General features: G+C 43.7%; 1 protein-coding gene and 1 long non-coding RNA gene across 3 annotated transcripts; one reads left to right on the top strand and one right to left on the bottom strand.

Moving 5' to 3' along the window:
• The first annotated feature begins 40,011 nt into the window (after positions 1 to 40,011).
• LOC134485008 (uncharacterized) lies at positions 40,012 to 46,063 on the top strand. Its single transcript, XR_010062910.1, has 2 exons — positions 40,012 to 41,275; positions 42,538 to 46,063. It is a non-coding gene; the product is annotated as an uncharacterized LOC134485008 (long non-coding RNA).
• A 4,922-nt stretch (positions 46,064 to 50,985) lies between these two features.
• On the bottom strand, positions 50,986 to 58,579 carry Smokyl-ps1 (sperm motility kinase Y like, pseudogene 1). Of its 2 annotated transcripts, XR_010062909.1 has the most exons (4): positions 58,032 to 58,579; positions 55,366 to 56,961; positions 53,647 to 54,671; positions 50,986 to 51,514 (listed from the first exon to the last, which is right to left on the bottom strand). XR_010062909.1 is itself a non-coding variant. In XM_063280831.1 (3 exons), exon 2 carries the CDS (start codon positions 56,732 to 56,734, stop codon positions 55,409 to 55,411), a length of 1,326 nt encoding a protein of 441 aa, XP_063136901.1. In that variant the 5' UTR covers positions 56,735 to 56,961; positions 58,032 to 58,579; the 3' UTR covers positions 50,986 to 54,671; positions 55,366 to 55,408. The 2 variants fall into 2 exon arrangements, 1 of the variants encoding a protein (XP_063136901.1); XM_063280831.1 differs by having other exon boundaries at positions 50,986 to 54,671.
• Positions 58,580 to 72,089: the final 13,510 nt, after the last annotated feature.

The following is a 72,089-nucleotide window of genomic DNA, read 5'->3' as shown; positions in this document are numbered from 1 at the left end:
AGATCGCTTTTGGTAAAATGGCAATTTTTATTATATTAATCCTGCCAATCCGTGAGCATGGGAGATCTTTCCATCTTCTGTGGTCTTCTTCAATTTCTTTCTTCAGAGTCTTGAAGTTCTTATTGTACAGATCTTTTACTTGCTTGGTTAAAGTCACACCAAGGTACTTTGGTATTTGGGTCTATTATGAAGGGTGGTGTTTCCCTAATTTCTTTCTCGGCTTGTTTCTCTTTTGTGTAGAGGAAGGCTACTGATTTATTTGAGTTAATTTTATACCCAGCCACTTTGCTGAAGTTGTTTATCAGCTTTAGTAGTTCTCTGGTGGAACTTTTGGGATCACTTAAATATACTATCATATCATCTGCAAATAGTGATATTTTGACTTCTTCTTTTCCGACCTGTATCCCCTTGACCTCCTTTTGTTGTCTGATTGCTCTGGCTAGAACTTCAAGAACTATATTGAATAAATAGGGAGAGAGTGGGCAGCCTTGTCTAGTCCCTGATTTTAGTGGGATTCCTTCAAGTTTCTCTCCATTTAGTTTAATGTTAGCAACTGGTTTGCTGTATATGGCTTTTACTATGTTTAGGTATGGGCCTTGAATTCCTATTCTTTCCAGGACTTTTATCATGAAGGGGTGTTGAATTTTGTCAAATGCTTTCTCAGCATCTCATGAAATGATCATGTGGTTTTGTTCTTTCAGTTTGTTTATATAATGGATCACGTTGATGGTTTTCCGTATATTAAACCATCCCTGCATGCCTGGGATGAAGCCTACTTGATCATGGTGGATGATTGTTTTGATGTGCTCTTGGATTCGGTTTGCCAGTATTTTATTGAGTATTTTTGCATCGATATTCATAAGGGAAATTGGTCTGAAGTTCTCTTTCTTTGTTGGGACTTTGTCTGGTTTAGGTATAAGAGTAATTGTGGCTTCATAGAAGGAATTCGGTAGTGATCCATCTGTTTCAATTTTGTGGAATAGTTTGGATAATATTGGTATGAGGTCTTCTATGAAGGTCTGATAGAATTCTGCACTAAACCCGTCTGGACCTGGGCTCCTTTTGGCTGGGAGACCTTTAATGACTGCTTCTATTTCCTTAGGCGTTATGGGGTTGTTTAACTGGTTTATCTGTTCCTGATTTAACTTCGGTACCTGGTATCTGTCTAGGAAATTGTCCATTTCCTGCAGATTTTCAAGTTTTGTTGAATACAGGCTTTTATAATAAGATCAGATGATTTTTAGAATTTCCTCTGAATCTGTAGTTATGTCTCCCTTTTCATTTCTGATTTTGTTAATTTGGACACACTCTCTGTGTCCTCTCGTTAGTCTGGCTAAGGGTTTATCTATCTTGCTGATTTTCTCAAAGAACCAACTTTTGGTTCTGATGATTCTTTCTATGGTACTTTTTGTTTCTATTTGGTTGATTTCAGCTCTGAGCTTGATTATTTCCTGCCTTCTACTCCTCCTGGGTGTATTTGCTTCTTTTTGTTCTAGAGCTTTTAGGTGTGCTGTCAAGCTGCTGACATATGCTCTTTCCTCTTTCTTTCTGCAGGCACTCAGCACTATGAGTTTTCCTCTATAGCACAGGTTTCATTGTGTCCCATAAGTTTGGGTATGTTGTACCTTATTTTCATTAAATTCTAAAAAGTCTTTACTTTCTTTCTTTAATTCTTCCTTGACCAGGTTATCATTGAGTAGAGCATTGTTCAATTTCCACGTATATGTGGGCATTCTTCCCTTATTTTTATTGAAGACCAGTTTTAGGTCGTGGTGGTCCGATAGCACGCATGGGATTATTTCTATCTTTCTGTACCTGTTGAGGTCCATTTTTTGACCAATTATATGGTCAGTTTTGGAGAAAGTTCCATGAGGAGCTGAGAAGAAGGTATATCCTTTTGCTTTAGGATAGAATGTTCTATAAATATCTGTTAAGTCCATTTGGCTCATGACTTCTCTTTGTCTGTCTACGTCTCTGTTTAATTTCTGTTTCCATGATCTGTCCATTGATGAGAGTGGGTGTGTTGAAATCTCCTATTATTGTGTGAGGTGCAGTGTGTGTTTTGAGCTTTAGTAAGGTTTCTTTCACGTATGTAGGTGCCCTTTTATTTGGGGCCCAGATATTTAGGATTGAGAGTTCATCTTTGTGGATTTTTTCTTTGATGAATATGAAGTGTCCTTCCTTATCTTTTTTGATGACTTTTAGTTGAAAATTGATTGTATGTGATATTAGAATGGGTACGCCAGCTTGCTTCTTCCGACCATTTGCTTGGAAAGTTGTTTTCCAGCCTTTCACTCTGAGGTAGTGTCAGTCTTTGTCTCTGAGGTGTGTTTCCTGTAGGCAGCAGAATGCAAGGTCCTCGTTGCGTATCCAGTTTGTTAATCTATGCCTTTTTATTGGGGAGTTGAGGCCACTGATGTTGAGAGATATTAATGAACAGTGATTATTGCTTCCTGTTATATTTATATTTGGATATGAGGTTATGTTTTTGTGCTTTTCTTCTCTTTGTTTTGTTGCCAAGACGATTAGTTTCTTGCTTCTTCTAGGGTATAGCTTGCCTCCTTATGTTGGGCTTTACCATTTCTTATCCTTTGTAGTGCTGGATTTGTAGAAAGATATTGTGTAAATTTGTTTTTGTCCTGGAATATCTTGGTTTCTCCATCTATGTTAAGTGGGAGTTTTGCAGGATACAGTAACCTGGGCTGACATTTGTGTTCTCTTAGGGTCTGTATGACATCTGTCCAGGATCTTCTGGCTTTCATAGTTTCTGGTGAAAAGTCTGGTGTGATTCTGATAGGTCTGCCTTTATATGTTACTTGACCTTTTTCCCTTACTGCTTTTAATATTCTTTCTTTATTTTGTGCGTTTGGTGTTTTGACTATTATGTGACGGGAGGTGTTTCTTTTCTGGTCCAATCCATTTGGAGTTCTGTAGGCTTCTTGTATGCCTATGGGTATCTCTTTGTTTAGGTTAGGGAAGTTTTCTTCTATGATTTTGTTGAAGATATTTACTGGTCCTTTGTGCTGGGAGTCTTCACTCTCTTCTATACCTATTGTCCGTAGGTTTGATCTTCTCATTGAGTCCTGGACCAATGTTTTGGACCAGTAGCTTTTTCTGCTTTACATTATCTTTGACAGTTGAGTCAATGATTTCTATGGAATCTTCTGCTCCTGAGATTCTCTCTTCCATCTCTTGTATTCTGTTGGTGAAGCTCGTATCTACAGCTCCTTGTCTCTTCTTTTGGTTTTCTATATCCATGGTTGTTTCCATGTGTTGTTTCTTGATTGCTTCTATTTCCATTTTTAATTCCTTCAACTGTTTGATTGTGTTTTCCTGGAATTCTTTCAGGGATTTTTGTGAATCCTCTCTATGGGCTTCTACTTGTTTATTTATGTTTTCCTGGAATTCTTTCAGGGATTTTTGCGATTCCTCTCTGTAGGCTTCTACTTGTTTATTAATGTTTTCCTGTGTTTCTCTAAGGGAGTTCTTCACGTCTTTCTTGAAGTCCTCCAGCATCATGATCAAATATGATTTTGAAACTAGATCTTGCTTTTCTGGTGTGTTTGGATATTCCATGTTTGTTTTGATGGGAGAATTGGGCTCCGATGGTGCCATGTAGTCTTGGTTTCTGTTGCTTGGGTTCCTGCCCTTGCCTCTCGCCATCAGTTTATCTCTAGTGTTACTTTGTTCTGCTATTTCTGACAGTGGCTAGACTGTCCTATAATCCTGTGTGTCAGGAGTGCTGTAGACCTGTTTTCCTGTTTTCTTTCAGCCAGTTATGGGGACAGAGTGTTCTGCCTTCGGGCATGTAGTTTTTCCTATCTATAGGTCTTCAGCTGTTCCTGTGGGCCTGTGTCTGGAGTTCACCAGGCAGGTCACTTGCAGCAGAAAAGTTGGTCTTACCTGTGGTCCTGGGGCTCAAGTTTGCTCGTGGGGTGTTGCTTATGAGTTCTCTGCGGCGGCAGCAACCAGGAAGATCTGCGCTGCCCTTTCCGGGAGCTTCCGTGCACCAGGGTTCCAGATGGAGTTTGGTGTTTTCCTCTGGCGTCAGATATATGTGCAGAGTGCAGTCTCTTCTGGTTTCCCAGGCGTGTCTGCCTCTCTGAAGGTTTAGCTCTACCTCCCGTGGGATTTGGGTGCAGAGAACTATTTATCTGGTCTGTCCCTTAAGGTTCTGGCGGTGTCTCAGACTCAGCGGTCCTGCTGTTCCTGGGCCCTCCTCTGCACGAACCCAGAGGCCTTATACAGTTTCATCTTGGGCCAGGGATGTGGGCTGGGGTTGGCAGTGTTGGTGGTCTCCTCTGCTCTGCAGCCTCAGGAGTGCCCACCTGACCAGGTGGTGAGGTCTCTCTCCCACAGGGTTCGGGAGCAGAGAGCTGCTGCGTTTCGGGATCCGCCCGTTTGGGACTCTCGGTAAACCCCGGAAGTGCCTGGTCCTAGAGGATTTTTGCCTCTCTGTGTCCTGAGTTCACCAGGCAGGTCTCTTGCAGAAGAAAAGTTGGTCTTACCTGTGGTCCCGTGGCTCAAGTTTGCTCGTGGGGTGCTGCCTATGAGCTCTCCGCAGCGGCAGCAACCAGTCACGCTGCCTTTTTTCTTTTCTCCCTACACCCTTCTGGTGGCTCAGGTTGGACAACTAGGTGCCCATGACCAACTCCTCATTGTGGATGAATTTAGTCTGGTTGGACTTTCTCAGGAAAGGTATGACTAATTGGTCACTTAAACGCGTCAACTAATTGGTTAGTTTTAGTGTAATAAAGTGATAGTTTGCATTTAATTTTGAAATTTGAATTCAAAAAGAAGTGATGTAAAAGCTCTTTGTGTTTACTCACCTTCACTATAACCCTAGTTCTTAGAGCACATGAATCTCATTTTGGGTTCACTCATAAGAATGTATATTAGTATAGAACATTTCATTAAATAATTATATAAATATGTACACATATACTTAGAGCTTGTAAAATCTTTAAATATCTTAATGTTTATGTTATAGAATAGAATATATTTACCTGTTTTATAATTAATTATCATAAGTGATGTGGACAGGACATAATCTTCTGAAAGTCTGGTTTATTTCCACAAACAGCAACCAGGCTGAGGAACCTAAGCACAAGTATTCTGAACATAGACTCCTCTATGACAGTGAGCACTGTTTCTTTATATTTTCTTCCTAGGGCAGCAGAACTCATGTCTACAACCAGTTCCATGGTTACACTGTAAGTTGCAAATAAAGGCATCCTCTCTCACTGCCTGTCCACCTGTCTTACCCAGCCATTGTCCTCCATGGTGCAGAGAGGTAAGAGCTAGTGACTCAAGCCAGGTTAGCCAACATATAGTAATCCTGTATTGAGATAGGGCTCCTCCTAAAAGTTATCAAAATCTGGGGCTGGAAAGATGGTTCAGTATTTTACAACACCAGTGTTAGCTCACAACTGCCTAAACCTCTAATTTCAGGGGATTTGAAAACTTCTTCTAAGTTCTTTGTACACCAGTCAAGCATTCATGTGCACACATGCAGGGCAAACACTCATACACATAAATTATTTTTGTAAAGTGACACCCTAAAAGTCCCATGTAGTAGCTCCTACCACAGCTCTTGCTCAGCTTTTCAAGGAAGAAGTTAGTTGAGACTGAGTGCATGATGCTGAGAAATACTTCTGGATCATGATACAGATCAGATCTGATGGTACGGTTTACTAGATATATTCACAGTCTGTTAGGTGCAGTATTGTGAATCCTCTTCTGACCCTGACTCAGCTTTTATTTTTACTTTTTATTTTTTCAGTTTTATTTTTATTACGCTACTCAAGTAAATTAATACTAAATTAATGAATCTGGGAAAATGAGAATTAGTTTAAATGAGTAAATAAGAAAATCTGAAATGTTTTTTATTGAAAGCATAGTGTCAAAATTATAGTTTTTAGCAGGGCATTTAAAATACATGCTTTTTAGAAAACCATTTATTTATTTCCTTTACAATCCTGTCTTCCCAGTAACCCACCATACAAATCTTCCCTCCATCATACTTTTCCTGAAATGGCAAAGCTTGTTTCGGGGTGTCAACCCCATGAATGCTTTTTAAAAGACTGTAAAACAGATACCTGAGGAAAAAGTATGCCTTTTATGCAGTTTTAAGCATCTGATTGTTTACTTCTTTACATTTCACAAGAACAGACCCCTCAACCTAGACCTGAAGTTAGGAGCTAAATTTCAGGAGTGACAATGCCACAAACAGCATGCATCAGTGTATAGAAAAAATCTTTTTATTCCTTTGTAGACACAGGAACAGCTGGCTACTTGGCCAGTGAGGCATAAAGCAGTGTCAGGTGTGGTTATATAACCATTCCCCAGTTTTTGTTACCTCCTCTGTGAGGAAGAAACATGCATGAAATTTTGCCAATATCTCTGGTGAGTCCCTGAAGTAGTATAGCTTCCTCTTTTCTTTTCTCAGCCTCTTACCCCTTCCAAGGAAGAGCTTCAGGAAGTTTTACCTACTTGAGCTCCACTGAGTAGAGGCTGGCAAGGGTCTCTAGTGTGACAGTGATATGTGGATCCAGAGGTCCTCAGTGGAATCTAGCACATGCAGCCAGGAGCACCTGAACTCTTCCTCCAAGTCAGTTGCCCCTGCTTCCACTCTGACCAAGAGTGGTCCTGGCCATTGGGAAACCCCAGCAGAGGTGCTGCCCACCCCTGTGACTGTCTCCCAGCCCATATGAACAGACCTCCCTCCACCACCTCCTCTACCACAGGTCCACTACACCAGATATTGGTGGCATTTCAGTGGATTTGCCACTCCCCCCTCCTTCTGCAAACAAGGCAGCATCCCAGTCTGCACAGGTGGCTGGGAAAAAAGAGTGAGGAGCAGCAGTGGTGGTCTGAGATATAGAAGGCCTGTCTGGACAAGGAAGCAGAGAGGAAGCACAGGGAGCAGGAGAGGAAAGGGCGACAGATGCACTCTCATTCCCTGAACTTGCTTCCTTCTCATCTTTGACCACACCGACCAAACCAGGAAAACCTTCCACACTGCAGAGGCCCCAAGAAACAGTCATTCTGGTGTTGTAGTCCCTGCAGCAGCCCCCTACTATTGAGCACAGGGATCTGCAGTTCATAACTATCAGAAAAGAGGTGCTGTCCTCTGGGGAGTCTGTCTCCAGACCCATAAAAATAAGATGTCAGGAAGAAGCTGGAGAAGCAACAGCAAATGCACCTTGTGGATATGCTAAGCAAGGAGATCCATGAGTTGCAAAACAAGGGGGACGGTAGTGCAGAGGAGACTGACTGCCTGTGGACGCTTATGCTGGAGTGGCAGTTCCAGAAGAGACTTCAGGCCATATTTCTTGCGTTTCTCCCAGGTTCATTTCATAAAACTGTTCAAGAAGCACAACATTTGATGTTTCCATAGTAGAAATTTATAACAACAATGTTTTTGCCCTTCTGGCCTTAGACAGTTCTACAGTGGTGTCTATGGTTAAGTGCCAGGCAGTGAGAACCCAGGAGTGACATTCAGAGGTACACAGGATGACCAGCAGGTGAGGTGCTCCTGGGGTCCAGTGTCCTGAGTGCAGGTCCTCAACCTTACAGCTGCCCACTCCAGCTGTGCCTGGGATGGAGCCAGTGCTAGCAACCTAGGAAGCAGCTCAGGGAGTGTGCTTAGTATGTGCCCCATTGCTTCAGTGCATTACAAGGCTAATCTGCAGGAGTAGCAAGGATTTTAGCCAGCTCGCGTTCTGTATCTGAGGAAGAACATGTCTTTAAGAACATCAAGATGCTCACCTCTCGCACATATCAGCTTTATATATCAAAGATATCATAATAAAGCTGTTTAAAACATAAAAAGTTATAAGGTAGCTCAAGGGTAGGATTACTGACCCTGAGTATTATATCTAATTACACACACACACACACACACACACACACACAAACACACACACACACACACACACACACACACACAGAAAGAGCTACAAAAGTTGGAAAAATAAACGAATCTTAAAAATATATAAATAAATGTATAATTATTAAAATCTATATGAGAGTCAATGTTTATCACCCAGCATTGAGGAAGGGGCTTAGAGAAATGAATTATCCCCCTCCAACCTCAAAAAACATACGCACACACACAATCAATGACATGTCTAATTATACCAGGAAATACCCGTATTTTATAGAATGCCATAATCGAAAGTAAGAACCATCTTTTTTGTTAAGGGTTGCCAATACATTCTTTTTCCAAGGTGTGTGCAGCTGTGCCAGTCTTGTTCACTATGGGATGGAAGAGGTCCCTGACCTGTGAGCCTAGAGGTGAGCAGGGGATCTTTGCTCCATTCTGAGACTGAGAAAGGCAGGATGCCCACTCAAGGGTCCATAGCAGGGAAGGTTTTCAAGCTATGACAGTGCTGGAAAAGCCTATACAAGGCACACAGTTAGCAGTGATGTGTTTGCAGGGACTCCAAGGAACCAGCTTTGTACTGATGCAGGTGGGCAAGCATTTATCATCCACCTCCCACTATGACAGCAATGAGAGTATTGCTTAAGTTTCATTTCATAGATTTGATCCCTGACCAAAATACCAAAAACTGCACCCTTAATGATGTAGCAAATAGAATAGTGGATGCTAGGCCAGGAACCTTTGACTCTTCTAATACCATTGTGTATTTCCGAGCAAGGAAGGAGAGGTATCAATGGACAGCAGTCTGTTTCCCCACGAGTACTCTACCACTGAGTTAGTAGCCTTAGCCCTCCTCACCTCTAGAAAAAGGGTGTCACTAAGTTGTCCAAGCTGATCTTAAACTCATGATGTAGACCAGGCTAGCCTTGAAGATCTGATCCCCCTAACTACTGTGTGTCTTGAGTGTCTGGTATTACAGGCCCATTTCTCTATGGATTAGTAGCCCATGGAAGAGTCCATGATCCCATGACCCTCTAGTTCTCACCCTGTGGAGCTATTGGCCTAAGGGGGAGATGGAGTCCATCTGAAGGGATGGGTCAACAAGACAACTCTGTAGAGTGGGGAACTCATCATTCATATTGGGTCCCTGCTGGGAAGAGGAGAAATCAAGAGGAGGGAGGAGATTGGTGTTGGGGAATCCTCCTCTTCCTCATCTTTCTCCTCCTCCTCCTTCTGCTGCTAATGCTGCTGGTGCTATTGCTGTTTCTCCTGTTGGTGCTGTAGCTTCTGCTGGTGTCTTTTCCTTGGCCATGTGTCTGAAATCACCTCCTGTTTATACTCAGGACATGACAGAATTTCAAGATGGCACTGTGAGAGAATAAAAGTCAATTTATTCTAAGCAAAAATCTTATGCAGTAGAATACTTAGATTACCATTTGGAGCTTTGATTGCCTTATTATTTTATCAAATCTTCTCTTCTACTTCTCAGTTAAGATTTTTGAAAGAAATCATTTAGAAATGTTACATATATATATATATATATTTGTATCAAGTCTAAGCCAATGATTGCTTGTACTCAATAAATAGAGAAACAGGAATAATGTAAAAGGATGAAACCGCAGGGCATTGAAAATGGAGATAGAGTTAATCATCCGACTGCAGAACCGTAAATAATCAAAGCAGTAATATAGCATGTGAGAACATAAAAACCACCACCAAAATGAATCCAGCAATCCATAATAAATAAATAAATAAATAAATAAATAAATAAATAAATAAATAAATAAAACAAAACCACAATAAGGAAATAGCCAGTGGTCTTGAGAATATATGGCCTAATTCTATCTCTTAAACACATAGAAAAAAAATCAATCCATAAATAAGCAGCGAGCAGTCTACGTAGGCCTTTAATCTGATATTATGGGGTTGGCATATCAAATTCCTGGGAGCCACTGGAGAGCCAAGACAGGTACTTGGGCAGCTGCAGGCCAGTGAGAGAGCCTGTCTTGAAAATGAGGTTGAGGACCTGCCTCAGGAACAGGAGCCAGGGTGACTTCTAGCCTCTACACTCTTTTGCACTGAGGTGCAGGTAATATAGATACAAGGGGCAAAAGGGGATGGGCTCGTGCGTGCACACACAAACACACACAAACACACACACACACACACAGGCACACACACAGACAAACACCCAGATTCATACAAAACACACTCACGTAGGAACAGGCACACACATACTTACACACAAGTAAACCTGGAAAAATGCACATCACAGACACACACACACACACACAGGGATACACACACACACAAAAGAAGTGGTACACACATACCAACATACACACAAACAAACCTGTAAACTCACACACTCCTACATATTCTGACAAACACACAAGCGAAAGTGTACACACACTCACACACAGGCAAATCTGTCAGCACACACTCTCTTACACACACTGATACATACACATATACACAGTACAGTAAAATCCAATACAACCACACACAGCTCACAAGATACAAACAAGTCGCAGAGGGCTCCACTCCACACCTCCTCTCAAAGCACTCAAAGAAATCCAGGCCTGGCAACAGCTTAACATCTGTTGGCTGGGACGCCTCACAGTCGCTCCTCATTAGGTCACATTAGGACCTGTCATGACATGGTTGGGAAGGGCTTCAAGGCTCTGGCTTCTGTGGGCTATGGAGAGATTTAAGGCTTTTAGAAATCAAAGCCTGTAAGATGTTTACCTCTCCTCAGTTCTCTATTTTGAATGTTTTCTATGCCTCCTGCTTCAAAGTCGTCATGTCTACACTCAGGGTGTCACTTTTTCATTGAATTCTGAATGATTAGCCTCAAACTGATGGTACACTGTTAAAAAAAATAAAAAAAAACAAAGCTGTGTTTCTAAACTGACCCATCAAGATGACACTGATTTCATAAATCCTCAGAAAGGCTCTAGGTTATCATCAAACACCTGAGACAAAGCTGCAGGGATAGGCAGAGCACTTGCCTCCCAAGGGTAAGGAATTGAGTTTCAATCCCCAAAACCCCCATCAATGTTGGATGCATCAGCAAAGCCCAGAAGCTCAGCATCTGTGCAGTGGGGAGGGGTTGGGGCTTGAAGACAGGTGGTCTGACATGCAGGCGTGAGGACCTGTCAGAGGATGGCCTCTGACAGGACATGGGGTAGTGGTATGCATGGACACCTAGGCACATAAGGGGGTATGCATACAGAGGCAGACACTTCCTATCACACAGAGGTTGGCATGATGTATAGAAAACCAAGTCCATCCTGAGTGTAGGGCTCACTTTAAATGTTAAGGTCCAGTGATGGAAGAGGCATGTATGAGGACAAGGAGCTCTGTGCAACCTGGGGCCAGAAGGAACAGAGTGGCTATGCTGACACAGTTGAAATGAATTCTCAATCACAGTCTGTGACAGCCAGGTCACAGGACCCAGTCTGCTGTGTTATTTGTGAGCAGCAAGTGCAGCCAGAAGCTAACTATTGAGCACTGACTGGCCTAAGCCCAGAAAGGGTCTCTGTTTCTCAGAGTGCTGGGGGCAGTGCAGTGTGTAGCGCTTTCCTTCTGAAGACTCTTCTGGGGTTTGGAGTCCCCTGTAGAGGACTCTCATGGCTGCAGACACTAAGCCTGGGAGGAAAGATCCTCATCTGTAGAGTTCACTGAAAGGCCTGAGAGCAGAAAAGGAAAGAAACAGCAAAATGTGCCACCTCTGCTCACTGTGGTTCAGCTTCTGCCTTTGCAGCTGAGCTCAGGTGCCCTGGAGTCCTCCCTAGCCTGAGTCAGTGATCTCAAGTTTAAGTCCCTACTTCCTGGTTTGTAGTATCAAACAAAGCACAGTTTCAGGCAAGAAAAGCTGTGAACACCATCTAGACATTGTTGTCTACATTTGAGGGGGACTGTTGAGCCCCAAAGGGAGCAAGGGTTACAAGGTCAGGTATTATAGGAATGGCCAGGGTTGGAATCCAAGTTCCAATCTCCCTTTGCTCTGGGCAGAGGGTAGGCCTGGCAATTGGTTCCTGCTGTGTACATGGGGAGAATCAAAGGGTCTTATGGGATCGCTGGCACAGACCTGCCCAACCATGGCTTAGGGAGCCTCACACCAACTCAATATTTGATGTGTTCCCAGCTTTATCTACCACCCTCAGCTGTGTGCCATTTTCCCTGCCTCCTGCAAGGGACCCTAAATATCTTCCTATAAAAGGCGATCAAGGAGGAGTTGCACAAGGACAGGTGGGGCTCTGTGGGGAGGTTCACATGGGCTAACACATTAGAGGGCCACAGTCCCTGGATTGATGCTGGATGGACACCCTCCTCTGACATCCAACAGAGAGATCTTCACAGAGATCAAGAGAAGGCTTCTCTGAATAGCTGTGCAGAACACCTCCGATTCATGGACTTAGGACTGACACCCATAGGATGCTTTTGAGGAGCCGATTGTGATTCAAGGGCTCATCTGCCTGGGTCCACGTGCCTCTAGAGATGAGCCCAGGACTTGGCTGTGGCTGGTTATGGGGTCAGATCAGAGGATGGGAGGGGGCTTGTCCTTGGCTCCTGGGAGTAGAGCAATTTTTCTTTCCCTGCCCCTACTTTTTTTGCTTTTCTTTCCTTGGCATAAGGAGGGACTGGAAGAAGTCTGTCTATGGGGAGTGAGGCTGTCTGGGAAACTGCTCGCTGTTCTACATTGTCATGCAGCTGGGGGCTTGGGGTTGTTGGCAGGATAACCTCTACACCATTCCAGTCTGCTTCTCTCCACTTTATCCATGCATCTCTGTCCCAGGGCTGGGAGACCTGGATACAAAAGTCCCACCTGTAGCTTCCACTCCAGGGATGGAGTCCCTCAGTGAATGGATTCCAGATGGTTCTGTGTAAAGCTGCATCGAACAGGGTAGTTACTGAACATGTGGGTACATGGAGGAGGATACTGCACTGCACCCACCCACATTTCATATAAAACCAATCCTCATGCTCTGGTACTAATTGGTTCTTTTTATACCTTTCACCATTTTTGCTATTCACTGTACTGTTAAGGGTGAATTTTCATTGTTTCACTTCTGCAAAAAGACAGAGTTTAGCATTGGAGACTCCCTACAGCCTGGCTGGAAGGGAGGCCTACACCCATGTGTCCTTCTAGGAAAAAGCTCTTTCATAGGATGCCTCCCTGAGTCCCAGGATGTGTGGAGGGCTCTGTGCCCTACCCAGGGTTGACCTCAGTATATTAACGGGAGCAGAGGCTTCTCTCTGATAGAACAGTACCACCCTCCTGCAAGATGTCTATGATGGTTTGTATATGCTTAGCTCAGGGAGTGGCAATATTAGGAGGCATGGTCTTGTTAAAGTAGGTGTGTCACTGTGGGCATGGGCTTTAAAACCCTTTTCCTATCCACATGCAAGCCAATCTTCCCCAAGCAGCCTTCACATGAATATGTAGACCTCTCACTTACTCTGGCACCATGACTGCCTGGATGCTGCCATGCTCCCAGCTTGATGATACTGGACTGAGTCTCTGAACCTGCAATCCTGTGTCCATTAATGTTGTCCTCATAAGAGCTGCATTGGTCATGGTGTGTCTGTTCTCAGCAGTAAACCCCTAACTGAGACAATGTCAATGTTCCCTGCTCCAGCTTCCTGGCTATAGAAGCTTCACACATGACCGGTATTCTCTTGGGATATGGGCCTAATAGGCTCTAGGCTGTCTGCTTGATCTGAGAGTGTTAGGACATCCTGCTCCTAAGGGCATTGTTACTGTTCCCATGCAATACTGTGAAAACATCAGCAGGCTCATGCTTTCTTACCCCCCTGAACACAATGCTGCCTTTTCCAGGAGTGGATCCAACAGCTCTCAGAACCTCCTCAGGAACTATGTGTTACCCAAGGATTACCTGCACTTGCTTACACACCCCTATTCTGTGTCCTGAAAACTTTTCAAAGCCCATTCATCTGAGACTGGTGAGTTCAGGACAGTAGTCCCAAGTGTCTTGTCCTACGCTGACAGTTCATTCTCATGAGGCATCACTTACCCTTGACAGAGGATTTTTCCAAGGGGCATTGGATGTGCAGGAGTATTGTGTGTGCTGACTCCTGTCAGATCAGCACAGGATACCATCAAGGCCCCATTTGCTCTTGATTTTGGAACTCATGGTCTTGGCACTGTCTTGTTGTTATTTAGGTCCCTGTCAGTCCCTAATTGAATTTTAGCATGGGAACCCAGGGCAGTTGTCTTCAAAGATATTCCTAGTATGGGCCACATCTTCACCTTGCCAGACATAAAGCACAACAAAACACCAGGCAGGCAGAGAACCCTCAGGGGCTGGAACTGGCATGTTCAAACACTCTGGCTTGACCTTGGCCAGCACAGATTCAGAGAACATCTTCTATGTAGGAAGATCTCCTTCCTCCTCTCAGAGTTTAGGACATCTAGAGGTAGGCTAAGGTGCTGGCACAATGTGAGCAGAGGCAGCACTCTGGGCTTGTTCAGTGTCAAAGCCTCCCTGCCACCCCTGTATCACAGTCACAGCAGCCCATCTCATGAGAATTCTAGGGCTGCTGATATCCTGGATGAATAATCCATGTTCTGCTGCTAGTTTCTTTGCTTCCACATGGACAACTGAGAGAAGGGATTGATTAAGTGTAGGTGAGGAAGCCCTGCAAATATCTACTTGGTGTTAATAAAGACAATGGGTTCTGACTGGCAAGATCTTTGAATTAGATTTTGAAAAATGCCACCTAGGAACAGTTAGTAGGTACTCTCAGGAAGGTGCAGCATGGTGGGCACAATGGGACAGGATCCCTGAGGCTGGTGCAGTGGGACAGGGTCGTTGGGGCAGGTAAAACTGAGTAGGAAACGTGAGCCAGGAACAACCGGGCAGGGACCCTGGTTCAGTTACAACAGAGCAGGAATCCTGGGGGAGATGCAAGGGGGCATGAGTCCTGGGGAAGGGATCTTGTAGTTGTGGCCCTGTGGCATGTGCAACTGGCAGGGACCCTGGGGCAGGTGCACTGTGACGTGCACCCAAGCTGGAATGTTCAGACAGGTGTGTGTTTGCTTCATGCAGCTGCTGTCTGAAGTAGAGAACACTGGCAACTGCCACAGAGGGGATTTTGGGAACTCCTTCCAAGAATCCCTTAGCTCCTAAGTGAGAAGCTATACATTCCACAGATGGACCTTTATTGAGATGAGCAGATTCTAAGGGAACTGCCTTGAATGAACAGCCAAAGAAAGCAGAAATGAAGAACAAGCAATTGCAGCAGACATGTTCAGTGTGTTTTCGACCAGAAAAGTAGGACTGGAAGAAACTGATTAAGTCAAATCACTTCTCTGTCTATCCATCCATCCATCCATCCATCCATCCATCCATCCATCCATCCATCCATCCATCCACCTATCCATCCATCCATCCATCCATCCATCCATCCATCCATCCATCCATCCATCCATCCATCCATCCATCCATTTCCCTGAGGGAAGTCAGCTTTTCTTTCTGAGAAGGTCAAAGCAGCGCTCCCTTGTGGTGACAATGAGGATTGCAGGCAGTGAGATAAGTGGGTATTTATTTATTTATTTATTTATTTATTTATTTATTTATTTATTTATTTATTTCATGATCTGCGATAGACGGCCACTTGTGGCCAGTCCCCATCTGCATCAGCTGACCATAAACCCAGTCTCAGTGTGACACAGAAAAGGCCTAATTGGAAAGTATGTCCTCTCTCTAAGCGACACTGTATAATAACATACTCTGGACTGCAGGTCAGTCAAGGCCTGTGTTTAGGAGACTTGTGGACAGATGAATGTCTGTGAGTCCTGACTTAGACTCTGTGGAGGGCTCAGGTCACCTGACTGTCCTGAAGCTTCCCACTGTGATTTATTTCCCTCCTACAGAGCCAGACACCTGAGCAACTGCATTTCCTGGTTATCCCCTAATCCTCTTACACTGTGTAGAGTGTTCAATCTCAGGGAGGGCCTGGTAATCTGAGAGACACCAATGAGCCCTCTGGGCCTGGCTGACTCAACCTGAGGCTACTCTGTGTGTCTTTATTTTGCTCACCCTCCAGAGACCTCAAAAGTCAGCAGTGAACATGCTGAGATGTCAGGAACCTCCATATTGGCCCAAGAGCAACTGTCCTCTTTTACAGGTTCATCCACAGAGCTTGTAATTCTGATTGGTGCAACAGTCAGGAAGAGTGAAAGATGTCATCTCCCAAGGACAAGTGCTGTGCTAGTGGACACTGAGGAACTTCAGGGATCAAAACCTTCCCCATTCTTCTCCAGCCTCTCTTGTTCTTCGTTGAGATGTTTCCTGCAGATCTAAAAGATCCAGGCAATCCATGACATGGGTTTGAACATAATCTCGACATTTTATTCATTGCCTGATAACTAAGACTAGGTAAAATTTATTTATTCATTCATTCATTCATTCATTCATTCAATCAATCATTCGTTATGCATACGTACAGGGTAGCTGTATTTAGAAAGACCAGAAGGGCATCAGATGTCATTAGATACATTTGTGAGCCTCCATGTGTTTGCTGGGATTTGAACTCAGGACCTCTGAAAGAGCATTCAGTGCTCTTAGCCACTTATCAATCTTTCCATTTTCCAGGCTAACTTTTTTACTTCCAATAATGTCTTCTTTATTCAGGTTACATCCTGATCCCAGTCACTCTCCCTCTTCCCTTCCCAGTCCCACCTTACAAATCCTTTCTACCATAATGCTCTCCCTTCTCTTTGGACAAGCGGAGAGTCCCTGGGTACCACACCACCCCGGGACATCTAGTCCCAGGTGGCCCGAGCACATTCTGCCCCACAGATTTACAATCAGGCAGTCCGGGTATGGGGAACAGATCCAATGGCAGGCAACACAGACTGAGACAGTCCTGGATCTACTTGTCAGATGACCCACATGGAGACCAACTGCAGATAGCTAACCCGGCTCTGGGGTTGGTTGCACAGGCTCTAGCATACTCCATGGTCCAAGGTATCTGACGGTAGGGGACTTCTTGTAGTGTTTTAACCCAACCAGTTTCCTTGTCACTCTCCCCCCACTCTTCCACAAGACTTCCCGAGCTCCATCTGAGGATTGGCTATGGCTTTCAGCTGCTGAGTGAAGCCTCTGGAGACAGGTGTGCTACTTTTCTGTCTGCAAGTAAATCAGAAAGAATATCATAAAGAGCGTCAGAGGTTGTGTCTGTCACATGAGACAGATCTCACTTTGTGTCAGTCATTGACTAGTTGGTCCCTCAATATCTGCTTTACCTTTATCCCTGCACACTTATTGGCAAGACAGATTTCGAGTTGAAGGTTTTGTGAATGTATTGATGTCTCCTTCCTCTTCTAGAAGTGTTTCTTGTTACAGGAGGTGGCCATTTCGTTTTCATGCTCTGGTAAGCCTGCAAGGGAGGCTTTGTGTTGGGTCCAGTAGTTAAAAGCAAGACCTGGGAAGAGGAACGGCAGAGTTGTGATCTAGGACTTCCTGCAGCAGCCAGCTCTGGGTCCTGGGAGCCTAGGCAGGCTTTGCAGTCATAGAGCTCCATCCACTGCCCAAGTCCCATCCTGACACCTTCTCCATCTCTATTACAGACCATTGTAATTCTGGCATAGTCACTCTGTCCTGGGCCGGATAGGCCATCCTACCCTGGAAGAACAGAGAGTTCAAGGACGGCCAAATTTCACTTAAGCAAACTTGTTCTCAGACTGTGTGGTTGCTCTGTCTTAGCTCTCATAACACACTTTCCTCTACGTTGCCTTAGGCTGTATCCTCCAAGCATCCCACCATGCATCAGCTCCATATCCTGACGACCCTACCTTAGGGTCCCTGATAATTCCAGATACTTTAATGTTCTCCCAGGATAGACTGTGGCCTCTGGTATGGCTCACATTGATCCTAGAAGTTCTTGGGAGCCTCCATGCCATGGCATAGGATGTCTCTGAATCCGCACTGGCCTGAGGGATTCCATCTGGCACAGGATTCTCTCCCTATTGTTGAATTTTGGCTCTTACGTTTTTCAGGAATGGCTCTGCATGTGGTCAACACATACTACCCTGGAAGACCAGAGAGTTCAAGGACGGCCAACTTTCACTTAAGCAAACTTTTTCACAAAGTGTGTGGGTCCCATCAGCAGAGAGTAGCCTCCACATTGCAATGATGTGCAAACTTCTGCCTTTCAGCCATGATGGACTTTAGGATCTACCCTGAGGACCCTCCACAAGCCACAGGTGGGTGATGTGTAAATTGGGCATGTTATTGGGTCAGGTCTTCAGTGCAGTGCCTTAAGCTGACAGCCTTTTGGGAGGGCATATACTTCTCTATTAAATGAACTGGTTCCACTGTTGGCCTGGAGTCTGCTGTGTCTGCCGCTCATGCTCTCCTCCAAGTCTCTAACTGTCCCTAACTCTCCTTGACTGGCTGGTCAATCAGTCTTCATACCAGTCTAGAGCCATTCTATAAACACAGAGCCCAGACTGTCCTCTGCCGACGTTTAACAGGGCTGCTGGTTTAGTGTCCTGGGTTCCCTATGGGGGTGCAAACTCAAGTTTCTTAGGTCCCTATGTGTCTGACAAAAAGCCTTTAGAACAAGGTAGATGTGAAGAAATCAGGAAATAAACTCCTGCAGTACTTCATGTCTACCACTGGAGGGCTCTACACTTTTCTGGTCCTGGTGTGCTACTCAGCAAACCCTCTCACTGGAAGGCCCTGTGCCTGAAGCAGAGAACCTCTGCTAAACACAATGTTACCAAGAAACTGGCTGTATCTTCATGGCAGCCTGTAGAAGATTCTCCACGACCCTGAGGACCCAATTGGGAAACCTTAGGTAGGCAGGGTGTGGGAGCCACCAGGGCTGTATGGAGACCTTACCCAGAATTTAATCTCCAGCTGTGCATTCCGATTAACATGACCCACACTCCTATGAAGGTCTCTGGGTGGCTCCTGATATGAGTTGGGGGAGGGGGGAGGACAAGGAAGCTGGGTCAAGACAGAAGCACTGTCCTTACTCACTGCGTCTGGGCTTGTTCCTGCCCTAACTGGGAAGCAGGAACCAAACACCCACTCCTCATGGGACTGTCCGTGATGAGGCCAGCTGAGGATCTGAACTGTCAGCAAGAAAGACAGGAGCTGTATGTGCCACAAACCAGAGCACAGTGTCCCGCATAAGCCCATCTCTCAAATGATGCCATCTCCTCCCCAGAGTGGCTCCAGTCTGGGTTAGGAGTGGGTCATGTATTCCGAGCTCTCTGCTACTCCTGCAAACACAGCAATGGTGCCTTCTCATGCTCATCTATACTGAGCCTAGGGAGCAGCCAGAGGTCATACTCATGGGAATTCAGACTCAGTTCAATCTGCTATCCTGTAGCCCATGAGTCTGGACTCAACTTTAGTGGTCAAGGCCAGTGGTTTTTTTTTCCTGGACAAGACTTTGAGAATGTTAGTGACACATTGTATGCCCTTGGCTGGCCTTCACTCTAATAGCCCTGAGTGACCATTCCAGCCTGCACTCAGGGATTCAGATCAGCATTGGCCAGATCAGGCTCTTTGCTACCTGGTTCTATAGCTCACCTCCACTGTAGTTCATGTGTCCTGGCTGCTGCAGCTGCTCCAGAAGCTACCAGATGTCTTCCCACAGAATCCTGTAGTCCCTGTGGGCTCATCCACAGACATCTCACACTCTCCCTGCTGGGAGTTAGGCTGGATACCTGCTGTGTGGGAGCTGCCTTGGCTTGTGGAGCAGAGTCAGAAGCAGCGGAGGAGATGTTGTCTGCTGCTCTTAATGTCCTCAGTGCCCAGGGCTTGCCTTTGGTGTGGTTGTGGTCCAGCTCCAGTTAATCACTGATATAAATTCAGCCCGTAGAAGCTGCGTACCCCATGAGGCACAGGGAGGACCATACCTGAGGGGGAACCTTGCAATCCAGGACCCTGTGGGGATCAGGGAATATTCCAGGTCCCCTCTCACGCAGGATGCAAGGCTAGGAGCTCTGTGTGCCCTGACACAGGGGCATGGGACCGTGACTCCCATGAAATGCTCCTTCATACCTATTACATCATCAGCTTTGAGAAGGTCTTCCTCAGTAAGAACATTCCACACTGCTTGCCTCTGCCATCTGGCTCTCTTTTCCAGGGCTGCATGCCCTCAGGAACATTGACATGTCTTCTATGAAAATTAATATTCTGTTAAATCATTTTGATAAACAGTTCTCAGCATGATATCTGTGTCCAGAAGTAGTCATCAGCAATTCTCACGGGGACAGGGAAACAAAATCTTCCCCCTGCTCTTCATCCTCCTCTTTCTCCTCCACTTCCTTCTCTTACTCCTCCTCCTCTACTTTCTCCTCCTCTCTTCATCTTCCTCCTCCTCCTCCTCCTTCTACCCTCCTCATTCTTCTCCTCCTGCTGCTGCTGTGCCTAATGCTGCTTCTGCTATTGTTGCTACTCCTGTTGCTGCTGTAGTTTCTGCTGGTGTCTTTTCCATTGCCATGTGTCTGAAATCACCTACTGTTTATACTGAGGACATGAAAGAATTTCCAGATGACACTGTGAAATAGACAAGACAATTTATTCCAAGCAAAAAAGACAGTGAGGTAGAATTCTTAGCTTACCATTTGGGGCTTTGATTTGCCTTACTATATTATAACTTCTTTTTTCTACTTCTCAGTTGAGGTCTTTGAAAGAAACCATTTAGAACTACTACCTATAAAATTCAATAGATCACTAGGTCTTAGGAACAAAAAAAACCAGTATGCAAATCAATATGCATGCATGCAGGATTGTGACCATCAACTATAACCCACAAACTAGGTTGTTGATACTTATTCAATGACAAACCTTGTTAATTAGTTTTGAGGCTGAATGGAATGGGATGTTACATTTGAAAACATAAGACTCTGTTCTGCAGCACTTGTGATTGATGACCACATGTGAAAAGATCAGTAGCCCCTGGAGGAGTCCATGAGCCCATGAACCTCTTGTCCTCACCCTGTGGGAGCTATTGGCCTAAGGGGGAGCTGGAGTCCATCTGAAGGGATGGGCCAACTAGAAAACTCTGTAGAGTGTGGAACTCATCAATCCTATTGGGTCCCTGCTGGGAAGAGGAGAAATCAAGAAGAGGGAGAAAGCTTGGTGTTGGGGAAACCTCATAAAGAACTTAGAGCAGATACAACGTAAGAATTGTGGGGAAAATGGAAACCAGAGACAGAGGTAGGACCAGCATAGAGCAAACTGAAAAGGACAAAGCACAAAGGTACCTGGGCTATGCCTGCTGCTTGTTCTCTGGACTCTCCCTGTGGCTCATTTCTGGGGTGAGATTCTGTTCTGCCCCAGGCGAGGTTTCTTTCTCCTTGGCATGCAGCAACACAGCTTTATCAGGGCATTTGCTATATTCCTGGTCCACCCCTTAAAACCTCTGTGCCGGACCCTGCTGGGGATGGGCCTATCCTCAAATGGGGTTCTGTGGGAGAGTGGGTTGTCTTCTTTGATTTCCTTATTGCTACTCTTCTCAGTGAAGATGCTTGTTGTTTGAATGCATGGGACACTCACGGCACATTTGTGATAGTGGTCCTGTGTAGGTGTCATCGGTAGAGGCCTGAGACGACCAGCCACAGTGGATCTTTTGCCTCCTTTTGGATGAGCATTCTGGCCATAGTGAGATACGTGACCATGGGAGGATGACACCCGCAAGGTACCAAGGACTGGGAGGCTTCCACTCCTCTTTGGTTCTAATCTAAAAGCAGCAGCAGGATCAAGGCTAGGAAATGGGGCTACAACGGGACTCACTTGCTGTGCCTGGGCTGTGCAGCCATCCCCCTGGAGAGCCTGCTTTTGTAGAAAGAAATAAGTTGCCATTTCCTCATTATATTTTCTTTGTTTTAAAGAGTGTTTTACTACAGAGGCTTGGAATCCAATGCTTTTCATGGCATCCAAAATGGCCGGGTCTGGTGTGAGGGGAAGCATTTCTTCATAGGGACCTATCAATCCGTTCCAGTGTTCTTTGAACCAAGGGTGTTTCATCGCCTTTCTTGCTGTTGGTCTAAAGTTGGGATTTACCCTCAGTAATTTACTAAGGAGGTCCTCCAGTTCTTTTGAAACCCCACAGGGAGCAGGATATACCCCTGCCACTACTTGTCTTTGCAGTTCTTGGATGATCACTGAATCAAATGGGAGCTTTCCCACTACCATACAGTACAAGACCACTCCTATAATCCACATATCATTCTTCGGCCCGTCATACCGATGGCCAAGGAGGAGTTCAGGGGAACCAAAAGAGTACGTGCCGCAGTGGTGGTTTAGCATTTTTCCAGGTTGAAATTGGGTGCTAAGCCCAAAGTCGATGACTTTGACCTTTTTGTTTTTATCAATCATTATATTATCCAGTTTGAGGTCTCGGTGAACAATCCCCTTTCCATGGCAGTAGCTCACTGCTGACAATATCTGTTCAAATATTTGCCGGGCCTCATCCTCCTCTATGTGCCCTGACTCTCTGATGTACTGGTAGAGTTCTTGGCCTTCCACCAGCTCCATTATGAGGTATATTCTCGTTTCCTTTTCAATAACTTGTATGAGAGACACTATGTTGGGGTGGTTGATCTTTCTCATTATGTTTGCTTCCATCATGGCTGGCTGGAACCACTGCTTGTCCTTTCGCAGAACTTTGACAGCCACCGGGGTTCCTGTGAGCCGGTGGTGGGCCAGGAGGACTTTGGCGTTGCCCCCTTGCCCACTTGTCCCCAATACTTGGTATTGGGAATGGAAGTTGCCCTCCTCAGAGATACTGGGCTTGGGTGTAGGGGTTGGTAACTCCTCCTCAGTCTCTGTAGGCATTTTATCAGTACTAATGCTACCTAAAAATAACAAAAATAGAATAAAATAATGAAAAAGATGGAGCAATATAGGAGCTAAAATTACACTTGTGGTACCTAAAAGAAACAAACAAAAGAAAAAGAAAAAAAAACAAACAAAGACAAAGTAAAAACTAGACTAGAAAAATAGAGCAAAATTATGAAAAAGTTAAGGAGAAAATATGAAGAGTCATAAGTAAAAGCCACCCAAATAACCAACCCCAAAAGAGAAAGCCAAGAGCACACACATACTAAATGCAATGATGAAAATAAAAATCGTCATACTACAAAAGGATTGGGCGGCCAAAGATGGTCAATACTATGAATAGATGTTCATTGAAGAAAAAAAACAGATGAAAGAAACGAGAGGAGAAAGAATTAGTATAAGACAAAACAAACAAATATAAAAAGCCAACACTTAAGGGAAAACTCCATTGAATTTCAGGACCTAGTGATCCACAAAAATCCACAACTCTCCAGAGCAAAATACTGAAAATTAAAATTAACCAACCACAAGGAATAAGGCAGTTAAATATCAGTGAATAGTAAACCTTAAACAAAGGCCGAAGAGTCAAAGTGTCACAAAGGGCAAATTTGTATCAAGTCTAAGCCAATGATTGCTTGTACTCAATAAACAGAGAAACAGGAATAATGTAAAAGGATGAAACCGCAGGACATTGAAAATGGAGATAGAGTTAATCATCCAACTGCAGAACCGTAAATAATCAAAGCAGTAATATAGCATGTGAGAACATAAAAACCACTAAAAAATGAAACCAGCAATCCATAATAAATAAATAAATAAATAAATAAATAAAACAAAAAACAAAACCCCAATAAGGAAATAGCCAGTGGCGTGGCAATATGTGACCTAATTCTTTCTCTTGAAGTTATCCAAAAATCAATCAATCAAGACATAGGCAGCCAGCCATCTACATAGGCCTTTAAACTGATATTATGGGGTTGGCATACCAAATGCCTGGGAGCGACTGGTCAGCCAGCCCAGATACTTGGGCAGCTGCAGGCCAGTGAGAGAGCCTGTCTTGAAAATAAGGTTGAGAACCTACCTCAGGAACAGCAGCCGGGGTGACTTCTGGCCTCTACACTCTCTTGCACTGAGGTGCAGGTAATATAGATACAAGGGGCAAAAGGGGATGGGCACGTGCACACACAGACATACAGACACACACACACACACACACACACAGGCACTCACACAGGCACAGGCACACACACAGGCACACACACAGGCACACACACAGAAATACACAGAAGTGAACTTATACTCACACAAACTCTTACAAACACCCAGATTCACACAAAACACTCATACTTACACACAAGCAAATCTGGAAAAACACACGTCAGACACATACACACATACACACAGGGATACACATACGCACAAGAAGACATACACACATACAAACACATACACACATACAAACCTGTAAACTCACACACTCCTACATATACTGACAAACACACAGGCAAAAGCGTACACGCACTCACACACAGGCCAATCTGTCAACACACACTCTCTTACACACACTGATACATACACATATACACAGTACAGTAAAATTCGATACAACCACACACAGCTCACTAGATACAACCAAGTCGCAGAGGGCTCCACTCCACACCTCCTCTCAAAGCACTCAAAGAATTCCAGGCCTGGCAACAGCTTAATATGTGTTTGCTGGGCCGCCTCACAATCGCTCCTCATGAGGTCACAATAGGACCTGTCAACATGGTTGGGAAGGACTCTGAGACCGTGGCTTCTATGGGCTATGGAAAGACTTTAGGCTGTTAGAAATAAAACCCTGTAAGATGTTTAGCTGTCCATAGTTCTCTGTTTTGAATGTTTACTCTGCATCCTGCTTTAAAGTCCTCATGTCTACACTCAGGGTGTCACGTTATCTTTGAATTCTGAAGGATTAGCCTCAGACTGATGGTATAGTTTTCTTTTTTTAAAGACAAAGCTGTTTGTAAACTGACCCATCAAGAGGACACTGTTCTCATAAGTCCTCAGAAAGGCTCTAGGTTATCATCAAACACCTGAGACAAAGCTGCAGGACTAGGCAGAGACTTGAGTTTGAATCCCCCAAATGCCTAATGGATGCATCAGCAAAGCTCATAAGCTTTCTCTGTGGAGAAGTTAACATGGACCAACAGATTAGAGGGCCAGAGCCCCAACCCATGCTGGGTGGACACTCTCCTTTGACATCCAACACAGAGATCTTTGTACAGAGATCAGGAGAAGGCTTCTCTGAATAGCTGTGCAGAGCACCTCAGGCTCAGGGACTCAGGACTGACACCCATAGAATGCTGTAGAGGAACCCTTTGTGATTCAAGGGCTCATCTGCCTGGGTCCCTGAGCCTCTAGAGATGAGCCCAGGACTGGGCTGTCTCTGCTTATGGGCTCAGACAGGGAGGTGCCAGGGGGTTTGCCCTTGGCTCCTGGGAGTAGAGCAGTTTTTCTTTCCCTGTCCCTGCTTTTTGAACTTTTCTTTCCTTGGGAAAATGGAAGGACTGGAAGAAGTCTGGCTATGGAGAGTGAGGCTGGCTGGGAAACTGCTCGCTGTTCTCCATTGTCATCCTGCTGGGGGTTTGGAGTTGTTGGCAGGTTAGCCTCTCCACCATTCCAATCTGCTTCTCTCCATTTAATCCATGCATCTCTGTCTCTTTGCTTCGTGACATGGTTGCACAAGTCCTACCTGTAGCTGCCACTCCAGGGCAAAAGTCCCTCAGTGAGTGAATTCCAGATGGTTCTGTCTAGAGAGAAATCTGAAGATTTTATAAATCTCCTTTGGCTTGCTTTAACAATGCTGGTGATTATAGCAATACATGGTACACTGAGGACAGAACAGAATATATATTGTGAGCTTTTGAGATGGTTCAGAGGTGAAAAGAATAGCTGATGATCTGAGTTTAGTTCCAGAGGCACTGTTAATAATCAAACACAAATGTAGCCGACTTTTATCCTGTGTAAAAATCAGTCAGGGCATCCAGTCATCTAAATCTGGAAGCTGGGGAAGGGAACATGGAAAATGAATATCCTAGTAAGAGCACCATTGGAAGGGGAAGCCCTGGGTCCTGCTAAAACTGAACCCCCAGTGAACTAGATTGTTGGGAGGAGGGCGACAAGGGGTGAGGATGGGGAGGAGGGAAGGGGATGTTTGCACGGAAACTGGGAAAGGGAATACTGGAAATGTATATAAAAAATACTCAAGTTTATATATATATATATATATATATATATATATATATATATATATATATATACACACACACACACTGAGGTCAACCCTAGATAGGGCATAGAGCAATCCACACATCATGGGATTCAACGGGGCGTTTTATGAAAGAGCTGTTCCACTTGAGCATGGAGCCTCCCTTTTATTCTGGGAGATAAACAGGAGTCTCCAGCTAGGAACAGTGGTCCAAACATGAGGTTAAGTGAAGGCAGTGAGAATGGTGTATATACATTAAGGGTTTCTGATTGAATGATTCTGAACTTAATGTACTTCCTACTAGAGTCATCTGTAAGTGACATGTAAGCTTTGTATTAAAATGTACCTTTAGGTCCAAGATTTCATGGTAGGACAATGCCCTACTTGCTTTTAAAGATATCCTAAAAACTGGATAGAAAAGAGAAAATACAGAACAGAAAATGTTCCTAGGTGTACAAGACTGGTTTACATGTGTAAGTCTCTGTGCTCAACGCGAAGAGCATACAATATGCCTTAGAAAGTAGATGATAAGCACTCCCTTCTCTCTCTCTCTCTCTCTCTCTCTCTCTCTCTCTCTCTCTCTCTCTGTCTTTCTACCTCTCCCACTCTCATGGGTGGGTGTGTCCGTGTGTGTGTGTGTGTGTGTGTGTGTGTGCAAGTGTGTGTGTTTCTGTGTCTGTGTGTCTGTCTGTCTGTCTGTCTCTCTCTGTATGTGTGTTGTGTGTGTGTGTGTGTGTGTGTGTGTGTGTGTGTGTGTGTGTGTGTGTGAGAGAAACTGAAGGTGAGCTCAGGGTCTGCATGGCCCAGGAGGAACAAGGATCCCATGTTGATTGACTCCCACCTTGACAAGTATCTTTTGTTGGGATGACCAGCATGTGACTATTGGGACTAGATAGAAGTATTTACAAAGCCAACAGTTTTGACCGATTTATGCAAATTAGGGCAAATTTGAGAGTACACATAAGAGTTTTAAACTTTGTTTGAAAAAACTAAACAGTGTTCTTGGAATAGTTTCTTTGGAGTAGACCGCCAAAGGCCAAATTTTATCTGATTGTTGGTGAGCACCTGTGGGTTTTTGTTTTTTTTTATGTAGTATCCTTTAGTTTTGGGTCAGACAATGTAAACCTTATCATTTCCACTGTTTTTAACATCTCAAATGATGTCCCACGTTCTAGGTGCCAATCCACAAATGCCCACTCCTACATTTGCTCCCTCCTCCCTCCATTTTCCCACTATAATACTGCTCCTAAACTCACCCAACTTTTGGAAACCCACCACTCCAGCCTTCGATGAAAATTTGAAGAGAGCCCAGTATGACCTCTGTTATACTGAGGTTATAGGTCTTCAATGAAAAAGAGCAAATGGGGCAAATAGAAATGCAAAATGTATAGTTTACAGAGAAAAAGACACTGGGAAGATTAATATTATAGCCAATGCCTAGGCCAGAAGAGAGCCTGCAATTACTTAGGAGATTAGAACCTTAATAAGAGGCCATGTCTCCTCAGGTGATGACATCACTCAATTAACCTTGTAATCTGTGGTAGAAAGTGACTTACTTAGGGTTTTCCTGCTATTAACAGACACCATGACCAATACAAATCTTATAAGAAGAACACTGCTTTGGGTTTGGCTTACAAGTTCAGCAGTTTGGTTCATTATCATCAAGGTGGGAACATGGCAGCATCTAGGCAGACATGGTACAGGAGGAGCTGGGTGTTCTACATCATCATCTGAAGGCTGCTACTAGAAAACTGATTTTCATACAGCTAGGACAAGGAACATCTACAGTGACACACTTCCTCAATCAAGGCTACACCTATCCAATGAGGGCTCATCTGCAAATAGTCCCACTCCCTGGGCTGAGCATATTCAAATCAACACAGGAACATTAGGCATTTTCAGTTCCTGAAATCACCTGTGATCAGAAGCTGCTGCTACTGTGGGTCATGGGGCCCAGGGCTTTCCAGAAATCAGGCATCTTCTCATGTACTCTCATCAGTCACTGGGAGTAAGGAAGCTCAGCAAAGGACTGCTGTGTAGGCTGAGACAGCTGAGAAAGTGTGCTTGGGAAGGTGTGTCAATCTTTATCTCCACATGGAGATAGCATGGGGGTTACCTGACATTACCTGACCAGTGTCCATGTTTGGTACCCCTGGATCATATTCATTGTCAGGTAGGAAAGTGTTATTTGGCACCCAATGTCACGTTGTGCTTATCATGTACCCAAAGTTGATAGATGACTTAAGAATGTAGGCTTGAAAGGTATCCAGTTTCTAATCTGGGAAGGAGAACAGCAGGCCTGAGAGGAACAGGCCTCATGTGCAGAGGGATGTACCATCTGTACATGGTTGGGAGAAGCTCAGAGAAGGTTAGTCAAACCTGTCTATCCAGTAGAGGTTAGTTAACTGTGGAAACTATCACTAACAATAAAGGTAACTTTGAACTCTGAGGAAGAGAAGGTTTGTTGCCATTGTTTGTGGACCATGCTTCAGAGGTGATGAGACACAGAAAAACTGTGTCTTGGGTTCATGCCACTAAGCATGCTAGCTGAGCACTTCACATCTTAAGTTGTGTATGTCGTCAAGGCCCTTACACAAAGGTGATCTAGTGACAGTGTCTTGCTTTATTTGTAGCAATCACATGAATTTAAATTTCCTACTTGTTCTTGTTCTTAAAAACTCACTGATTAGTTTTAGCTGAGACTCCTGGGAAACTTTTCTCTCATATGCTGTAAGTTTTAAAGATTTGGTGATTAACATAAATAACTATTCATAGGTCAACACAGGGCCCACACTGACCTCACCTTGCTATCTGGAACTGTTACTCCTGAGCCAAGGGTCTCAAGGGTCTCTGCCTCAGAAAGAAATGTGGAAAAGTGATCTCATAATCTATTCACATTCCTTGTGTCATCCAGAATATCTGCTAGAATGAGAGGATCCTTCCCTGCTCAGGACAATGTAGATACTGCTTCCCCAGGAGGAAAGAAAGGGCCACTACCTGCCTCTGAGGGGCAGTCCCTGGTGTTCACTGTAATGTCACCCAACAGTCCCACCTTGAATCTGCTGTTCCACTTGAGCACAGAGACTCCCTTTTATTCTGGGAGATAAACAGGAATCTCCAGCTAGGAACAGTGGTCCAAACATGAGGTTAAGTGAAGGCAGTGAGAATGGTTTATACACATTAAGGGTTTCTGATTGAATGATTCTGAACTTAATGTACTTCCTACTAGAGTCATCTGTAAGTGATTTGTAAGCTTTGTATTAAAATGTACCTTTAGGTCCAAGATTTCATGGTAGGACAATACCCTACTTGCTTTTAAAGATATCCTAAAAACTGGATAGAAAAGAGAAAATACAGAACAGAAAATGTTCCTAGGTGTACAAGACTGGTTTACATGTGCAAGTCTCTGTGCTCAACGCGAAGAGCACACAATATGCCTTAGAAAGTAGATGATAAGCACTCCCTTCTCTCTCTCTCTGTCTCTCTGTCTCTCTGTCTCTCTGTCTCTCTCTCTCTCTCTCTCTCTCTTTCTCTCTGTCTCTCTCCCCCCTCTCTCTCTCACTCACTCTCTCTCTTTCTACTTCTCCCACTCTCATGGTTGGGTGTGTCCTTGTGTGTGTGTGTGTGTGTGTGTGTGCATGTGTGTGTGTTTCTGTGACTGTGTGTGTGTCTGTCTGTCTCTCTCTCTCTATGTGTGTTGTGTGTGTGTGTGTGTGTGTATGTGTGTGTGAGAAACTGAAGGTGAGCTCAGGGTCTGCATGGCCCAGTTGGAACAAGGATCCCATGTTGATTGACTCCCATCTTGACAAGTATCTTGTTGTTGGGATGACCAGCATGTGACTATTGGGAGAAGATAGAAGTATTTACAAAGCCAACAGTTTTGACCGATTTATGCAAATTAGGGCAGATTTGAGAGTACACATAAGCGTTTTAAACTTTGTTTGAAAAAACTAAACTGTTCTTGGAATAGTTTCTTTGGAGTAGACCGCCAAAGGCCAAATTTTATCTGATTGTTGGTGAGCACCTGTGGGTTTTTGTGTTCCTTATGTAGTATCCCTTAGGTTTGGGTCAGACAATGTAAACCTTATCATTTTCACTGTTTATAACATCTCAAATGATGTCCCACGTTCTAGGTGCCAATCCACAAATGCCCACTCCTACATCTTCTCCCTCCTCCCTCCATTTTGCCACTATGATGCTGCTCCTAAACTCACCCCACTGTTCGAAACCCACCACTCCAGCCTCCTCCCACGTTCGAGCATCACATCTACACAGGAACAAGGGCCTTCCATCCAATTGGTTTCAAATAATGCCATCCTCTGATGTATATTGGTTGGTGGTCTATTTTCTGGAAGCTCTGGGTCATCAGCCAGCATATATTGTTCTTCCTGTATTGCAGGTCCTCCTCTGTCACAGGACATCCAGTGTTTAAGCACCACCACTAACTCAGGAAGTCCACTGTCAGTGTGTCAACTCCACTGTTACAGGACCACAAGTGTCTCAGCACTTCAACTATCACAGCACTTCTACTGTTCAGGAGCTCAAGAGTCTCAGCATCTCAAGTGTCGTAGGACCTCCTTTGTCCAAGAACTGGACTGTCCAAGCAACACAACTATTGCGGGACCTCCACTGTCACAGGACTTCCACTGTAGGAGCACTACAACTCTTCTCAGGACACCCACTGTCCTATAACCTCCACTATCCCAGGAATTCCACTGTTGTAGCACCACCCGTAGCAACTAAAGTGTTTCAGGACATCAACTGAAGCAAGATCTCCCATGATTCTGCAACTTCACTGCCACAGGATCTCTACAGTGACAGGAATACCCCTGTATCATCAATTCCAATTTTGCAGGACCTCCACTGTAGCAGAACCTTCAATTGTGCAGCAGCTCCCCTGTAGGTAGATTGACCTCCATGATCTCAGTGCCTCCACTTTCAAAGGACCTTCACTGTCACAGAACCGGCGCTATTTCTGTGCCTCCACTGTCGCAAGACCTACCTCTTCACAGGATCTGCACTGTTGCAGCAACTGTAATTTCAATTTTTCAAAGTCATTGCTGGTTATTAGATTTGAGGCTGAATGAAATGTGATGCTACTTTTGAAAGCATAAGAATTTGTTCTATAGCTCTTGTGATAAATGCCGTGTGTGCTAGGACCAGTAACCTATGGAAGACTTCATGAGCTCATACCACTCTCCACCTCACTTTGTGGAAGCTGGTGTTTTTAGAGTGTGATAAACTTCAGGTGAATGGATGCATTCAGCTGCACCACGCTCTAGAGTGGGCTACACAGCAGTCATATTGAGTCCTTGCTGGGAAGAGAAGAAATCCAGAAGCGGGATAAGGCTTGAGTTGGGGGAAGAATCATAAAATACTTAGAGGATATAAGAAGGTAAGAATTATGGGGAACTGGAAAACAGAGCCAGAGAAAGAATGAGCACAGAGCAAACTGGGAAGGACAAAGTACAAAGGCACGTGGGTTTTGCCATCTGCGTGTTCTCTGGATAATCTCCCTTGGCCTCATTTCTGGGAGAAAACTCTTCCTCCACCCCCTTGTAAGGTTTCATTCTTGAAGGAAAGCAGCAACACAACTTCATCAGTGAATTTCCCCATTGGAATTGGTTCATCCTTTAATGCCTCTGGGAAATCCCCAGCTGGGGAATGTCCTGCTCTCTGCTGAGAGACAGCAGGAAAGTAGGTTGTCCTCTGTTTTCTCATTGCTACAGCTCTTCTAATTGTGGCTGATTGTTGAGTGAAGACACAGGACACTTCTGGTGTGTATGTATGCTTTATTCACTGTGGGTGTTGTCGGGAGTGTCCTGAAAAGAAGAAGGGCATGCCCAAAGGCTCTTTGCTTCCTCTTTGACTAGCCTTATGATCATAGGGAGACACTAGGCCATTGGAAGATGAGGAGAACAATGTGTCTATGTTGTGTTCACTTCTATTCCTATTTAGTCCTAGAGGGAAATCAGCAAGGGTAGAGAATGGGACCGTAACTGGACAAAGCTGCTGAGCCTGTGTTGTGCAGCAATTCCTGTGTATATCTTGCTGTTACATTAAGCAATAGGATGCCATGTTCTGGTTATACCTTTTTGATGCAATGAATCTATAATATTTTATCTCAAAACTCAATATATTACGTTTCTTCCTCTTTTGGAGTATCTGGCATGAGAGGGATCACTTCTTCATAAGGATTTGTGAACCTCTTCCAGTTTTCATTGACCAGGGGTACATCATCACCTCTGTGACTGTCAGCCCATAGTTTGGATTGACTTTTATTAATAGGCTTTAGGTCCCTGTGAAATATTGTGTGCCCATAGCAGTAGCTCATCACAGCTATTATTTATACAATATTTCCCTGGCCTTGCCTTGCTCTATATAGCCATACTTTTGGGTGTATTTGTAAAGCTGTTGCCCTTCAACCAGCTCCATGAAGAGATGTATTGGTCTAAATTACTTGAAGAATCGAGATGATGTTGGGGTGATCAACCATCATCATCACTGCCATGGTCATTGCTGGCTGGCATTATTTCTTCTCTAATACAAGGACTTTGTTGGACACTGTCACAGGAACACCAGTGTGGTAGAAACTCTGTTTCAAGTCAACTCCACATTCTCAGGGCCTCCAAATTCCAGGGCCTCTCCTGGCACAGGACATACACTTTCCCTGTACTTCTACTCTCACAGAGTCTTAACTTTTCAGGACCTGAACTATTGTAGGACCTTCACTGTTGCAGAAAATTGATTCTCTCAGCAACTAGTATGTTGCAGGACCTCAGCTCTCAGAGAAATTCCACTGCTGCAGGACCTGCAATGTCAATGTAAATCTAGAGTCTCAGCACCTCCATTGTTGCAGGATCTCCAGTCTTGTAGGACGTCCAATGTTGCAGGACCATCACTGTCAAAGGACCTCCTCTGTCACAGCCTAGACCTTCAGACTTATCTGTAAAACTGGTGGCATTCAAATAGCACCATGACAAGGTATTATCTTGTCTCAGACTCAATTACTTGCATAGTGAAATAAAGTTGGAGTGATCAAAAATCATCATCGTTACAAGCACTTTGATGTGCACTGTAGCAGGACATCCACTGTTCCAGTGTGGCTTCTGTCCCAGTACCTCCACTATCACTAGACCTCCAGTGTCATAGGACCTTCTCACTAACAGCGGCTGCATTGTCAGGACCCTCAATTTTCAGGACATCTACTGTCACAGTATGTGTACTGTTGCTGGACTTTCATTGTCACTGCACCTAAACTGTCACAAGGTCATCCAATGTCACAGAGCAGTGTCTCAGCACCTCTACTCTCCCAGGACCCCACAGTCACAGGACCTCCAATAACTCAGGAAATCCAAGTTCCATTACCTCAACTTGCACAGCGTGTCCACCCACTGATGTTGGACTTTCACTGTGGTAGCACCCCAACTATCACATGAAGCCCACTATTGAACAACCTCCACTTTTCAGGACATCTATTTCCTCTGAAACTAGGATTGGCAGGACCTCCTCTGTCACAGTACGTCTACTGTCAAAGCACTTCCACTATCACAGGACCTCTAGTGCTGCAAGGCTTTCACTATTATAGCATTTCTATTGTCGCCACACCTCTACTGGCTCTCCTACACCTGTACTATCCCATCACCTCCTAGGTCAAAGATCCTGACTCATGCATCAATTGAAGTTTTTCAAGACCTCCACTGTAGCAGCATATCCACTGTCCCAGCTGCTACTCCACTGTCACAGGACCTGAACTGTCTTAGGAACTCCACTGTTACAGGACCTCAACAGATGAAGCACCTCAACTGTCACAGTACCTCCACTCTTGCAGTACCTCCAAAAACTCAGCCACTCCACTGTCACAAGTCTTCCAATTTGAAGGAAGTCGACTGTTAGAGCACCTCCACAGTTCTCGAAGCACCATTGTTATGGCACTTCCCTTGTCCTGGGACCTCCATAGCTTCTACTCTATATTCTGAGGACCTCAACTGTTGAAGCACATCCACTGTCCCAGGACTTCCATTGACAATGGACCTCACTGTGTCAGTAACACCACTTTTGCTTGGTCTGTCCCTTAAAGCCTCTGGGCTGGCACTAGCTGAGGACAGACTTTCTCCCTACTGAGGCATACCAGGAGAGTAGATTGGCATCTGTGTTCTTATTGCCACTGTTCTTCTCAGTGAGGCTGATTATTTAGTGTATTCAGGCGACACTGGAGGCATGGATGCATGTTTCTCCAGTGTGGGTGTCATCTGGAGTGGCCTGAAGAGAGAAGGGCAGCACCAGGGGCTCTTCTGCCTAATCTTGGACCAGTTTATGGCCGCAGGGAAACACAAGGCCATTTGAGGATGATGAGACCAGTGCGCTTAGGGTGGGGTAGCTTCCACTCCTCTTGGCCCAAAGGGAATGAATCATTATCATCAAGGGTAGGGAATAACTGAACTAAATGTGTGAGCCTCTGTTGTTCAGCCTTGCACCTGGAGAACTTGCCAGGACAGTAGGCAACATGATCCCATGGGTTGATTATACATTGTAATATCTTAGGCTCTGGACTCAATATGTTCCATGTCATCCACAATTACAGGATCTAGTGTGATGGCGCTCAGTCCTCATAGGGATTTGAGAAAGCCTACCGGTCTTCCTTTAACCAGCGGTACATCATCACATCATTGACTGTCATCCTATATTTCATGTTGAGTATCATTAAGAGGCTAAGCAGGTTATCCATCTCTTCTAACACCCAACAGGTGGCAGGATACAGTTGCCACAACAAGTCTTTTCAAATCTAGTATGAATACAGAGTAAAGATCTTAACTTTTTAAGTACCATGTAAAACTAAGGTCCAAATGTCATTTTGTGGACTATCATAAAGTTTGCTGGGCAAGAGTTCAGGAGTTCCAAAAGACAAAGCACCACAGTGCCAGTTCAGCATTGCCCTGGTTCAACTTGGGTTCTAAGGTGAAAGTCTATGATTTTAACTTATCCATTCATGTCCAACATAATCTTATATGGTTTGAGTTCCCTGTGTACTATACCGTGCTCATGGCATTAGCTCACAGTTGCTCTAATTTGCCTAAATATTTGCCTGACCTTATCCTCCTCTAGCTTACCCCCATTTTCTGGTGTTTTCATAAAACTATTGTCCTTCAATGAGCTCTTACTTGGGGAAATAAGATGCTGTTCAGGTGGTCGACCATCATCATTGTCTCTGCCTTGGTCATGAGTGGCTGGCACCATTGCTTCTTTAGAAGCAGTTTGATGGTCATGGGGCTGCCAGGGAGCTGATGGTGTGGGATTGGGACCTTGGTGTTGCTCCTGTGTCCCATGGTCCTTAAGTCTTTGTATTGACAGTGGAAGTATACCTCCTCAGAGATTCTGCTCAGGTCTAGGGTGTTGTAACTCCTCCTTACTATGTGTAAGCATTGTAGTTAAAAACTACAAATATTCCCTAGAAATAACTTAATAAGAATAGAATAAAAATGATGAAAAAGATGTAGTGAAATTACTATATGTGTTAACTCAAAATGAGCAAAATGTCTTGTGGATTGCTCTTTGTATTTTTGCTTTCCCAACAGGGTGGACCTGTAGTGCAGTAGATCACATATTCAGATGATGTCAGGTGAAATAGTAATTAGCCAAATAAAGGTTACTTCCCCTGATTGGACAATGGAATGAAAAGGTAGAGCAGAATGCATTGGAAAAGGGAGAGAAAGAAAAATAGAGATGGAGGATGTGGGCAAGAAGTAGATGGAGGAGGAAGAGTTTGAAAATGGAGCAGACCCCTGTGGCCTGGAGGAGCCACACGTAGCTAGAGATTTCATAAATGGGCAATAGAGTAGTGTAGAGGTGTATTTGTCTAATCTAATCGCACACTTTGTCGTTATATTATTGAGTTTTCTGTTCCTTGCATGGGCCTTTTGGGTTTGGAGTTTTACCCATGTAAATCTGGTTAGTATAAACCTCTGGTATTTTCATTTCAAATGACGAAGGCAAGTCCTGTGAGAGGAACTTTACCCAGCCTTCTGCAGGCCAGCCAGAGGGTGTGGGTGGGATGAGAAATGCAACAGCACTCCAGGCACTTCAGTTAAAATTTGGTTAAAGTAGCAAACTAACAGCAGGAACCAAGACAAGATGGCTGCATAGAACTAGCCATGTAGGATGAACCTAATCACTGATACCAGACCATAGAATGAATTAGCATGGGTTTAATTTAAAACTACATGCAATAGATGACGTCGAGTGTGGTCGTCAACAATCCACTAGGGAGTTAGGATTCTTGTCCTAGGGATGAGAGAATTAGATTCCTGAATGAGCAGATATGAGTCAAGGGACTCCAGCACATGGGAATCTTAAACACAGGGATAGACAGACCCAAATCAGGCTTTGAGTTCTCCTCCTGTAAAAAGAATCAGTATAATGAATGGCTCCAGGCAGAGAGGGAAAGTAAAGGGTGCCTGCTTTTAATAAAGTTTGGTTTAGTTGTTGCTAATTTGGTTTAATTGGATAGAAGAGGACACAATTTTGGCCTCAGTCACCTGGGGAATTCCTCCTGAGGTTCAGAGCTAACTCAGGGAAAATGGGCCCAGATTATCTGGGAGCTCCTGCTGTGCAGGGAGAAGCTGAGCTAACAAAAAACTACAACCTGCAAAGCAGACAACAGAGATTGGATGAGGATAAAATCCTCTAGGAAAGTCTCAGTGTCTCACAGGATGTTCCTGTTCTCTCAAAAGTGGGTTCAATATCCTGGCCTGGCAGATTAGAAAAGGCCGGAAAGAAAGGTTTCTATTGTGCTTGTTTGGTTTAGTTACTTTGTTGAGAAGTTAATTTTCAAAATGTGTGTGATTTTGAATTTTCTGGTTATTTTACTATTTTTCTGGGAAAGATGTCAAGCTAAAAATCTTTCTGGTTACTGGCTAAAGGACATGCTAGTTTGGGAGAAAGACCTTATGTTTCTGCTTATAGAAAAAGTAATTAGGCCCTGGACTCCTTCCAGAGTTCTCTGGGTCAGAAAGGGCAGAGGGAGCCACCCTGAAGAACTAGAAAATCCTAGAGAACCAAACAAGAAAGGTAAAGATTCTTTATGCTATCCTTCACAAGGCATGAGCAAAGACTTATGATTGGTTATTATTAAATTTGGCTCATAAAAAGACTATCTTTTCACATGCTCAAACAAAGAGCAATTTCATCTTGAGTAGTCAAGGCATTTTATGTTAAACTGGTTCACAATCGGCTTAGCAATTGAGCCTCAGGATGCAGAGTAACAAGTGCATAGATTAGCCATGGAGTCTGTGTGAAACTCTGATGCCTGTGTTTAGCCAGACTTAGTGCTGGGTTATTTTAAAATTGCATGTAGCATAATGTGCTTGAAATGAACTAAAATCAAAGTTAGAAAAATAGAATATATATCATGGAAAGATATCAGGGAAAAGGCTAAAAACAAAAATCCCAAGTAAAATCCAAACTAATAACCAACTTTATATTCTGTTCAGCAGAGTCATGAAGCTCTCTAGAAGGAGACAAGAGAGGATGCAGCTGTTGGGCTATCTCAGGCAAACTCTGCACCAGAGCACCTGTTCAAAGAGATTAGGGCATCATTACTGTACCATGGATGTTTACTGGGAGAATTGAATGAATTAACAGCTGAGTTGTGGAATTCTATAGATCTATAAAATAATCCGCAGTGGATAATACAAAGTTATGAAATATCTTCCAGCTTCTTAATCAGAACTATAAATTTTCAATGTAGCCCATGGATGCTGAGGGTAACTGTGATTTCAAGGTCATTTCCAATCATCTATGTTAAGTGTTTTGACTCAAGGAAAGTGTCATTGCCATAGATGAAATCAGTTAAAGGCATATTTATTTCTGCTTTGCCAAGTAACTGGACAAAAGTCAGTTCAAAAAGTTGCCATTATTGAGTGTACTTTTTTCCTCTCAGTTAGTTCATGTATTTTCTCACTTATTTAAATTTCCATACATGTATACAGTAAAATATGGTCTTATCAACCCTAACTTCTCTCCTCCAAATTCTAAAATATTCCTCTCAGAATCCCCCTTTTGACTCTATAGCCCTGGTTAGTCTGGGACTGGCTGTGTAAATCAGATTTGTCTAGAACTCACAGAGGTCCACCTGAATCAGATCCTGGGTTAAAAGTCAGCACCACTAAACCACCCCTCTGTGTGTGTGTGTGTGTGTGTGTGTGTGTGTGTGTGTGTACAGAAATACACATAAACACATTTTTTGTATCCCATTAAGCCCTGTTAGACCTGGTCAGGCTTGCATACTGTGTGTACAGCTGTTCACTGGGAGTCGTACCAATGGCCTTCCCCCAAGGAAGAATGAATTTCTATCAGCTGCTGTTAACTGCAGCTCCTCATTTGATGCAAGGGCTTATAATTTCTTCTCCCACCCATGCATGATGTGCAGACAAATGCCACATCTGTCACTTTACTCGGTTAACATATACTAATAAAATGTTGTGGTGTTTTCAAATTTATATGTATATATATATATATATATATATATATATATATATATATATATTGTGCATGTATAATGACACATCGTATATACTCGTAGTGGCTATTCCTGGTTGTGAACTTGACTATATGTGGAATGAACTACAACCCAGAATTGTAAAGCTCACCTTTGATCCTGATGTTGAGGCTGGGAGATACAAGTTTCTGAACTGCATCTTGGCATGGAGATCATGAGGCAAAGTGGCTAGGAATCTCAGGAGCTTAAGGCAAGGAGGTCTCTGAGTTCAAGGTCACCTGGGACAAAGCAAGTCCCAGATCCAGCTGTGGTGGTATGCACCTTTAACCTGGGACACACCTTCTGCTGGGGATTTACATGAGGACATTGGAAGAAGGAAGAGTCTCTCTTTTTCACCTGCCTGTCTGCCTGCCTTGTGGGACTGAGCCACTGCTAGATCCTTGGACTCCCATTCATACCTGCTGCTGATCATGGTTGGGGAGTTGGACTACAGACTGCAAGTCATCAACCAATTGTCTCTCCGTACAGAGATTACCCATAAGTTCTGTGACTCTAAAGAACCCTATATAAGACAATTCTCTTTTATAATATATAATTTCTATTTATATATTAATGTACAATGTAATTTATTATTTTATTCATAATTTTATTACATACATCCATATATTTATATGTAAATAAAACACAGGTTGTATGCCTATGAAACAGTAACACACTGCATACTTGATGACTGCTGCCTTGTCCCTACTCCCTACTGCAGGGGAGAAAATGGACCAGTCTCACCAATGAAAAAGGTAAACTAAAATGTTAACTACTGGGTGGAAATACAGATAGTGTGCATATAAAATAACATCTTCTTGATTACTTCTTTAGAAATTTTTCTTCATTTCTTGAAGTCACTTTTTATGGTACATTATTATATGATATACTATCTCACAGTTATTAAGGTAAGTTATTTTTATTGTTAGTACAAAAGTATACTCATAATGTTGTGCTAATTCCAGTAATGTCCGGGTAAGGCTTCATGCACATGACTGCATTGTATAATATTTCCCTATGTGATCGCAAAACTCTTTTGTTGTTATATTATGATCTCTAAGCAGAATATTGATGATCCTGAAATTATATACCATACCTAAGATTTTTCCTCAAACATTTCATTAGCTTTCCATAGAATGCTATTATAAGTGCATTTGACTGTTCAGTTCCAGGGTATGAATTCCAGTAGAGTACTTTCTGGATAATAGTTCCTTACAAAATGCTGTTAACTGCTTCCTCCAAGAAGTTAATTTCTTGTTTTAAAATTTATAAATTATGTTTAAATAGAAGATAGAGAAGGCAGATGCTGGATTATTTAGTACCAAGCTGCTTTTCTGTCCTGATGTGGGTAAGGGCTGGTCACTTGTTATGTTTCTCATTCCTTTAGATTTGTAGCTGTTTTAGACTTTATAAATAATCATTTTGAGTATTCCAAGTCCATAGGCATTTTCTGACACAATTGTCCATTTTACAGGAGTATTTTTCTTACAAGTTTGGAACCATAAAATAGAAACTTTCCTAACTAGTCAAGCTTCCAGGGTATATGTGGGTAGGATTTTGCTCATTTCCTGCTGTGTGATTTCATTGTGCTGTTCTGACCTTGTCTTTGCATAGAGTGCTGGCCGGTATAAACTGGAAATGTATGTTAAGTCGTTGTCCAAGGCGGTGTTGCAGATGTGGCCAGTATTTGTTTTAAGGGAATCAGTGAAGGGCATTCTGCACTCAAGCTTTTTGAAAAACTTTGCAGATGGTCATGGCTGTGGATGCTGAGTGGTGTGAAGAACACTGCAGTTCATTGAATATGGTGTGAGGAACACTGCTGTGCACTGACTGTGTGGTGTGAGGAATACTGCTGTGCACTGACTGTGTGGTGTGAGGAATGCTGCTGTGCACTGACTGTGTGGTGTGAGGAATGCTGCTGTGCACTGACTGTGTGGTGTGAGGAATGCTGCTGTGCACTGACTGTGTGGTGTGAGGAATGCTGCTGTGCACTGACTGTGTGGTGTGAGGAATTATGCTGTGCACTGACTTGTGCTGTGAGGAATGCTGCTGTGCATTGATGCTGCCTTTTTTCTTTTCCCCCTACACCTGCATCCTTCTGGTGGCTCAGGTTGGACAACTAGGTGCCCATGAACAACTCCTCATTGTGGATGGATTTAGTCTGGTTGGACTTTCTCAGGAAAGGTAAGACTAATTGGTTACTTTAAAGCTGATTGGTTAGTCTTAGTGTATTGAAGTGATATTTTGCTTTTTATTTTGAAATTTGAATTCAAAAAGAAGTGATGTAAAAGCTCTTTGTGTTTACTCATCTTCCCCTATAATCCTAGTTGTTAGAGCACATGAATCTCATTTGTGTTCACTCATAAGAATGTATATTCTTTAGAGTATTTCCTTAAACAATTATATAAATATGTACACATATACTTAGAGCTTGTAAAATGTTTAAATATCTTAATGTTAATGTTATAGAATAGAATATATTTACCTGTTTTATAATTAATTATCATAAGTGATGTGGACAGGACATAATCTTCTGAAAGCCTAGTTTATTTCCCACACAGCAACCGGGTTGAGGAACCTAAGCACAAGTATTCTGAACATAGACTCTACTGTGACAGTGACCGCTGTTTCTTTATATTTTCTACCTAAGGCAGCTGAACTCATGACTAGTACCAGTTCCATGGTTACCCTGGAAGTTGAAAATCAAGGCATCCTCTCTCACTGCCTGTCCACCTTTCTTAACCAGCCATTGTCCTCCGTGGTGCAGAGAGGTAAGAGCTAGTGGCTCAAGCCAGGTTAGCTAACATATAGTAGTCCTGTATTGAGATATGGCTCCTCTTAAAAGTTATCAAAATCTGGGGCTGGAACAATGGTTCAGTATTTTTACAAGACCAGTGTTAGCTCACAACTGCACCTAAATTCAGGGGATTTGAAGCTTTCTTCTAAGTTCTTTGGATACCAGTCAAGCATCCGTGTGCACACATGCTGGGCAAACACTCATACACATAAATTATTTTTATAAAGAGAGGCCCTAAAAGTCCCATGTAGTAGCTCCTACCACAGCTCTTGCTCAGCTCTTCAAGGAAGAAGTTAGTTGAGACTGAGTGCATGATGCTGAGAAATACTTCTGGATCATGATTCAGATCAGATCTAATGGTACGGTTTCCTAGATATATTCACAGTCGGTATAATGCAGTATTGTGAACCCTCTTCTGACCCTGACTCAGCTTTGGAACCTGCACATCCTAGCCCTGACCTTTGTAGCTAGAGTATCAACAACAGTATCAGTATCTGACAGTTAGAATCCTGTTTACTAAAGCGTAGAACAGGAAACAATCCTGGCTAGACCGTGTGTTGGCATGTTAAAGCAGAACACCATTTACAAACTCAAAGAGGGACGTGGGTAACAAATGAGTCCCAGGTGAGCAGACAGGAAGACTAAACTGTGAACAGGTGTGGATAACCACACCAGGTGACAGCACCATGTGATTCTGTAATTCTGATGGATAATAATATGTGTGTTATCAGGTGAGAGAAGAGAAGTTGAGTGCTTTTTAAAAATTCCTCTAAAAAAGGTTACTTTGTTATTTACAAGTTACAATTCAGGTGTTGAGAAAATAAATAAGGTCAGTTTCTCCCATAGATACATACTAAGTAAATGAAATGTTTTTCTAGACACAGTATATGTAAAAGCTTTTGAAAATGTTCATATAAAGCTATTTGTGGTGGCATGTACCTTTAATGCCAGCTCTAAGAATGCAGAAAGAGGCAGATTTCTGTTAGTTTCCGGTGCACCTGCCTGTGTAGTGAATTCCAGGCCAGCCTCAAATATATAGTGAGACCCTGGGCTATGATTTCTTCTGATTGCTTGGTTGGTTTTGCATTTTTGGCTAGTCAAAGAATGTATATAGAGATCACCCTATTGTACCAAGAGCAGTTATTAAATATAAGAATTTTAGATGCATACTTTGAAGCTCTTCAAGTCTTAGAACCAGTGAGAGGGAGAGAATGAATGAATTGGCTTTGGTTTCAGTTTCAGATCATTATGGCTCAAGTAAACCCAGAACACAAAGTGAAGTTTTTGTAAGTTTTATTTTTCTTGGATATTTTATGTATTCACATTTCAAACGTTATCCCCTTCCCATACTCTCCCAACCCCCTGCCCCTGCTTCTATGTGGATGCTCCCGCTCCCACATACCCATTCCCATCTCAGTGCTCTGGAATAAGGATGCTTGCATGTAACCATTGCACTGAATATGGGGACCCCAATGGAGGAGTTAGAGAAAGGACTGAAGGAGACGAAGGGGTTTGCAACCCCACAGGAGGAACAACAATATCAACCAACCACAATCCACCAGTACTACCAGGTAGCAAACTATCAACTAATGAGTACACATGGAGGGATCCATGGCTCTAGCCACATGTGTAGCAGACGATGGCATTGTCCAACCTCGATAGGTGGAAAAGGAAAGGTTTTGAGCCCTATAATAATTCAGCTCAAAACGGCTCCCCAGAGAGTCCTCAAAAGCCTTGGACAGTGGAGTGACCCAACGAAACTGCCTGGTAAAGACAGGCTGATGAAAAACTGAGCAGATCACCTTTTCAGCCCCAATGTGATAAGAGGAGGCACTCTCTAAGTCAACTTGTCACCCAGAAGCCAGTGAGGCACATTGTACTTTGATCATTGTTGTTTTCATAGAGGTCTCAAATTAGTCCAAAATTAGGATTTTATTTGAAAAACCCTTGACCTTATAGATCAAAATGCACTGCAAATGTGTCTTCAAAAAAGTGTCAGGTTTCCAAGGTAGTGGAGATCATTTTTACACTTAAAAGGCTGGCTAACAAAGTAGTGAGGATGAAGTATACTGAATAGAGACCCCAAATCCAAAAGGCTTCAACCTCCAAATGGCTTCACATATTTACTCTCATGTCTCTAGCACAGATCTCATCTGGTCCTGGAGAAAGTCCTTATCCTGGTCTGTGGTGTCAGGAGACTTGTAGGGGTGCGTGAAGCCGACTTCTGGTACATCTTTGTCTGTGGCTCAGTGCTAAACATCCTGCCTTCAGTGTATGATGGGTATGCCATGGCTCATGCTTTTAAAGGAATGTTATGTTTATTTTACTTGTCATTTAATGTGGCACTTGGGTTTTTAACACTATTTCTAATAGATCAACCTCCTATTCCTGGAGAGAAGTGTGCATATACCATAGAACAGCAACTAACATCTGTCTCCACTGGAGACCTCTGCACTGAGGTCTGAGATGAGCTGGAACACTTTCTTACTTGTCAAATATCTGACTTGTTTGATAAAGTTCCCAACAAATTACATTAACTATCATTCCTGAATTTTGTTCACTGAAGTTTTATTTTTATTACGCTACTCAAGTAAACTAATACTAAATTAATGAATCTGGGAAAATGAGAATTAGTGTAAATGAGTAAATAAGAAAATTTGAAATGTTTTTTATTGAAAGCATAGGGTCAACATTACATTTTTAGCACAGCATTTAAAATACATGCTTTTTAGAAAACCATTTATTTATTTCCTTTATAATCCAATATTAACCCTTCCTGTCTTCCCAGTAACCCACCATACAAATCTTCCCTCCATCGCCCTTTCCTGAAATGGCAAAGCTCCTTTCGGGGTTTCAACCCCCTTGAATGCTTTTTAAAAGATTGTAAAACAGATCCCTGAGGAAAAAGTACGCCTTTTATGCAGGTTTAAGCATCTGATTGTTTATTTCTTTACATTTCACAAGAACAGACCCCTCAACCTAGACCTGGTTAGGAACTAAATTGCAGGAGTGACAGTGCCACAAACAGAATGCATTAGTGTATAGAAAAATCTTTTTATTCCTTCATAGACACAGGAACAGCTGGCTACTTGGTGGGTAAGCTATAAAGCAGTGTCAGGTCTGGTTATTCACCCATTACCCATGTTTGTTACCTCCTCTGTGAGGAAGAAACATGCATGAAATTTTGCTAACATCTCAGGTGAGTCCCTGAAGTTCCAAGGAAGAACTTCAGGAAGACTTTTACCTACTTGAGCTCCATTGAGTAGAGGCTGGCAAGGGTCTCTAGTGTGACAGTGATATGTGTGTGGATCCAGAGCTCCTCAGTGGAATCTATGACATCCAGACAGGAGCACCTGAACCCTTCCTCCAAGTCAGTTACCCCTGTTTCCACTCTGACTAAGAGTGGTCCTGGCCATTGGGAACCCCCAGCAGAGGTGCTGCCCACCCCTGTCACTGTCACCCAGCCCATATGAACAGACCTCCCTCCACCACCTCCTCTACCACAGGTCCACTACACCAGATTTTGGCGGCATTTCAGTGGATTTGCATCTCCCACCACCTTCTGCAAACAAGGCAGGATCCCAGTCTGCTCAGGTGGCTGCTGCCTAGCAAAAAAGAGTGAGGAGCAGTAGCGGTGGTCTGAGATATAGAAGGCCTGTCTGGACAAGGAAGCAGAGAGGAAGCACAGGGAGCAGAAGAGGAAAGGGTGACAGATGCACTCTCATTCCCTGAACCTGCTTCCTTCTCTTCTTTGACCACACCGACCAAACCAGGAACACCTTCCACACTGCAGAGGCCCCAAGAAACAGTCATTCTGGTGTTGTAGTCCCCACAGCAGCCCCCCACTATTGAGCACAGGGATCTGCAGTTCATAACTATCAGTAAAGAGGAGTTGTCCTCTGGGGAGTCTGTCTACAGACCCATGGAAACGAAATGCCAGGAAGAAGCTGGAGAAGCAACAGCAAATGCACCTTGTGGATATGCTAAGCAAGGAGATCCATGAGCTGCAAAACAAGGGGGTCAGCAGTGCAGAAGAGACTGACTGCCTGTGGAAGCTTATGCTGGAGTGGCAGTTCCAGAAGAGACTTCAGGCCATATTTCTTGCGTTTCTCCCAGGTTCATTTCAGAATACTGTTCAAGAAGCTCAACATTTGACGTTTCCATAGTAGAAATTTATAACAACAATGGTTTTGCCCTTCTGACCTTACACAGTTCTACAGTGATGTCTATGGTTAAGTGCCAGGCAGTGAGAACCCAGGAGTGACATTCAGAGGTACACAGGATGACCAGCAGGTGAGGTGCTCCTGGGGCCCAGTGTCCTGAGTGCAGGTCCTCGACCTTACAGCTGCCCACTCCAGCTGTGCCTGGGATGGAGCCAGTGCCACCAAACTAGGAAGCACCTCAGGGAGTGTGCTTAGTATGTGCCCCATTGCTTCAGTGCATGACAAGGTTAATCTGCAGGAGCAGCAAGGATTTTAGACAGCTTGTGTTCTGTATCTGAGAAAGAACATGTCTTTAAGAACATCAAGATGCTCACCTCTAGCACATATCAGCTTTATATATCAAAGATATAATAAAGCTGTTTAAAACATAAAAGTTTAGGGTAGCTCAAGTGTAGGATGTACTGACCCTGAGTATTATATCTAATTACACACACATATACACACACACACACACACACACACACACACACACACACAGGGAGAGAGAGAGAGGGAGAGAGAGAGAGAGAGAGAGAGAGAGAGAGAGAGAGAGAGAGAGAGCGCTACAAAAAGTTGGAAAAATAAACAAATCTTAAAAATATATAAATAACTGTATAATTATTAAAAGTCTATATGAGAGTCAATGTTTTTCGCCTAGCATTGAGGAAGGGGCTTAGAGAAATTAATTATCCCCCTCCAACCTCCAAAAACATACGCACACACACAATCAATGACATGTGTGATTGTACCAGGAAATACCCGTATTTTATAGAATGCCATAATGGAAAGTAAGAACCATCTTTTTCGTTAAGGGTTGCCAATATATTGTTCTTTCAAGGTGTGTGCAGCCGTGCCAGTCTTGTTCACCATGGGATGGAAGAGGTCCCTGACCTGTGAGCCTAGAGGTGACCAGGTGCTCCATTCTGAGACTGAGAGGCAGGATGCCCACTCAAGGGTCCATAGCAGGGAATGTTTTCAAGCTATGTACAGTGCTGGAAAAGCCTACACAAGGCATACAGTTAGCAGTGATGTGTTTGCAGGGAGTCCAAGGAACCAGCTTTGTACTGATGCTGGTGGGCAAGCATTTAACATCCACCTGCCACTCTGACAGAAATAAGAGTATTGCTTAAGTTTTATTTCATAGATTTGATCCCTGACCAAAATACCAAAAACTGCACCCTTAACGATGTAGCAAATAGAATAGTGGATACTAGGCCAAGAACCTTTGACTCTTCTAATACCATTGTGTATTTCAGAGAAAGGAAGGAGAGGTATCAATGGACAGCAGTCTGCTTTCCCCACGAGTGCTCTACCACTGAGTTAGTAGCCTTAGCCCTCCTCACCTTTAGAAAAAGGGTATGACTAAGTTGTCCAAGCAGACCTGAAACTCATGCTGTAGACCAGGCTAGCCTTGAACTTCTGATCCCCCTCCCTACTGTGTGTCTTGATTGTCTGGTATTACAGGCCCTTTTTTCTATGGCTGACCGGCTTGCTTGCTTCCTCCTTTCTTTTCTTCTCCTTTCTATCTATCTCTTTCGTTCTTCCTTTCTCTCTCTCTCTCTCTCTCTCTCTCTCTCTCTCTCTCTCTTCCTTTCTTGATTTTTCGTTCTTTCTTTCGTTCGTTCTTTCATACTTTCCTTCCTTTCTTTCATTCTTTAACTTTCTTTTCTTCCTTCTTTCATTCCTTTGTTCCTTTCTTTTAAGATTCAATTATTTGAGTGGTCTATCTGCATGTACATCTGTGTGTCCAAAGAGGGCATCAGATCTGACTATAGTTAGTTAGTATCCATAATATGGTGACTGGAATCAAACTCAGGACCTTTGAAAGAGCAGCCAGGCTCTGAACCACTGAGCCTGCTCTCCAGCCCCAGCCTATTTTCTTAATCTTAGCACACTTGGCTCAAATGAGAATTGTCTGTCAATGAGCAAGATAAGGTTAATCATAGCAAAGAGTGCTTATCCCTTGCCAGATCAACCTGGGGTCTCCTGTGACATATGCTGTCCTTTTCCAGGCCTGTCACCAGTGCCCTGGTGTTTGTGGGGCTCATCCACAGAGGCATGCAACTCAGAGAACTGCACCCCAACTTGGTGCACAGGAACTCTTCCAGGTATCACTTGATTGTCACAGGTTTCTGCTCGGTCAGCAAGGAAGGGAAGCCTAGCCCTGTGCCAGGTCAGTTCCCAGTACAGAAGTTCATTCATGGCAAAACCAAGTGATCATTGCAGTGAGCGTTGGTGGTCTAGAGCCCTCATCAAGGAGGCCTTCCAGACTTTGGAAGTGGAGAGGGAGGGAAGAAAACAAAAGTATGGTACACTCATACTTTGGAAGGACACACATCCATCCTAAGTGAAACACAAGTTCTGTTTTCCAGTTGACAAGTATATAACATGGTTCTTAAGGCTACACCCACATTGTAAAAGCCAGTGATGTCAATCACAGCAGGTAAGATGTCAGCCACCTGAGTCATGCAGAGTTTGACCACATGAGACTCACCCCAGGACTTAAATGCAGTGAGTTCAAGGACTCACATGCTATGCTGCGTGGGCTCCTCCTTATGCCATACCTTGACCCCATTGCACCCTGGGCCTCCACACCATAAGCCAGAGTGCAGATCCCTGGGCACAGTTGGACACACCTAGGCTAGTTTTCACTCACATGGATGTTCTTGTGGCCTTGTCAGAGCACTGTGACCACATCCCACATCTGAACAGCAAGCTAATCAACAGGATGCTCTAGGAGTCCATCCGTTTGTCTTCCTCAGAGACCCCATAATAGAGGGGGCAGAAATCCAGGCTTTAGGGAGCTACCACAGCCATGATTGTTCTTTTGTCAAGCCACTCCACCTTTGGCCAAGTTACAGCTCTGCCAGGCCCTGCCATGTTGTCTTCAACGTCTTTGTGTGTCAGTGATACTTGTATGAACTATGCTATACGTTGGCCTAGAGGCTGGGCTTTCCTCTTGCGTTTCCAGCAAGACTACAGAGTTCCCAGGGGAGACTCTCATGGCTCTTCATGTTCTGACAGCACAGTCTGCAGATGTCTCTAAGGTATTGGACATCAGACCCCACTGAGGAGTGAGAGGCTTTCAGTGGCTTATAGACGCAAGGCTTGGGCATGATGGCCTTTATTGTGTGTTTGATAGCATGTATGCTCTGCTCCAAGTGTAGACAGACACTCCCCATGCCTGTAGTCCGTGCTTGGAGTGTGGGTACACACTCTACATGCAAACAGCTGTCTACGCACACACAGATGCCATTTTCATGATTTACACCTGTTATCTTTGATGTTTCTTTTAAAAGACAATCATATAAAGTTACTGTGATTTTGTGCTGGCTTTCTTTACCCAGCCCACAGATGAATATTGGAAGGAGACTCGAATCTGCATGGGCTCCTCCTTATGCCCATACCCTGACCCCATTGCACACTTTTAGGCAGAGGCATGGCAGAGCGTGGCCTGTAATTGTCCTGTCCATTCCCTATGTTTTGTGACCACAGTCTGCAGTTCTGCACAGCCTGGCATCCAAAGAAATTGGCATAGTTCCCTACAATGTCTCCACAGGCCCAGAGGAAGGACATAAATAGAATCTTTATGAGACCCAAGTGGCTTCTCAGGGTAAGCCAATGCTCTTGGCTCCTTCTTATCTCTGAAGACACAGGGCACATCACAGGTCCTGACCTGCATGCACCTGTAGCTGCTGCACACAGTAAGGATGACTTGTGCTGGCCTCTGATGCTTCTGGGAGCCCTGAAAACCACAATCCCTGGGCCAAGGAGACTAGTGAGGGACAAGTGAGCACAAGGCCCCTGCCTGCTCCCTGGAGACCAGAAGCCCCAGCAGGGTTCTCACTGCTGTGTTCCCCAAGATAATGACAAGCACCTGTTACAACAGGCCATGCTCTGGTGGGAAAGGCAGACAGGCACATCCAAGGCTGTACTGTGGCCATGCTGGGCCTGCCTGCTCTTCAGGGGCATACTCTGCCATGCCACTCAGCATATCCCAAGCTGTGTCTGGAGTGCTTTGGTCTCACAGGAATGCTGTGTTCATGGAGACACTGACAAACTAAGGACCAAGACCCTGTCAAGTACCCTTCCACACTTGACTCCTGCCATGAATCAGCAGTATGGGCAACCAAGTAAACATGGAGACATGGATTATTCCTTCCTTGGGCGCACTTGTGAACCAGAAGGTCAAGTGACAAGCTCTAGACAAGGAAAGGATCAGGAGGAGCAGAGTGACCTCACCTGAACTTGAGGAATAGGGAACCCAGCAAGGGGAGTGACCACCCCTGGTTCACACAATTTAGGGACATATGTGTTGGGAAGAAGCTAAGTTGAGGCAGCCTGGACAAATCCCAAGATAGCAGGTGATTGGGGGGGGGTGTAGGCTTGCATGAACTGATGTGTTTGTTTGTGTGTGTGTGTGTGTGTGTGTGTGTGTGTGCCTGTGTATGTCTGTGGATGGGCCTATCCTGACACCAGACCTGACCGATTCCAGGCACCCACAGTTGGCACAGATCCCACTTTACACTAGGGTTTTTGTTCCCAAAGGTTTTCTAATGGAAGGTAATATGCGTCTCGTACAGGACTACTTCACCAGATTTTGCACGAAAGATGAAATCTGATCTTTAGAGATTGGAGCCTGAGCTAGTCTTGTGGACCCTCCTCTTCCCACTGTTCTCAGTCTGTTTCGTGTCACAATGTCCAGGGAATAGAACCCTCAGTTCTGCCAGCACCTCTGTGTGAGGCATTGCATCAGCTGACATCCTGAATGGTTGTCCCAACTCCACATGTTCTGGCCGAGGTCAAGATGCACACAAGAAGGCCTAGATGAGGAGGTACTGCCCCACCCAGCCAGACAGACTTCCTCTACTCTAACAGATGTTAGGAGGACGTGCAGATATGACTCACAAAAAGGCATACACTATTGGGCTCAAATACCAAGAACCTGTGAGCAGCAGTGACATTCAAGTCTCCTCTCATCCAAGTAAAGGGACATCAAATACTTCTTTGGACCCTGGGCAGTAAAGAAATCTTGAGGGTTCCATGAGTAGATAACATACCATGAACCATATCAGAGCCCATGGACTGTACCTGCTTGATGACCCTGGACCTCCTTGGCTAAGGTGAGGAGAGGAGACCCCAAACAGCCCTATACCAGTGACTCAGAAACACTGTCAGACAGGATGGACCAGCCTCCACAACCTGAGATGTGCAGTAAGGGTTCTTTTCCATTCCATACAAAGATGTCTGGTTTGCGGAGTCTCAAATGGATCTGAGACATACTGCAAGGGAGGCTTTGTGTTGGGTGCAGTAGTTAAAACCAAGACATGAGAAGGGTAACTGCAGAGCTGTGATCTAGGAAATTCTGCAGTACCCAGTTTGGGTTCTTGGAGCCTAGGCAGGCTTTGCAGTCATAGACCTCCCTCTACTGCCCATGTCCCTTCACGACATCTCTAGCAGATAAGACCAGAGCCCAAGCTGCTTCAGGGCTAACAAGACACTTGTTTCTCTCATACACTTATGCTCCTGAGAATCCTAGTAGCTTACAACCAGAAACAGGAAAAATAGAGCCCATCCAAAGCCCTATGATTAAGTCAGAGCTAGTCCCATCTCCTACAAGTGGGTAGGGAAAGGCGACTGATGTGGTGGGCAGAAGTGGTAAGGGGCAACAACTTACTTGCTTGGAAAAGGCTGGAGACTGGTCATGCTGGAATGATCTCAAGCAACTTTCAAGGCTGGCTGGCACAGAAAGGGCTGCTGTATATCTCTTGCCCAGACCACAATGTCCTCCAGGGTTCTGTCTTCACCAGGCCAGTATAGGAAGAGGTAGCACCTGAACTTCATGCCATTGAGAGAGCTAACCTCTTGAGGAACCAGGTGGTCCACCAGTGTGCAGTCTCAGGTTTCACTTGGTGAGATAGTCGTGAGCTGTCTGTATGATTGAGCAGACACTTGTTGTCCAGGCTAAGGACATACTGGTCACCTCTGTGGTTGTTCTCTGCCTCTTCAACCTACAGGGAGATACGAAAACATGGAGGTAGTCCGCACCCTGACTTTTGGCGCTTTCTATGCTCCTACAATCCCAGGACTGAAGCTCTACATAGACCATCTAATTCTGGCAGAGTCGATCTGTCCTGGGCCAGATAAGCCATCCTGTTGGTTGCTCTGTCTTAGTTTTCGTGACACACTGCCCTCTATTTTACCTCAGGCTGTCTCCTCCAAGCATCCCAGCATGCATCAGCTCCATATCCTGCCCAACATACCTTAGGGTCCCTGATAATTCCAGATACTTTAATGTTCTCCCAGGCTGCACTGTGGGCTCTTGTGTGCCTCACATTGATCCTAGAAGTTCTTGGGAGCCTCCATGCCATGGCATAGGATGTCTTTGTGTCCACACTGAGCCGAGTGCTTCCATCCAGTATAGGATTCTCTCCCTATTGTTGAATTTTGGCACTTATGTCCTTCAGGAATGGCTCTGCATGTGGTCAACACACACTACCTTGGAAGACCAGAGAGTTCAAGGACGGCCAACTTTCACTTAAGCAAACTTGTCCACAGACTGTGTGGGTCCCATCAGCTGAGAGTAGCCTCCACATTGCAGTGATGTACAAACTTCTGCTTTAAAGTCATGATGGACTTTAGGATCTAACCTGAGGACCCTACACAAGGCACAGGTAGGTGATGTGTAAATGAGGCATGTTACTGGGTCAGGTCTTCAGTGCAGTGTCATGAGCTGACAGCCTTTTGGGAGGGCATATGCTTCTCTATTAAATGAGCTGGCTCCTCTGTAGGCCTCGACTCTGCTGTGTCTGCCGCTCATGCTCTCTCCTCCAAGAATCTAACTGTCCCTAGCTCTCTGTGACTGGCTGGTCAGTCAGCCTACATGCCAGTCCAGAGTCACTCTATAAACACAGAGTCCACACTGTCCCCTGCAGAAGTTTCACAGGGCTGCTGCTTTAGTCTCTCTGTTGCGCTATGGGGGTCCAAAGTCAAGTTTCTTAGGTCCCTATGGGTCCCTTAAAAGGCTTTAGAACAAGGTAGAGATGAAGAAATCAGAAAATAGACTCCTGCAGTACTTCAAGTCTACCACTGGAGGGCTCTACACTTTTCTGGTCCTGGTGTGCCACTCAGCAAGCCCTCTCACTCACTCTAAGATTCTGAGCCTGATGGAGAGGATTCCTGCTAAACCCAGTGTTCCCAAGAAACTGGCTGTATCGGCAGGGCTAACTGTAGAGGATTCTCCACGACCCTGAAAACGCAATTTGGAAATCTCAGGTAGGGAAGGTGTGTGGGGGAGCAAACAGGGCTGGATTGAGACCTTACCCAGAATTTGATCTCCAGCCCTGCATTCTGATTAGCATGAACTACACTCCTGTGAAGGTCTCTGGGTAGTTCCTGAAATTAGGTGGAGGAAGAGTTGGAGAAGGAGGAGGAGAAGGAGGGGGAGGAGGAGGTAGAGGAGGAATAGGAGTAGGAGGAGGAGGAGGAAGAGGAGGAGGTAGAGGAGGAGGAAGAGGAAAAAACAAGTAAGCAAGGACATGACAGGCACGTGGCCCGTACTCACTGCAGTGGCCCATCATATCCTAGGTGTTTTCCTGCCCTAACTGTAAAGCAGGAACCAAACACCACTCCTCATGGGAGTGTCTGAGATGAGGACAGCTGTGCCTGAACTGTCAGCAAGAAGGACGGGAGCAGTCTGTGCCATACATCAAAGCATATTGTCCCACATAAGCCCATCTCACAAATGATGCCATCTCCTCCCCAGAGTGGCTCAAGAAAAGGTTAGGAGTGGCTCATGAATGCCAAGCTCTCCCCTACTCCTGCGGACCCATGAATGGTGCCTTCTCAGGGCCCATCTATCTTGAGCCGAGGGAGAAGCCAGAGGGCATATTCATGCAATTTCATACTCAAGTCAATCTGCTATCCTGTACCCCATGAGTCGGGACTGAAACTCAGTGCTCAAGACCACTTGTTTTTTTCTGCACAAGTCTTTGAGAATGTGGTCACACACAGTGTTAGTGACACATTGCATGCCCATGACTGGCATTCATTGTAGCCCAGAGTGACCGTTCCTGCCTGCACCCAGGGATTCAGATCAGCATTCGCCAGATCAGACTCTTTGCTACCTGGTCCTATAGCTCACCTCCACTGTAGTTCCATGTGTCCTGACTGCTGCAGCTGCATCAGAAGCTACCAGATGTCTTCCCACAGAATCGTACTGTAATGTGGGCTCATCCACAGACATCTCACACTCTCCCTGCTGGGAGTTAGGCTGGATGCCTCCTGTGTGAGAGCTGCCTTGCCTTGTGGAGCAGAGAGAGAAGCAGTAGAGGAGATGTTGTCTGTTGCTCTTATTGTCCTCAGTGCCCAGGGCTTCCCTGTGGTTTGGGTTCAGATCCAGCTCCAGTGAATCACTGATTAAATTCAGCCCATAGAAGCTGCAAACACCATGAGGCACAGGGTAGACCAGGAATGAGGGGCAACCAAGCAATCCAGGACCGTGTGGGGACCAGGGAAGCCAATAATCCAGGTCACCTCTCAGGCAGGATGCAAGGCCAGGAGCTCTGTGTGCCCAGACAGAGGTAGATGGGACCCTGACTCCCACAAAATGCTTCTTCAGAACTATTACATCATCAGCTTTGAGAAAGTCGTCCTCATTAAGGACTTTCCGCACAGCTTGCACTGCCATCTAACTCTGTCTTCCAGGGGTGATCCTCTTCAGGAATATTGACATGTCTTCTATGAATGGTTAATATTCTGATAATTTGTTTCATAAACATTGCTCAGCATAGTATCTGTCTCCAAAAGAAGTCATTCAGCAATTATCCCAGGACAGGGAAGCAAAGTCCTCCTCCTCCTCCTACCCCTCCTCCTCCTTCTCCTCCTCCTTCTTCTCCTCCTATTCCATTTTTCCTATTCCTTCTCCTCCAGATTTTTCTCCTCCTCATCCTGCTCTGCCTCCTCCTCCTGCTCTGCCTCCTCCTCCTCCTCCTCCTCCTCCACCTCCTCCTCTTCCTCCTCTTCCTCCTTCTGCTACTGCTAATGCTGCTGGTGCTATTGCTGTTACTCCTGTTGGTGCTGTAGCTTCTGCTGGTGTCTTTTCATTGGCCATGTGTCTGAAATCACCACCTGTTTATACACAGGATATGACAGAATTTCAAGATGGCACTGTGAAAGAAAAAAAGAATTTATTCTAAGCAAAAAAAATATGAGGTAGAATACTTAGATTACCATTTGGAGCTTTGATTGCTTTATTATTTTATTACTTCTTCTCTTCTACTTCTCAGTTAAGATTTTTGAAAGAAATCATTTAGAAATGTTACCAATCAGTAGGCTTTAGGAACAAAAAAAATCAGTATGCAAAAAACTATGCATGCATCCAGGATTCTGACCATCAACAATAACCCACAAACTAGGTTGTTGATACTTATTCAATGACAAACCTTGTTATTAATTTTAAGGCTTAATGGAAAGGGATGTCACATTTGAAAAGATAAGACTCTGTTCTGCAGCACTTGGGATTGATGATCACATGTGCTAGGACCAGTAGCCCATGGAAGAGTCCATGAGCCCATGAACCTCTAGTCCTCACCCTGTAGGAGCTATTGGCCTAAGGGGGGGATGGAGTCCATCTGAAGGGTTGGGGCAAAAAGACAACTCTGTAGAGTGGGGAACTCATCAATCCTATTGGGTCCCTGCTGTGAAAAGGAGAAATCAAGAAGAGGCAGGAGGCTTGGTTTTGGAGAAACCTCATAAAGAACTTAGAGAAGATACAAGGTAAGAATTGTGGGGAAAATGGAAACCAGAGACAAGAGGAAGGAGGAGCATAGAGCAAACTGGAAAGGACAAAGCACAAAGGTACCTGGGCTATGCCTGATGCTTGTTCTCTGGACTCTCCCTATGGCTCATTTCTCGGGTGAGATGCTGTTCTGCCCCAGGCGAGGTTTCTTTCTCCTTGGCAAGCAGCAACAAAGATTTTTCAGGGCATTTGCTATATTCCTGGTCCACACCTTAAAACCTCTGTGCCGGACCCTGACTCTGCTGGGGATGGGCTTATCCTCTAATGGGGCTCTATGGGAGAGTAGGTTGTCTTCTTTGATTTCCTTATTGCTACTCTTCTCACTGAAGATGCTTGTTTGAATGCATGGGACACTCACGGCACATTTGTGATAGTGGTCCTGTGTAGGTGTCATCGGTAGTGGCCTGAGACGACCAGCCACAGTGGTTCTTTTGCCTGCTTTTGGATGAGCCTTCTGGCCATACTGAGATACTTGACCATGGGAGAATGACACCTGCAAGGTGCCAAGAACTGGCAGGCTTCCACTCCTCTTTCGTTGTAATCTAAAAGCAGCAGCAGGATCAAGGCTAGGGAATGGGGCTGTAACGGGACTCACTTGATGTGCCTGGGCTGTGCAACCATATCCTGGGAGAGCCTGCTGTTGTAGGAAGCAATAAGTTGCAATTTCCTCATTATGTTTTCTTTTTATTAGGGAGTATTTTATTACAGAGGCTTGAAATCCCATGCATTTCATTGCACCCAAATTTTCAGGGTCTGGCCTGAGGGGAAGCAGTTCTTCACAATGACCTGTGAACCCCTTTCCATGTTCTTTGAACCAGGCATGTTTCATCACCTCGCTGGCTTTTGGTCTATACATTGGATTTACTGTTAGTAATTGACTAAGGAAGTTCTCCAGTTCTTCTGAAACCCCACAGGGGGCAGGATACACCCCTGCAACAACTTGTTTTTGTAATTCTTGGATGATCACTGAATCAAATGGGAGCTTTCCCACTACCATATAATACAAGACCACTCCTATTGTCCACATGTCATTCTTCATCCCGTCATACAGAAGTCCAAGGAAGAGTTCCGGGGAACCAAAAGAGTACGCACCGCAGTGCTGGTTTAGCATTTGTCCAAGTTGTGTTTCGGTGCAAAGCCCAAAGTCAATGACTTTTACCTTTTTGTTTATATCGATCATTATATTGTCCAGTTTGAGGTCTCGGTGAACAATCCCCTTTCCATGACAGTAGCTCACTGCTGATAATATCTGTTCAAATATTTGCCGAGCCTCATCCTCCTCTATGTGCCGTGACTCTCTGATGTACTGGTGGAGTTGTTGGCCTTCCACCAGCTCCATTATGAGGTATATTCTTGTTTTGTTTTCAATGACTTGTAAGAGAGAAACAATGTTGGGGTGGTTGATCTTTCTCATTATGTTTTCTTCTTTCATGGCTGACTGGAACCACTGCTTGTCCTTTCAGAGAACTTTGACTGCCACCGGGGATCCTGTGAGCCGGTGGTGGGCCAGGAGGACCTTGGCATGGCTTCCTTTTCCAATAGTCTTCAATACTTTAAATTGGGAATGAAAGGTTCACTCCTGAGTGATACTGGGATCGGGGCTAGGAGGTGGTAACTCCTCCTAAGTCTCTGTAGGCATTTTATCAGTACTAATGCTACCTAAAAATAACAAAAAAGGAATCAAATAATGAAAAAGATGGAGCAATTCAGGAACTAAAATTACACATGTGGAACCTAAAAGAAACAAACCAAACAAAAAGAAAAAAATAAAAACAAAGAAAAGACTAGACTAGAAAAATAGAGTAAAATTATGAAAAGGGGGAAAATATGAAGAAACATACGTAAAAGCCAGCCAAATAACCAACCCCAAAAGAGAAAGCCAAGAGCACACACATACTAAATGCAATGATGAAAATAAAAATCGTCATACTACAATAGGATTGGGCGGCCAAAGCTGATCAATACTGTGAATGGATTGTTTGAAGAAAAAGGTCAGATGAAAGAAATGAGAGGAGAAAGACTTAGTATAAGACAAAACAAACAAATATAAAAAGCCAACACTAAGAGAAAACTCCATTGAATTTCAGGACCTAGTGATCCACAAAAATCCACAACTCTCCAGAGCAAAATACTGAAAATTAAAATTAACCAACGACAAGGAATAAGGCAGTTAAATATCAGTGAATAGTAAACCTTAAACAAAGGCAGAAGAGTCAAAGTGTCACAAAGGGCAAATTTGTATCAAGTCTAAGCCAATGATTGCTTGTACTCAATAAATAGAGAAACAGGAATAATGTAAAAAGATGAAACCGCAGGACATTGAAAATGGAGATAGAGTGAATCATCCGAGTACACAAATGTATATAATCAAAGCAATAATATACCGCATGAAAACATTAAAACCACCACAAAAATGAATCCAGCAATCCATAATAAATAAATAAATAAAGAAAGAAAGAAAGAAAGAAAGAAAGCATGAATAAAAATCAACACCATAATAAGGAAACAGCCAGTGCCTTTGCCAATATGTGACCTAATTCTTACTCTTGAAATCATCCAAAAATCAATCAATCAAGAAATAGGCAGCCAGTCATCTACATAGACCTTTAAAATGATATTATGGGGTTGGCATACCAAGTATCTGGGAGCAACTGGTCATCCATCCCAAATACTTGGGCAGCTACAGGCCAGTGAGAGAGCCTGTATTGAAAAAAAGGTTGAGGACCTACCTCAGGAACAGCAGTCGGGTTGACTGCTGGCCTCTACACTCTCTTGCACTGAGGTGCAGGTAATATAGATACAAGGGGCAAAAGGGGATGGGCATGTGCACACACAGACACACACACACACACACCACAGGCACACAAATTGGCACACACAGAAATACACAGAAGTGAACTTATACTCACACAAACTCTTACAAACACCCAGATTCACACAAAATACACATACTTACACACAAGCAAACCTGGAAAAACACACGTCACACACACTTACACACATACAAACAGGGACACACACACGCACAAGAAGACGTACACACATACAAACACATACACACATACAAACCTGTAAACTCACACACTCCTACATATACTGACACACAGGCAAAAGTGTACACACACTCACACACAGGCAAATCTGTGAACACACACTCTCTTACACAGACTGATATATACACATATACACATACAGTAAAATCCGATACAACCACACACAGCTCACTAGATACAACCAAGTTGCAGAGGGCTCCACTCCACACCTCCTCTCAAAGCACTCAAAGAATTCCAGGCCTGGCAACAGCTTAATATCTGTTTGCTGGGCCGCCTCACAATCGCTCCTCATGAGGTCACAATAGGACTTGTCATGACATGGTTGGGAAGGACTCTGAGACTGTGGCTTCTATGGGCTGTGGAATGCTTTAGGCTGTTAGAAATAAAACCCTGTAAGATGTTTAGCTGTCCATGGTTCTCTGTTTTGAATGTTTCCTCTGCCTCCTGCTTTAAAGTCCTCATGTCTACACACAGGGTGTCATGTTTTCTTTGAATTCTGTAGGATTAGCCTCAAACTGATGGTATAGTTTTCTTTTTCTAAAGACAAAGTTGTTTCTAAACTGACCCATCAAGAGGATGCTGTTCTTATAAGTCCACATAAAGGTTCTAGGTTATCATCAAACACCTGAGACAAAGCTGCAGGACTAGGCATAGACTTGAGTCTGAATCCACAAAACGCCTAGTGGATGCATCAGCAAAGCTCATAAGCTTTCTCTGTGGAGAAGTTAACATGGACCAACAGATTAGAGGGCCAGAGTCCCAACCCATGCTGGGTGGACACTCTCCTCTGACATCCAACAGAGAGATCGTTGTACAGAGATCAGGAGAAGGCTTCTCTGAATAGCTGTGCAGAGCACCTCAGGCTCAGGGTCTCAGGACTGACACCCATAGAATGCTGTAGAGGAGCCGTCTGTGATTCAAGGGCTCATCTGTCTGGGTCCCTGAGCCTCTAGAGATGATCCCAGTACTGGGCTGTGGCTGGTTATGGGCTCAGACAGGGAGGTACCAGGGTGCTTGTCCTTGGCTCCTGGGAGTAGAGCAGTTTTTCTTTCCCTGTCCCTGCTTTTTGAACTTTTCTTTCCTTGGGAAAACAGAAGGACTGGAAGAAGTCTGGCTATGGAGAGTGAGGCTGGCTGGGAAACTGCTTGCAGTTCTCCATTTTCATCCTGCTGGGGGTTTGGGGTTGTTGGCAGGTTAGCCTCTCCACCATTCCAGTCTGCTTCTCTACATTTAATCTATGCATCTCTGTCTCTTCGCTCTGTGACATGGATGCACAAGTCCTACCTGTAGCTGCCACTCCAGGGCATAAGTCCCTCAGTGAGTGAATTCCAGATGGTTCTGTCTAGAGAGAAATTGTACAGGGTAGTTGCTCAGTATGTAGGTACATGGAAGAGGATACTGCACTGCACCCAAACACATTTCATATAAAATCAATCCACATACTCTGGTACTAATCGGTTCTATTTACACCTTTCGCCATTATTGCTATTCACTGTCTGTGAAGTGTGAATTTTTATTAGGCTTCACTTCTGCAAAGGAAGAGACACTGGAGATTCCAAAGGCCTAGCTGGAATGGAGGCCTTGACACACATGTGTGCTCCTGGGAAATAGCTCTTTCATAAAATGCCCCATTGAATCCCATGATGTGTGGATTGCTCTATGCCCTATCTAGGGTTGAACTCAGTATATTAATGGGAGCTGAGACTTCTCTCTGATAAAACAGTTCCCACTCCTGGAAGATGTCTGTGATGGTTTGTATATTCTTAGCTCAGGGAGTGGCACTATTAGGAGGCATGGCCTTGTTAAAGTATGTGTGTCACATTGGTCATGGGCTTTAAGACCCTTTTCCTATCCACATGCAAGCCAATCTTCCCCAAGCAGTCTTCAGATAAAGATGTTGAACTCTCACTCTCTCTGACACCATGCCTGCCTGGTTGCTGCCATGCTCCCAGCTTGATGATACTGGACTGAGTCTCTGAACCTGCAATCCTGTGTTCATTACTGTTGTCCTCATAAGAGCTGCATTGGTTGTGTTGTGTCTCTTTACAGTAGTAGACCCCTAACTGAGACAATGTCCATGTTCCCCTCCCCAGCTTTCAGACTTTAGAAGCTTCACACATGAGCGCATTCTCTTGGAACTATGAGGCTAAGAGGCTGTAGGCTGTCTGCTTGATCTGAGAGTGCTAGGATATCCTGCTCCTAAGGGAGTTGTTACTGCTCCATTGCAATACTGTGAATAGCATCAGCAGGCTTCTGCTTTGTACTCCCGGAAACAATACTGTCTTCTCCAGGAGTGTATCCAACAGTTCTCAGAACCTCCTCAGGAACTATGTGTTTCCCAAAGATTACCTGCCCTTGCTTACACACCCCTATTCTGAGTTCTGAAAACTTTTAAAAGCCCATTCATCTGAGACTGGTGAGTTCAGGACAGTAGTCCCAAGTGTCTTGTCCTACCCTGACATTTCACTCTCATGAGGCATCACCTGCCCTTGACAGAGGATTTTCCCACGGGCCCTTGGATGTACTGGGAATTGTGTATACTGACTCCTGTCAGATCTGCACAAGATAGCATCAAGGGCCCATTTGCTCTTCTTTATGGAATTCACATTCCTGGCACTGTTGTTGGTATTTAGGTCCATGTCAGTCCATAGATATATATTAGCATGGAAACCCAGGGCAGTTGCCTTCAAAGATATTCCTAGTATGGACCACATCTTCACCGTGCCAGACGTAAAGCACAGCAAAATACCAGGCAGGTAGAGAACCCTCAGTGGCTGGAACTGGCATGTTCAAACACTCTGGCTTGACCTTGGCCAGCACAGACAAAGAGGACAGCCTCTATGTAGGATGATCTCCTTCCTCCTCTCAGAGTATAGGACATCTAGAGTCAGGCTAAGGTGCTGGCACCCATGTGAGCATAGGCAGCAGCCTGGGCTTCTTCAATGTCAAAGCCTACCTGCCACCCCTGTATCACATGTCAGAGCAGCCAATCTCATGAGAATTCTAGGAGTGCTGATATCCTGGGTGACTATCCCATGTTCTGCTGCTAGTTTCTTTGCTTCCACATGGCCAACTGTGAGAAGGAATTGAGAAAGGGAAGGCGATGAAGCCCTGCTAATATCTACTTGGTGTCAGCAAAGAAAATGGGTTCTGACTGGCGAGATCTTTGAGTTAGATTTTCAAATATGCCACCTCGGGACAGTTAGTCGGCACTTTCAGGAAGCTGCTCCAGGGTGGGAACAATGAGATTGGATCCCTGAGGCTGGTGCAGTTGGGCAGGGATTTTGGGACAGTAAAACTGAGTGGGAACAATGGGCCAGCTGCAACAGTGCAGTGAACCTGTTGCAGGTGCAGTGGAGCAGGGACCCTGGGGCAGGTGCAATGGTACAGGAGCCCTAGGGAGGGGACCTCATGGTAGTGGCCCTGTGGCATGTGCAACTGGCAGGGACCCTGGGGCAGGTGCACTGTGACGTGCACCCAAGCTGGAATGTTTAGACAGGTGTCTGTTTGCTACATGCAGCTTCTGTCTGAAGTAGAGAACACTGGCAACTGCCTCAGAGGGGATTTTGGGAAGTCCTTCCAAGAATCCCTGAGCTCCTAAGTGAGAAACTATACATTCCACAGATGGGCATTTATTGAGATGAGCAGATTCTAAGTGGGCTGACTTGAATGAAAAGCCAAAGAAAGCAGAAATGAAGAAAAAGCATTTGCAGCAGACATGTCCAGTGTGTTTTTGCTCAGAAAAGAACTAGAAGAAACTGATTAAGTCAAATCACTTCTCTGTCTATCCATCCATCCATCCATCCATCCATCCATCCATCCATCCATTTCTCTGAGGGAAGTCAGCTTTTATTTCTGAGAAGGTCAAAGCAGCGCTCCCTTGTGGTGACAATGAGGATTGCAGGCCGTGAGATAAGTGGGTATTTATTTATTTATTTATTTATCTATCTATCTCTCTATCTATTTATTTATTTATTTATTTATTTATTTATTTATTTATTTATTTATTTATTGCATGATCTGCGATAGACTGCCACTTGTGGCCAGTCCCCATCTGCATCACCTGTACCACAAACCCAGTCTCAGTGTGACACAGAAGAGGCCTAACTGGAAAATAAGTCCTCTCTCTAAGGGACACTGTATGATAACCTACTCTGGACTGCAGTTCAGACAAGGCCTGTGTTTAGGAGACTTGTGGACACATGAATGTCTGTGAGTCTGGACTTAGACTCTGTGGAGGGCTCAGGTCACCTAACTGTCCTGAAGCTTCCCACTTTGATTTACTTCCCTCCTAAAGAGTCAGCCACCTGAGCAACTGCATTTCCTGGTTATCCCCTAATCCTCTTACACTGTGTAGAGTGTTCAATCTCAGGGAGGGCCTGGGAATCTGAGAGACACCACTGAGCCCTGTGGGCCTGGCTGACTTAACTTGATGTTGATCTGAGCCTCCTCATTTTGCTCACCTACCAGGGACCTCAAAAGTCAGCAGTGAACTTGCTGAGAGGCCAGGAACCTCCATTTTGGCCCAAAAGCAATTGTCCTCTTTTACAGGTCAATCCACACAGCTTGTAATTCTGATTGGTGCAACAGTCTGGAAGAGTGAAAGATGTCATCTCCCCAGGACAAGTGCTGTGCTAGTGGACACTGCGGAACTTCAGGGATCAAACCCTTCCCCATCCTTCTCCAGCCTCTCTTGTTCTTCCTTGAGATGTTTCCTGCAGATCTAAAAGATCCAGGCAATCCATGACATGTTTAGGAACACAATCTCGACGTTTTATTCATTGCCTGAAAACTAAGACCAGGTAAAATTTATTTATTTATTTATTCATTCATTCATTTGTTATACATAAGTACGGGTAGCTGTATTAAGAAACACTAGAGAAGGCATCAGATGTCATTAGAGACATTTGCGAGCCTTCATGTGTTTGCTGGGATTTTAACTCAGGACCTGTGGAAGAGCATTCAGTGCTCTTAGCCACTTACCAATCTTTCCATTTTCCAGGCTAACTTTTTTACTTCCAATAATGTCTTCTTTATTCAGGTTACATCCTGATCCCAGTCACTCTCCCTCTTCCCTTCCAAGTCCCACCTTACAAATCCTTTCTATCATAATGCTTCCCTTCTCTTCAGACAAGGGGAGACACCCTGGGTACCACACCACCCCGGGACATCTACTCCCAGGTAGACCGAGCACATTCTGTCCCACAGATTTACAATAAGGCAGTCCCGGTAGGGGAAGGGATCCCATGGAGGCAACAGAGACTGAGTCAGTCCTGGATCTACTTGTTAGATGACCCACATGGAGACCAACTGCAGATAGGTACAGCCGGCTCTGGGGTTGGTTGCACAGGCTCTAGCATACTCCATGGTCCAAGTTATCTGACTATAGGGGACTTCTTGTAGTGTTTTGACCCAACCAGTTTGCTTGTCACTCTCCCCCACTCTTCCACAAGACTTCCCGAGCTCCATCTGAGGACTGGCTGTGGCTTTCAGCTGCTGAGTGAAGCCTCTGGAGACAGGTGTGCTACTTTTCTGTCTGCAAGTCAATCAGAAAGAATATCATAAATAGTGTCAGAGGTTGTGTCTGTCACATGAGGCAGGTCTCACTTTGGGTCAGTCATTGATTCATTGGTCCCTCAATATCTGCTTTACCATTATCCCTGCACACTTATTGGCAAAACAGATTTCGAGTTGAAGGTTTTGTGAATGTATTGATGTCCCCTTTCTCTCCTAGAAGTTCTTTCTTGTTACAGGAGGTGGCCATTTCCATCTTCTGCTCCGGTAGGAATCTAAGCTCGAGTCACCACCATAGACTCCCCCTGTCCTCTCCCTTACCAGGCACCCAGCAAGTCACAAGAGATCCCTGGACCCTCCTGTCCAGACAATTTTTAATCTTACTCCTATCCCTCTTCCAAACCCCTCTCCCTAGACCTGATCAGCATTTCCATCTCCTTTCCTGCCTCTTCTCTTACCCTGTTACATCACTTCATCCTTCTTAGACTATTTTGTTTCTCCTTCTTGTGAGATTCACAACTCCTCACTCAGGCCCTCCTTCTTCCTTCATGCCTATCAACCTGTTATCCTGCACTTTATGGTTAATGTCCACTTATAAATGACATACATTTTTCTGTGGTTTTGGGTTACCTCACACTGGATAACATTCTCAAGTTCATCCATTTGCCTAAAATATTCACAATGTATTTATTTTTAATAGCTGACAAGTATTCCATTGTGTAGATATTTTCTGTGTCCATTCTTCAGTAGGGGGACATACAGGTTGTTTTCAGTTCTTGGACATTACAGATAAAACCACTATGAACATAGTTCATCAAGCATCCTTGTGGGATGGTGGGTCACCATTTGATTATATGTCCCAGTGTTATTTTGCAAAATCCAGATGTAACATGATTCCAAGTTTTCTGAGATACTCTCAATATGATTTCGAAAGTGGATTACAAGTTTGCAATCCAAGCAGCAATGGAGGAGTGTTCCCACTATTCCACATCCTCACCAGCATGTGCTGGATGTCACTTTAGATTTTTATTTTATCCATACTGATGCACATAAGTTGGAATCCCAGGGTGCTTTTGATTTGGATATACCTGATGACCTAGGATGGTGACCAGTTCTTTAAGTGGCTCTTGGCCCTTCAAAGTTCTGCTGATGAATTTATCTCTGCACCACATTATTAGGTTAGGATATTTGGTCTCTTGTAGTTTCAATTGTTATTTATGTAATTTTAATATTAGCCTTTTGTGCACTATAGGGTTGGTGAAGATCCTCTTCCAACCTGTATGCAGACATTTCTATTAAGTGTTTTGTTTTACTTACAGAAGCTTTTCAGTTTCATCAAGTTTCATTTATTAATTGTTGATCTCAATATCTGAGCACCATTGGTGTTCTGCTCAGGAAGTTGTCTCCTGTACCAATGTGCTCAAGCCTATTTCTCACTTTTTCTTGTATCAGATTTGATGTATAAGGTTTTATTTTGAGGTCTTTGATCCACTTGGACATGTGTTTTGCACAGGTTTATAGATAAGGCTCATTGCATTCTTCCCTATGCCTATATCCAATTAGACCAGCACCACCTGTTCAAGATGCTTTCTTATTTTTTGTCATATGATTTTGCCCACTTTATTGACAATAAGCATCCATACTTGTGTGGATTTATTTCAGGGTCTTGGACTTCATTTTATTGATCAATCTGTCTGTTCCTATACCAATACCATATAGTTTTATTGCTATAGCTCTGTAGTACAGCAGTAAATCAGAGATGGTGATTCCTCCCGAAATTCTTTTATTGTTCTGGAATGTTTTAGCTGTCCTGGGTTTGTTAAATATTTCACTTGAATTTGGGAATTGCTCTTTTAAGGATTGTAAAGACTTGTTTTGGTATTTTAATGGGTATTGCATTCACTTTAGATTGTTCTTGGTAAGATGGCCATTTTGAATATATTACTCCTACCTGTCCATGACCTTTCTTCTGATATCTTTCAATTGCTTTCTTCAGAGATTTAAATTTTTTTATCCTGTATATTTTTAATTCGGTGATTTATAAACAATAATGGATCTCATACAATTAATGTTAAATTAAATATATATGTAGTGAAATTCTATTATAAAGAGATGGCTGATATTATATAACTTGAATCCTTTTTACATGAAGCAACACAGGTATATTTTATTCTAGAACCTCAAATATTTTAATGAAACTGTTGAGAACAGGGTTAGGAACCAATTTTTATGGTTCCTGTTTTATTTTGTTTTGTTTTGTTTTGTTTTGTTTTCTAATCATGTTTGGGTCAATGCAAGGTCGCTGGGTTATCTTCCTTCAGGATCTTCTCTATGCAGGCAGTGTCAGGCATGAATTCCCTCTTGTGGCATGGGCCTGAATTTGAACCAGTCAAACTTGATGGGAGAGCAGACAGCCACAGTCAAACCTTATGGAGAGCTGGGCAATTCCAAGGGAGAAGGAGTGGAGGAAGTATGTAGGGGGTAGGGATCGAAGACATGGTAAAAAAACAGGTCCGACAGAACCAACTAAGCAGGGATCAGCTAAACAATCAGGCAGTCTGTATGAGTCAGACTGAGGTCCTTTGCCTATATCTTACAATTCTTAGCTTACTGTTCTTTTGAGACTCCTAACACTAGTAGTGGGGTTCTCTATGATTCTTTTGTCTGCTCTTGGGATTCTTTTCTCTTACCGAGTTGCCCTGTCCAGCCTTGATATGAGGATTTGTGCCTAGTCTGATCATAACGTGTTAAGCCAAGTTCAGTTGCTATCTCTGGGAAGCCTTTTCTTTTTTGAAGGCAACAGAGCAGTAGATCCAGGGAAGAGGGGGCGTGGGGAAGGGGTTGGGAGAAGGAGAGGAAAGTGGGGTTGTGATAGGGATGTAATGTACGGAAAACTAAAACACAGTAAAATATCATCCGTTGAGTAGTATTCCTTCTTTTTGCTTCAGCAGCTGACATTATTTTTCAAGGACCTCTGCCGAACAAACATTTCTAAAATTATAAATATAATATAAATATAAATATAAAAATATAAATATAAAAATATAAAAGAGCAACCTTTCATTTCAACTCGGTTTTTGGACCTCAATGTCCAGAGAGAATACATCTGCATTCAAAATTTACCTTCGTCGCTGCTATTGATAAGGCCGTAGAAAGCTGATTTTTCCCATATTCTGATCTGCATACTCAAAGGAAAGGATATGCCTTTCATATCTCCATCTTTCCAGAATCTATACCTTCTCATTAAGAAAATTCACATTGTTTAAGAGTACAATGAAGAATCACTTCAGCGTCTCTTACATAATAAAGAAGGTAATAAAGATAAATCAATAAATAAATGCATCCCAAGGTAACAGAAAAAATCACTACCAATAATTACAGAGATCTATTAATATGTTTTGTGTATTTGCTACTTTTTCCCTTGTTTGTAAATTAACAGTTTTAAAAAATAACAAGTTAATGATATTTAACACAGCTTCAGGTCTTGAATATCATTTTTAACGTTTCAAATCTTAAGTAGTATGTGGTAATATTTTTCTAGTCCAAATATGTATAAAACATTATGCTAAATTTTTACAATGTCACCTAAAGAGATGGTCAACACATTTTGTTAATGAATTCATGTCTTTAATTATTATAATGATGAAACTAAATTTTGAAAATAATTGGCTAAATAATTTTCCTGAAAGATGAAAATAATATAAATGCCTTAGGATATAATAGTGAACTATTTTTGCAAGATTAGGCCCAAATAATACAATTAACTTTTTTTTCTTTTTTTTTAAATTTAGGGAATACTTTATTAGTTTTTGTAATCAAACCCACGTAGATAAGACCTTACATATTTAATACAGTGTATTTGTACAGTTACCCCTGTACAAATGGAAAAAACTTAAGTTCAACATTTCTAGACCAATATGGCTGTTAATTTCTGTACAGTGCCAACTCAACACAGTAAACGGGGATACTTTTTTCCAAAGTTGACAGCACAGGTAAAGTTTAAAAAAATTCAAATTATATATCTGTATATATATATTTATATTTATATTTATATAAAAAGACCAATAATAGCAGTGTGTTATGCATCAACAGCAGCAACAGCTTTTCCAGGTTCTGCAGTCATCTGAACAAAACTGTAGAGACATCCAGCACACTCCATTTAAAAAAAAAAAAAGTAAAAAAACAAAACCCGAGAAAACAGCACAGTTCTGTTACTCTTGTGGTACCTGGCACCATTTTTTTTTAAATTAGCTTCTCAATCATCATCTGGAAAGAAAACATTCTGAGCAACATCATTAAAAACAGCTCTGATAAAGCACGGTCACTACTACGTATCGTAAAGCAGGTACAAGCTATTTTACATCCACAGAGGTATGATAAAGTACTGTCCTACATCTATAATACTAGAGGATACAATTTAAAAGGCATTATTTGAGACTTGATTCTACTTTTCCAGCAGAGGGCCCAAAGGATGGTGTGACACAGCTTTGTAAAGAAACATACTCTAGACAGGATTTCCTTTCACTAGTGGCACAGTTCTAAGGATTCATTCTCTCCATGAATGTCAGCTAAAACCGTTATTAAAAAAATGAAATATCCCTAGAACAAAACCGTATAACCACCGGATTCACATGAAGATGACCTAGTGGAGACAAGCTGGACCTCACCTTACCAACAAGCTATCAAATCTGTTATGTTTAAACAGTGAGACCTCCAAGGAAGGAGATGCCAAGTAGTGCTTCAAAGCTTCGGACCACAATCAAACACAGCATCCTTTTCAACAGAAGCAGAAGCTCATCTGAATATGCTCAAGGATGCTGACAACAACATTTAATCATCTCCTCACTCATCCAGGAAGAAGGGGAGATCAGTTACTACTGTACTTTATTGTGTTCAACCAAATCACCATATTACAAAAATAGCAAGCTGCCATAATAAAAAATAAGGCTCCTCTATCCAGCACCAGATAGCATCATTTTACTTTCAAGCCTAGAAATTTCACACTTGTATATAAACCAACCGAAGATGAGGATTGAGAGTTCATCTTGGTGGATTTTTCCTTTGATGAATATGAAGTGTCCTTCCTTATCTTTTTTGATGACTTTTAATTGAAAATTGATTTTATTTGATATTAGAATGGCTACTCCAGCTTGCTTCTTCTGACTATTTGCTTGGAAACTTGTTTTCCAGCCTTTCACTCTGAGGTAGTGTCTCTCTTTGTCTCTGAGGTGTGTTTCCTGTAGGCAGCAGAATGCAGGGTCCTCGTTGCGTATCCAGTTTGTTAATCTATGTCTTTTTATTGGGGAGTTGAGGCCATTGATGTTGAGAGATATTAAGGAATAGTGATTATTGCTTCCTGTTATATTCATATTTGGATGTGAGGTTATGTTTGTGTGCTTTTCTTCTCTTTGTTTTGTTGCGAAGATGATTAGTTTCTTGCTTCTTCTAGGGTATAGCTTGCCTCCTTATGTTGGGCTTTACCCTTTATTATCCTTTGTAGTGCTGGATTTGTAGAAAGATATTGTGTAAATTTGGTTTTGTCCTGGAATATCTTGGTTTCTCCATCTATGTTAATTGAGAGTTTTGCAGGACACAGTAACCTGGGCTGGCATTTGTGTTCTCTTAGGGTCTGTATGACATCTGTCCAGGATCTTCTGGCCTTCATAGTTTCTGGCGAAAAGTCTGGTGTGATTCTGATAGGTCTGCCTTTATATGTTACTTGACCTTTTTCCCTTACTGCTTTTAATATTCTTTCTTTATTTTGTGCGTTTGGTGTTTTGACAATTATGTGACGGAATGTGTTTCTTTTCTGGTCCAATCTATTTGGAGTTCTGTAGGCTTCTTGTATGCCTATGGGTATCTCTTTGTTTAGGTTAGGGAAGTTTTCTTCTATGATTTTGTTGAAGATATTTACTGGTCCTTTGAGCTGGGAGTCTTCACTCTCTTCTATACCTATTATCCTTAGGTTTGATCTTCTCATTGAGTCCTGGATTTCCTGTATGTTTTGGACCAGTACCTTTTTCTGCTTTACATTATCTTTGACAGTTGAGTCAATGATTTCTATGGAATCTTCTGCTCCCGAGATTCTCTCTTCCATCTCTTGTATTCTGTTGGTGAAGCTTGTATGTACAGCTCCTTGTCTTTTCTTTTGATTTTCTATGTCCAGGGTTGTTTCCATGTGTTCTTTCTTGATTGCTTCTATTTCCATTTTTAATTCCTTCAACTGTTTGATTGTGTTTTCCTGGAATTCTTTCAGGGATTTTTGCGATTCCTCTCTGTAAGCTTCTACTTGTTCTCTAAGGGAGTTCTTTATGTCTTTCTTGAAGTCCTCCAGCATCATGATCAAATATGATTTTGAAACTAGATCTTTTTTTTTCTTTTTTTTTTTGTCTAAAATATTTTTTTTTATTAACTTGAGTATTTCTTATATACATTTCGAGTGTTATTCCCTTTCCCGGTTTCCGGGCAAACATCCCCCTCCCCCCTCCCCTTCCTTATGGGTGTTCCCTTCCCAACCCTCCCCCCATTGCCGCCCTCCCCCCATAGACTAGTTCACTGGGGGTTCAGTCTTAGCAGGACCCAGGGCTTCCCCTTCCACTGGTGCTCTTACTAGGATATTCATTGCTACCTATGGGGTCAGAGTCCAGGGTCAGTCCATGTATAGTCTTTAGGTAGTGGCTTAGTCCCTGGAAGCTCTGGTTGCTTGGCATTGTTGTACTTTTGGGGTCTCGAGCCCCTTCAAGCTCTTCCAGTTCTTTCTCTGATTCCTTCAATAGGGGACCTATTCTCAGTTCAGTGGTTTGCTGCTGGCATTCGCCTCTATATTTGCTGTATTCTGGCTGTGTCTCTCAGGAGCGATCTACATCCGGCTCCTGTCGGTCTGCACTTCTTTGCTTCATCCATCTTGTCTAATTGGGTGGCTGTATATGTATGGGCCACATGTGGGGCAGGCTCTGAATGGGTGTTCCTTCAGTCTCTTTTTTAATCTTTGCCTCTCCCTTCCCTGCCAAGGGTATTCTTTTTCCTCATTTAAAGAAGGAGTGAAGCATTCACATTTTGATCATCCGTCTTGAGATCTTGCTTTTCTGGTGTGTTTGGATATTCCATGTTTGCTTTGGTGGGAGAATTGGGCTCCAATGATGCCATGTAGTCTTGGTTTCTGTTGCTTGGTTTCCTGCGCTTGCCTCTCGCCATCAGATTATCTCTAGTGTTACTTTGTTCTGCTATTTCTGACCGTGGCTAGACTGTCCTATAAGCCTGTGTGTCAGGAGTGCTGTAGACCTGTTTTCCTGTTTTCTTTCAGCCAGTTATGGGGACAGAGTGTTCTGCTTTCGGGCGTGTAGTTTTTCCTCTCTACTGGTCTTCAGCTGTTCCTGTGGGCCTGTGTCTTGAGTTCACCAGGCAGGTTTCCTGCAGGGGAAAAGTTGGTCCCACCTGTGGTTCCAAGGCTCAAGTCTGCTCGCGGGGCACTTCCCAAGTCCTCTCCGCGGCAGCAGCAACCGGGAAGATCTGTGCTGCTCTTTCCGGGAGCCTCCGTGCACCAGGGCTCCAGATGACGCTTGGTGTTCCCCTCTGGCGTCTGGACGTGCACAGAGTGTAGCCTCCTCTGGTCTCCCAGGAGTGTCTGCCTCTCTGAAGGTTCAGCTCTCCCTCCCACGGGATTTGGGTGCAGAGAACTTTAAAATTTTTTTAATACAGATCTTTCACTTTCTTAGAGTTACACGAAGACAGTTATGTTATATTATTTGTTGCTATTGTAAAGAGCGATATTTCTCTAATTTATTTGTCAGCCTCTTTATTGTTTGTGTAAAAGAGTGGTACTGATTTTTTTTTTTAGTTAATGTTGTATCCATCCACTTTACTGAAGGTATTCCTCAAATGTAGGAGTTCTCTGATAGAATTTTTGGGGCTCTTATACATACTATGATAACATCACAAGTATCAATATGATGTATTCTTCCCTTCCAATGTATATCTCTTTTTTCAAGTTTAGTTGTCTTATTTCTCTAGCCTGAACTTCAAGAACTATATTGAAATGTTAGGGAGAGGGTGGCCAGCCTTGCCCTGCCCCTGAGTTTGTGGGAATTACTTTAATTATGTTCATGTATTCTTCTGTATCCCTCTTTCTCTGTAACTTTAACATGATGGACTGTCACGTTTTGGCAAAGGCCTTTTTGGAATCTACAGAGATGATCATGAGATTTTTAAAAATTAATCAAT

This window comes from Rattus norvegicus, chromosome 1 (assembly GCF_036323735.1).
Source record: "Rattus norvegicus strain BN/NHsdMcwi chromosome 1, GRCr8, whole genome shotgun sequence".
NCBI lineage: Eukaryota > Metazoa > Chordata > Mammalia > Rodentia > Muridae > Rattus > Rattus norvegicus.
The sequence above is the reverse complement of the archived record's forward strand: the minus strand, read 5'-3'. Positions and strand labels throughout refer to the sequence as shown.

Excerpts from the sequence above, each read along its gene's own strand:
- Smokyl-ps1 (XM_063280831.1), bottom strand. The coding sequence starts at position 56,734 with ATGAAAGAAGAAAACATAATGAGAAAGATCAACCACCCCAACATTGTT.